Source organism: Carcharhinus amblyrhynchos, chromosome 10, assembly GCF_965287045.1.
Source record: "Carcharhinus amblyrhynchos chromosome 10, sCarAmb.v2.hapA, whole genome shotgun sequence".
NCBI classification, from domain to species: Eukaryota; Metazoa; Chordata; class Chondrichthyes; order Carcharhiniformes; family Carcharhinidae; genus Carcharhinus; species Carcharhinus amblyrhynchos.
The window spans coordinates 37,802,232-37,874,320 of record NC_137333.1 but is presented as its reverse complement, the minus strand read 5'-3'; the positions used below and the strand labels follow the sequence as shown (position 1 = coordinate 37,874,320).

At 42.4% G+C, this 72,089-nt stretch overlaps 1 protein-coding gene across 1 annotated transcript; it reads left to right on the top strand.

Annotated features, from left to right (window-relative positions):
- The first annotated feature begins 16,298 nt into the window (after window positions 1–16,298).
- Window positions 16,299–70,796, top strand: cnmd (chondromodulin). The gene is made up of 7 exons (XM_080197871.1): window positions 16,299–16,390; window positions 16,934–17,071; window positions 33,516–33,656; window positions 34,985–35,098; window positions 49,281–49,434; window positions 53,125–53,372; window positions 70,249–70,796. Exons 1-7 carry the CDS (start codon window positions 16,319–16,321, stop codon window positions 70,471–70,473), a joined length of 1,092 nt encoding a protein of 363 aa, XP_080053997.1. The 5' UTR covers window positions 16,299–16,318; the 3' UTR covers window positions 70,474–70,796.
- Window positions 70,797–72,089: the final 1,293 nt, after the last annotated feature.

The following is a 72,089-nucleotide window of genomic DNA, read 5'->3' as shown; positions in this document are numbered from 1 at the left end:
TATTTAAATTTCACCAAGTTACTACTCTTAAACATAAGAAGAAAAATATTTTAAAGGATTTTTTAATACAGTTTTAAACAATGCCCAATTGTACTGGTTCAGGGAAAAATTGTGTTTGCAAAAGAATTTTGAGTGTGAATTTGAGCATGGGAAAAGATACTTTTCAAAATTGGATCAATTTTGAACACAACTTACGGCAAAATCATCGATTAAGCACAAAGTGGCAATTCTACCCCAATATTACAGGGCTGGTTTTGAAGTGATGTTGGCCAATATTCCAAGAGTACCTCCTGTTCTTCCATCAACAATTTAACATCCTGCAAATCTACCAGAATAGGCAGAGAACCTAAGCTTCACATGTCCTCTGAATGTCTCTAACAATGGAGCATTCCCTCAGCGATAGCCTGAAACATCAGCCTGTATCTTGTGCTTGAATCCAGGAACTGTGTTTAAATTCACAACTATCTTATTCAGAGACAACATTCAGAGCCCAGTTGCTGATTGGGCCACATGTACGTATATTATAATGCTATTAGTGCTGAGGATATTAACTACCTGCGCACCTCATAAAGCAAATTCACCATATGTTGTCAGGAACATAACAATACACACCAGACTCCTCAATGTCATTTGTTAGATGTGATGTTAATCATCTTGTTTGGAAATGTGATGTATTTCACTTCAACAAATCAACACAGTTGTATAAAGGTCACATCGCTCATTATCAGAATCAGCACCTAAAGCAAACCTGAATTAAGCCTTTTTTTATTTATTTCTCTTTATTTATCTTTGACTCAAATTTAACATTAATTTCCCCTCCCCCACTTTAATTTGCACCATTTCTCATTCATTACTATTCAGTTCTTTGTCTCATCGATTGAGAAGATACATTTTACCCTGTCTTTCAACGTGATCGCAGATGTTGTGCTTTTCTTCCTACGTGGGTTGCTCACAATTCCAACAACTTTGATATGCACAAAGTAATCCACCTAATGAGCACACCATAGTCCGATCCGCTGCAGCAAAATCAGGCCCAAAATCAAATCAGATACAAGAGTCATAAGGAGGGAAAGATGAGTTGGATTACAAGAGAGGGATAAAAGAGAATAAGAGCAAAATTGAACAATCTACAGTTTATACATCTCCAAAAATTCACTACCTCAAGGAGTGAAACCAAATATTTTATTTGTTCACTTTATGGGCCAGAGAAGTTGATTGGCAGTCATTAACAATAAACATATCATTAAAGGAGTGCTTACGTTAATAAACTACATTTCAAAATAGCAGTGAGGCTGTTGACTCCCATTGTTATCTATGTGCAAGTGACACAGCAAATTCAGGAAAGAATAGAACCTGATTAAATGTGGAAATCTAGAGTTGTTGTCAGAGGTGCTTCACTGCTGTTAGCTTCAGTCAAATGGAATCTTGCCTGCTTCACCATTCAAATACATCAAGTGTCATGAAGTTTCTGCACTTCCATTGTAGATATAAGAGAAACTTGCCACAGGCATTGAAGTCAAGTTACTTCAAGCCTAAATATCTTTTTAACAGCAAAACTGTTAATTATTACCCGTCAACCTTCCAGACAAAGAAAAGTAACTATTACAAGCATGGAGTCTCATTCTTTCAGATTTAACTTGTTATTTGAGATTTCAAATACATAAAGTAGCTTTTTTTTATTATATGTCTTTTTCTTGCTCTCCCTTAATTCATTCTTTCTTTCTCTTTATTTTACTTTCCGCTCATAGTACAACAAATTCATCATTCTAACTTACATTTTCTTCTTCAGAACATGGACCATTATTTTCACAATCCTTCAATTTCATAGAATCATAGATTCATTTAGCGCAGAAGAGGCTCTCTCTCCCATCGAGTCCATGTCAACACATTAGAAACACCTGAACTCTCATCTAATCCCAGACAGCGCACCCCTGGCCGTCACCACCCTCACATCCTCCCTAAACCTCCTGCCAGTCACCCTTCAACTAAGAGGAACAGCTGCTTGTTATCCACTTTGTCCATGTTCCTTGTACACCTCAGGTCGCCCCTCAGTCTGCACTGCTGATGAAAACAAACGAAGCTTATGCAACCTCTCTTCATAACTTAAATGTTCCATTCTAGGCAGCATCCTGGCAAATCTCCTCTGCACCCCCTGCAGTGTAATTACAGCCTTCCAATAATGTGGCAACCAGAACTGCACACAGTATTCTAGCTGTGACCTCACCAAAGTTCTGTACAACTCCAACATGAATTCTCTGCTTTTATTGTTCTCAATCAATGAATAGATTACAAGTGTCCCAAATGCCATTTTCACTATCCTACTAACATGTTCTTCCGCTTTCAGAGATCTGTGGACAAACATGCCAAGGATCAGTTGTTCCACAGACCTTCCTAGTGTTCTCTAAATTCATTAAGTATGTCTGCATGGGTTTCTTCTGGGTACTCCGGTTTCAAAGAACAAAGAACAAAGAACAACACAGCACGGGAAACAGGCCCTTCGGCCCAACGAGCCCGCGCCGCCGTCCCACTGTCTCAGTGACCTATTCATGATTTCAGTCTACGCCTAATGTGCGAGGATCAGGGAGGTCCAATTTAGGGACAATTTAGTACCCAATCAATCAGCCTAAAAGCACATCTTTGGGATGTGGGAGGAAACCGGAGTACCCGGAGGAAACCCACGCAACCACGGGGAGAACGTGCAAACTCCCACAGACACAGGCCCAAATCCATGTGTCCGCACAGCAACAGAGATAGTCTCTGAGCTGTCATGTTGCCCTCGAGATGGTCCAGTTTAAGCACACTAACGACATGAAGCAATAGGCAACTCCCGAAGCAACGTCCAAGAGCAGCCCACTACAACCTGCCGCATGCATGCCCCTTGCTGGACTTAAATGCCTGTGGAGACAAAAAAAATTCATTATTAAACAGGCAAAGACTGTAACATCCCTGAGGCAAAAACGTAATCCCAAGCCTACAATGTTTAGTAAGGCCTGCTATATCCCCCTATATGTAGCCCGCTCATGTGGCTGTCTAAGTGACTCTTAAACAACCCCAGCGTGCCTGCTTCCACCACCTTACTCGGCAGTGCATTCCACACCCCCACTACCCTTTCCGTGAAAAACTGCCCTCTAATATTTGTCTTATACCTAGCCCCCCTCACCCTAAGCCCGTGACCCCTCGTTCTATCCATTTCTAATAGCGGAAAAAGCTTACCACCATTTACTCTATCTATCCCCTTCATAATCTTATAAACCTCTATTAGATCCCCCCTCAGCCGACGTCTCTCAAGGGAAAACAGCCCAAGTTCGTTCAATCTTTCCTCGTAAGACAGCCCTTCCATACCAGGCAGCATCCTGGTAAATCTCCTCTGCACTCTCTCCAGGATCTCTACATCCTTCCGGTAGTACGGCGACCAGAACTGGACGCAGTACTCCAAGTGAGGCCTAACCAACGTTCTATACAACTGCAACATCAGACTCCTACTCTTATATTCTATACCTCTTCCTATGAAGGCTAACATACCATACGCTTTCCTCATCACATTCTGCACCTGCACCGACACCTTCAGGGACTTGTGCACTTGCACCCCCAGGTCTCTCTGCGTATCTATACTCCGGATAGTTCTACCTTTTATCGTATAACTCCCCTCCACATTATTCCGGCCAAAGTGCATCACCTCGCATTTCTCCGGATTAAATTCCATTTGCCACCTATCTGCCCAATCTACCAGCCTGTCTATGTCCTGTTGCATTGCCAGGCACTGCTCCTCAGTACCCGCCAATCCAACCATCTTAGTGTCATCAGCAAATTTGCTGATCACACCACCTACCCCCTCTTCCAAGTCATTAATATATATTTCCTCCCACCTTCCAAAGATGTATTGCTTAGGTGCAGTAGGGGATTTTCACAGTAACTTCATTGCACTGTTATTGAAGTTTACTCATGACATTAATCAATAAACTTAGTTTGCCACACTTGCTGTATTCTAAGAATTGCTTCTCAACCTTTTGGCTGGCATCAGGTATGGTGTCGACATGCTGTGCTTGGTTGAAGTCATTGGGTTGCATTTTGGTGTCATTTGAAGCAATTTTTGGGGGAGGCATCTCGGCCTTTTGGCTGGGATGCAGGTGGGATCAAGCCTTGGAGGAGGAGCTGTGCCTGCTCCAATCAGCTTGGATCGTGTGGATCGGGCCCGGGACGGGGGTGGGGTCCCTATCTTGTCGGCTTGGATTGGGAATGTCCCAACTTGAGACTCTGAATCGTACTTGATTTAATTGAATTGGAATAAAAACAAAAAAAAAGGAACAATGTGTCCTGTACTGCAACAGTTGTTGATTCTGTCAACGGAAAAAGTTGACACGTGTGTGCATTAAAATTAAGACAAGTTGGTGTTTTCTAAAATAATCTTATGTTAAGTGCATTGTAATAATAGTAGGTGTTTGGAAAATGTTTGGGTTAGAACATTGGAAGTTTACTGTGAAGATTAGTCTTAATGACACTGAAGATACTTGAAACATTCACATTGTTTTCCTGATTAACATCAGCTAACTTTGCAGAAACCAAGTTGTCTTCAGCAGTAACTTGCTATTATTATGCTGATATGCTTTGCTAATTACTTATTAATATGTTGCTATTAATGTCAAACATCCCAGGATGGTTTTTGGGAGCTTTGTAAATAGAATGTGATGATGAGCCAAGTTAGAAGTTCATTATGAGAAGGATGTGGAAGCATTGGAGAGAGCGCAGAAGAGATTTACCAGAATGCTCCCTGGTTTGGAGGGTAGGTCTTATAAGGAAAGGTTGAGGGTGCTGGGGCTTTTCTCTTTAGAGTGGAGGAGGAGGAGAGGCAACTTAATATAGGTTTATAAGATGGTGAGGGGGATAGATAGAGTGGACGTGCAGAGACTATTTCCTCGGGTGGATGTAGCTGTTACTGGGGGGCATAACTATAAGGTTCATGGTGGGAGATATAGGAGGGATGTCCAAGGTAGGTCCTGAGTGGTTGGGGTGTGGAATGGACTGCCTGCTGTGATACTGGAGTCGGACACTTTAGGAACTTTTGAGCGGTTATTGGATAGGCACATGGAGCACACCAGAATGATAGGGAGTGGGATAACTTGATCTTGGTTTCGGACAAAGCTTGGCACAACATTCAGGGACGAAGGTCCTGTACTGTGCTGTACTGTTCTATGTACTTCCTTGTCAAATTACTACTTCTAAAGTGTATCAACTTACACGTTGCAGGGTTAAATTCCATCTGCCACTTATCTGCCCATTTGACCATTCGTCTATATCTTAGAAGCATTGAAACATAGAAAATAGAAAATAGGTGCAGGAGTAGGCCATTCGAGGCTGCAACAGCATTCAATATAATCATGCACTTTCAGAATCCCACTCTCGCTTTCTGTCAATACCCCTTGATCACTTTAGCTACAAGGACCAGCCCAGCTCCCTAGTCAACATATTTAATGAAGTGGCTGCAATGGACAGGAATGAACAGTTGTTGATCTGTACAACTCTGTCTGGTGTAAAAGTCAAATTGGAGAGTGGCAAATGTTGTGCCTTTGTTTAAGAAGGGCTGCAGGAAAAGGCTGGGAACTAGAAGTCGGTGAGCCGAACATCTGCAGAGGGTAAATTGTCAGAAGGTATTCTGAGACTGAGTAGATAGTCAACATCTTTTCCTGAAGGTTGTGGAGTCTAAAACTAGAGGACATAGGTTTAAAGTAAGAGGGGAGACACACAAAAGAGTCCAGAGGGGCAATTCTTTCACACAGACATTGGCGAGTGTCTGGAACGAGCTGCCAGAGGTAGTTACAAAGGTGGATACAGTTTTGTCTTTTAAAAAGAGTTTAGACAGTTACATGGGTAAGACGGGCATAGAGGGAAATAGGCCAAATGTGGGAAATTGGGACTTGCTTAATGGCAAAATCTGGACAGCATTGACAAGTTGGGCCAAAGGGCCTGTTTCCATGCTGTAAACATCTATGACTCTATTACTCTAAGTTCATCCATGTGTTCATTAAATGTCTGCCATTGCCTATCCACTTTCAACCCCCCAAGTATCCTTTGCCGGCTTATACTAGCCAATGCACATCTCATACCATCAAAGTTAGCTTTCCTCAAGTTCAGAACCCTAATCTCAGACTTAACTGTGTCACTGTCCAAATTAATGAAGAATTCCACCATACTATGGTCACTCTTCCCCAAAGGATCTTGCACCACAAGGTTGCTAGTTAATTCTCTCTCATTACACAATGCCTAGTTAGGATGGCCTGCTCTTTAGTTGGTTCCTCAACATATTGGGAAAACCATCCCTACATCCCTTCATCAAATTGCTACCAATTTGGTGAGACCAATCAATATACAAATTGATTTGTATACATAATAACTGCTGTACTCTTACTGCATGCATCTCAGGTTTCCTGCTTGCCCAGCCTCACTACTACTGTTTGGTTGTCTGTATACAATTTCCACTGGCATTTTTTGTCCTTTGTTCCACAGCTCTACCCATACAGATTCCACATTGTCCAGGCTAACGTCCGTCCTTACTATTGCATTTACCTCCTCATTAACCAGCAAAGCTGCCTCATTCTCCCTTTCCTTTCTGCTGCCTTTCCTGCATATTGAATGCCCCTGGATGTTGAGTTCTTATCCTTGATCACTCTGGAGCCAGGTCTCTGTGATCCCAATTACATCATATCCAGTAATGACTATCTGCACAGTTAATTCATCCATCTTATTACAAATGCTCCTTGCATTGAGACAGAGCCTTCAAGCTTATTTTTTTTTTTGGCATTTATTGTCCTCTTAGAGTTATGATGCAATGTGGTCCTTTTTGATTATTGTCATTGGATTTTCCGCTTCCACTTTTCCCCTTACTGCCCTTTGCTTCTGTCCCCATTCTGACTTCCCGCATCAGTTCCCATCCCCCATCACAGTAGTTTAAACGCGCCCGAACAGCGCTAGCAAACACTCCCGCAGGACATTGGTTCCAGTCCTGCCCATGTGCAAACCATCAATTTGTACAGGTCCCACCTCCCCCAGAGCCAGTTTCAGTGTCTCAGGAATTTGAATTCCTCACTTTTGCAGCATACCTCAAGCCACGTATTCATCTTAGCAATCCTGACATTCCAACTCCGACTAGCTCATGGCACTGGTAGCAATTCTGAGATTACTACCTTTGAGGTCCTACTTCTTAAATTAACTCCAAACTCCCTAAATAAATCTTGTAGGACCTCATCCCATTTTTTTTACCTATATTGTTGGTGCCTATATGCACCACAATAGATGGCTGTTCACCCTCCCCCTCCAGAATGCCCTGCAACTGCTCTGAGACATTGCACTAGGAGGCAACATACCATCCTGGAGTCTTGTTTGCATCCACAGAAACGTCTGCCTATTCCCCTTGCAATTGAATTTCCTATCACTGTAGCTCTGCTACACTTTTTCATGCCCTCCTGTGCAACAGGGCCAGCCAGAACTTGGCTGCTGCCATCTTCCCCTGCTGAGCCATCTCTCCCAACAGCATCTAAAACGGTATATTTGTTTTGGTGGTAGATGATCACAGTAGACACCTGCACTGTCTCCCTACTCTTCCTCCCTCTGGTGGTTACTCATTCCCTGTCTCCCTCAGTAATTTTTATCTGTGGTGTGACCAACCCACTGAACGTGCTATCGACAGCTTCCTCAGCACTATGGATGCTCCAAGTGAATCCATCTGCAGCTCCAGAGCTGTCAAGCAGTCTAACAGGAGCTGCAGTTGGACACATTTTTTTGCAAGTGAAGGAGCCAGGGATACCGGAAGAATCCCTGGATTCCCACATCTCACAACAAGAGCATGACACGGTCTGGGATCTCCTGCCAGAACTTGAGTTAATTTACAACAACAACAGCAATGCCAAGAGAAAAAAAAAGAAAAAAAGAAAAGAAAAACTACTTACCAGTCACCAGCCAATCACTTACCTGCTGACTGTGACATTATGGTTGGATTTCTTTCTACCTCTCACTTGTCCTTGAGTCTCCCCTGCAGGTACGCCCCTCCTCTCCTCCTGAAGTTGAGCAGTTCTTTGCTCTCAGCACCAAGTTCCCACTCAGCTCCAAGTTTCCAATACCCTCACTCTAGCTGAATCTCACTCCGGCTCACTTGTCGTGAACTTGCTAAAGCCGCTGCCTTATATACAGCAGAGGTGAGCTGAGCTAACTCACTCACCAGTTTGAAATTCCTAAGTGTTCACACCTATTGAGACCCTAATCGGACTTTGGTTGATTGACAGACAACTGCCATTTAGCTAACTGGGTCAATTGCTTATTGACCTTTAAATTAGACTACTGAAATTAAAGAGAAAAATATTCCACCCAAGACACTCAAGACCCGCCACCCAAGACATTCTGCCTCACTGTTAACCACCTATTCAATCTTTGTGTCATCTGCAAATTTACTAATCCAACCCTGCACATAGTCACGTATGTCATTTATATAAAAACAGATCCCTGCAGTATGCTACTAGACATTGGCTTCCAGTCATTAAAACAGCCTTCTGTCATCACCCTCTGTCTCCTACAACTGAGCCAATTTTGAATCCACTTTATCAAATTACCTTGAATCTCATGTGAAATTACCTTCTTTACAAGTCTCCCAAGTGGGACCTTGCCAAAGGCTTTGCTGAAATCCATGTAAATACATCGACTGATGCAATTTGCTCGGTGAAAGAGTTCCACGGTCATATGTCATATCCACACTGGTCCAAGATGCCCTGTAGAACCTTTTTGTTTCCATCTTGCATTCCCAGCAACTGGCAGGACAGAGGTTAGGCTACATTACACAAGCACGAGTAAGTCTAGCGCACGGTAGGAGCTATATGTTAGCCTGTCACAGAACAGTTTTGGGCCATTAACTACTAGAATTTACTTTTTGTGGTGGGTTTAATGGGCAATTAACATGTAAATACAGCAATCCACGAAAATCACAGGAGAGTTAAATACGTGATGCTGTTTTCACAAAGCTAATGATGGAGCAAGATTAATTGTGCAGCAATATGAGGGGGTTACAATTCAGAATGAATATTTTCTGCACTAGGTTAATAATGTGTGTCTTTACATGCTGTTGTTGTGTTAATTTTTACTTTTTTTTTGCTCCATTCTCCATAAAGCCTATGCCCAGATGGGCAGATCCAAGTTCACTCCCACCCACTCCATCGACCAACCTAAACTCCAACTGAATCCAATTCACTGCCCTCACAAGAGAGACGAAAGTCAAGCTGTCAAGCCAAGGCGCTGCACTCCATCCTGGGCTCGATCTGATGCTTGATCCCAGCCAAAAGGTCGAGAAGCAATTCCAAGTCAAAATATTTTATTTTAGCCTTTACTGTACTTTAATTGCAGACTGTCTCCTTGAATGATGTAAAGTGACTGAGCTGAAGGTTCGTATTAGTACAGATCTGCAGTAAAGATTATAAAAAATAGATTTTAAACAAAGAAGAGGTTACAACTATAAAAACATCTTTAATGGGTTCAGGTCAGATGGGAAAGTTTCCATGAAGCTCTTCTTTTCTCCTGCTGTATTTTCAGCAGAACTGCAGGTGAAATGACATCAACAGTTAGTTGCAGTCAGTCATGGAGCAACACTTTTGCACCATGGAGAGACTCTCCATTTTTTTGAAAATGGCAACAGAGACCCAAGTCCAGAAGTCCCAGCCCTGAACCTAGCCACTGCCATATTTCCATGGGAAAAAGTCTGACAACACCAGGTTTTAATCCAACCGATTTATTTGATAGTAAACGCACAAGCTTTCAGGGTTAGTCCCTTCGTCAGGTGAATGGAGAGTTCTGGCCTCAGACAGAGCATATAAAGCACAGACTGTTTAGAGATTACTGATTAGAATGCGAATCCTTACACCTAACCTGCTGTTCAAGACCTGAAGTGGTTGACAATGTGAGTGGAAGGAGCACTGATCACAGGTTAAAGAGATGTGTATTGTCTCCAAACAGTACAGTAAGTGAGGTTTTGCAAACCCAGGCAAGTCACAGGGGTTACAGATAGTGCGACATGAACGTCGAGGGCATCCTGAAACCCATTGTACAAAGAACCCCCAGCTTTTGTCGCGACACTACGGACTTCCTACTGAAACTCAGCACACACGGAGCAGTTGAACCAGGGACACTCCTCGTCACAATGGATGTCTCGGCGCTCTACAGCAACATCCCCCACAACGATGGCATTGCTGCGACTGCCTCAGTACTCAATGCTGACAACTGCCAGTTTCTAGATGCAATTTTACAACTCATCCGCTTTATCCTGGACCACAATGTCTTCACCTTCAACAACCAGTTTTTCATCCAGACACATGGAACAGCCATGGGGACCAAATTTGCACCTCAATATGCCAACATCTTCATGCACAGGTTCGAACAAGACTTCTTCACTGCACAGAATCTTCAACCAATGCTATACACTAGATACATCGATGACATTTTCTTCCTTTGGCCTCATGGTGAACAATCATTGAAATAACTATATGATGATATCAACAAATTCCACCCCACCATCAAACTCACCATGGACTATTCCCCAGAATCAGTTGCATTCTTGGACACACGCATCTCCATTAAGGACGGTCACCTCAGCACCTCACTGTACCGCAAACCCACAGACAATCTCACAATGCTCCACTTCTCCAGTTTCCACCCTAAACATGTTAAAGAAGCCATTCCCTATGGACAAGCCCTCCGTATACACAGGATTTGCTCAGATGAGGAGGATCGTGACAGACACCTCTAGACCCTGAAAGATGCCCTCATGAGAACAGGATATGGTGCTCGACTCATAGATCGGCAGTTCCGATGCGCCACAGCGAAAAACCGCACCGATCTCCTCAGAAGGCAAACACGGGACACAGTGGACAGAGTACCCTTCGTTGTCCAGTACTTCCCCGGAGCGGAGAAGCTACGGCATCTTCTCCGGAGTCTTCAACATATCATTGATGAAGACGAACATCTCGCCAGGGCTATCCCCACACCCCCACTTCTTGCCTTCAGACAACCACACAACCTCAAACAGACCATTGTTCGCAGCAAACTACCCAGCCTTCAGGAGAACAGTGACCACAATACCACACAACCCTGCCACAGCAACCTCTGCAAGACATGCCGGATCATCGACATGGATACCAACATCACACGTGAGAATTCCATCCACCAGGTACATGGTAAATACTCTTGCAACTCGGCCAACATTGTCTACCTGATACGTTGCAAGAAAGGATGTCCCGAAGCATGGTACTTTGGGGAGACCATGCAGACGCTACGACAACGGATGAACGAACATCGCTCGACAATCACCAGGCAAGACTGTTCCCTTCCTGTTGGTGAACACTTCAGTGGTCACGGGCATTCAGCCTCTGACCTTCAGGTAAGCATTCTCCAAGGCGGCCTTCACGACACACGACAGCGCAGAGTTGCTGAACAGAGACTGATAGCCAAGTTCCGCACACATGAGGACGGTCTCAACAGGGATCTTGGGTTCATGTCGCACTATCTGTAACCCCCGTGACTTGCCTGGGTTTGCAAAACCTCACTTACTGTATTGTCTGGAGACAATACACATCTCTTTAACCTGTGATCAGTGCTCCTTCCACTCACATTGTCAACCACTTCAGGTCTTGAACAGCAGGTTAGGTGTAAGGATTCGCATTCTAATCAGTAATCTCTAAACAGTCTGTGCTTTATATGCTCTGTCTGAGGCCAGAACTCTCCATTCACCTGACGAAGGGACTAACTCCGAAAGCTTGTGCGTTTACTATCAAATAAATCGGTTGGATTAAAACCTGGTGTTGTCAGACTTTTTACTGTGTTTACGCCAGTCCAACGCCGGCATACCCACATCATATTTCCATGGGGACAGGTGAAGGGCTAGGGGAGTGGGGGATGGTCCTAATGTGTATTTCTGTTGTTTACAGCAGCAATTGCACATGTTAAAGTGTGGATGTCTCAGTCAGACCTGATTTTGGCTACTGGGATGTCCAAAAGGTGACGTGAGCACTTCGGATCAAGTAAGAGAAAGTGCAAAGCTGTCAAAGGGCATTGGAAAGATAGAGTACCATTTGGAGAGGAAAGGCACCCTCCAATATGGTCCCAGGACATCTTTCAAAAAGTTTGAGTGCCTTTTTGGAGAGGTAAGGTGCGCTTTGCAATTGTTAATAGTGGTGTGCCATGTATCAGGGTGTATCAGAAGATAAATGCTGTGTAAATTGTATGCATTACAAAGAAACAAATTTATACAGCACCTTTGATGATCTCAGATCATCACAATACACATCACAGCCAATGAAATACTTCTGAAACGTCACTGTTTTAAAGTTGAAAACACAGTTTCCAGTTTGTGCTCAAAACTGCAGTGAGATAAATGGCCATATAATCAACTTTAGGTAACGGAGCTCTCTTGCTCTTTTTCAGCTAGTGTCAGGGGATTCTTTAAAACTGAGTGACAGATAAAGCCTCAGTTTAATGTCTCATCTGAAAACCAATGCCTCTAACATTCTATTATTCATTACTTCAGTATTCCAGTGAACCATCTTCTTAGATGATGAGCTCAAAGGTCTAAAGTAGATATTGGATTTGCAACCTCCTGCTTCAGAGGTGAGAACTAAATGGATTTCACTTGTAATATATGCTTATAATGTTACATCTTATCAAATACACTAGTTATGGAAGCAATAGAAATGAACTCATGCACATGGCTGAGTCTTCTGTGTCTGATAATTAGTAAACAACTGTTAACCGGATCAATGATCAATTTTCAGTGAAAGCTGTACCTTTGTTTATTAATCTCTGTCTAACTTGAAAGCATTTAGAAATAATAAATAATTTGAAAGCAGTGTTTACTGAATGTAAGAACTGGGAGCAGGAGTTAGCAATTCAGTCCCTCAAGCCAGCTCCGCCATTCAACATGATTATGGTTGATCTCAATTCAGCCTCAACTACACTTTCCTGTCCATTCTCTACATCTTTCAATCCATTGCTAATTAAAAATTTGTCTATCGCCTCCTTAAATGCGTTCAATGTCCTGGCATTCACTGCACTCTGGAGCAGTGAATCTGCTACCCCTTATCCTAAAACTTTGACCTCTTGTTCTAGATTGCCCCACAAGAGGAAGCATCTGCTCTACATCCACTTTGTCAATATCTTTATCATCCCATTAGCTCTCCTCTCATTCTTCCAAACTCTCGAACTGCCTAAACTGCTCAAACTGTCTTTATAAGACAAACCTGTCATCTCTGGAATCAATTGAGTAACCTCCTCTGAGCTGCCTCTTATGCCATTTCTCAAATTCCTCAAATAAGAGGACCAAAACAGTTCATAGGTGCAGTCTCACCAATGTCTTGTATAGTTGCAGCAACACTTCCCTACTTTATATTCTATTCTTTTATCTATCAATGCAAAAATTTCATTTACTTTCCTTATTACCTGCTGTACCTGCACACTACTTTTCTGCGACTCATGCATGAGGACATCCAGATCCCTCTTCAATAAAGCATGCTGAGGTCGCTGTCCTTTTAGATCATAATTGCCTTTCCATTTTTCCAGCTAAAATAGATAATCTCACACTTATCTGCGTTAAACTCCATCTGCCACATTTTGGCCCACTCACCTAACTTATCCATGGTTACAGCCATGGACCAGAATCCCAAATTATATTAGGAAGCCAGAATAGATCCCAACAGTTTTTCTATTTAGGCAAAAATGTGAGGATAGGATTCTTCATTCAGGAGTAGTTCTGCTAAAAAGTTAGGTATCTTTTATACTAAAACAAATTTTATTTAATATCACAATTTAACTATAACTCATTATAGCTTAACTATTAACCCATTTAATAGTACTTAAACATGAAAAGCAGTCTAATTTCTAATTTCTCACTGTTGCAGTGTCAACAAAGTAAAATTCTTCTTACAGTCTCAAAAACACTTTAAATACAGTTAGCAATCATAAACATACTTGCCATAATGAGGGTGGCCTTGAAACTTTCAGGGAGATTTTGTGGAGAAAGCAACTTGCAGACCTTTGTGTTTAAACAAACCTCAACCAGAACACAAAAGCTGCTTTCTCTCTGCTACATACTTAGCTGCTCCCGTTAACCACATTATTATATGACTCTGTCAATCTGAACTCACCTTCCATTTCTTTAATCAAAAACTCTGGGGAACCGTTTCTTTTTGTAAACAAAAACCCATCAGCTCTCTCCTGAGTAAACACTGCATGGCTAAAATGAGTAATTAACCCGTTTTCCAGCAGCCAGGCTGTATTCCTTCCAGAATACCAACCTCCTATAAAAAAACTGAATTTTAAAAGTCCCCTTAAACGTAAATACATAGCAATATCTCACTATCATTGCACTATATCCATTCGTAAATTTCTTACTTCCTCATTGAAACTTACTATCCCACCATTTTAGTGAGCTTCTTCAGTGGGTAAGTAGCAATGACTTGTATTGTAACCCTTTTTCTTGGATTGCCACATTGCCATCATGGTGAGGTTTGAACATTTCATTGATTCCAAGAGCGCTGCCACTGGGAATCTTAAACTGCTGGCAGGATCACCAATGATGGTAAGGTCAGACGAAAAAAAAACAGACAAAGTGCAATACAAAGCAACAACATACCCACATTGAAAAATGTCTTGCACCAGACATCTACCTGGAGGAAACTAACTCATCCCCCACACAGACATGTTCTGCGGTAAAAGGTAAGAGGTGACGGGGGTTGGACTGTGAGACCTAGAAGTCCCTAGCTTCAGACCACATGTCGGCAGTGGAGTTTGATTCAGATGGTTTGCTCTTGGCATAGGAACTGCAGAGAATTTTGGCAACTTTTCTCACAAAGAGCAGCCCTCTTCAGGATCAAATCTGCAGATCCCACATGGGGGACTGAGCTTGAAAAGGTGTCCTGAAAATAATCTGTTCCATCAGCAACCTGGCTGGAAAACTGCATCCAGCAGGCTCATTCACCCGGTGTGGTCAGAAAGTTACCAGCAATCTAGTGTCCAAGGACCGAACCCACTCCCTGAAAACATCTGCCAGATGTGCAGTCAAAGATTTGGCTTGAGGATTGGGCTCATCAGCCACACAAGGACCCACAGAACCCAATAACCAGGAACACAGAGATTGTTAGGTGGAGAATCCTACTGGTTAGCAAGTGATCACCGAAGAAGAATGTTATTCCTGCTTTACAATATTTCACTGTTTTCATCTGCCATGGTTTAAAAAAATATGATTGACCCAAGAGCCCTCACACTGAGGTCAGAAGTTTTCACTTAGATTCATGTTTCCGATTCATTGTCCATTGACTCCTGCTGGAGAGTACATGTGTATAAGTTTTGCTTGAGTACAGGACTAGATTTGCTGTGGTGGATCTTCTGCTTAAATAACCTGCTTCCACTCAAAGGGCAGACTGTCACAAGTGACCAATTATGTGAAGATCTGAAAGGCACTCTGTACCCATGGAACCATAATCCTTGCAGAATTGAGGAGCTGAAGAGATTTAAGAGGCAAATTAGAATCATATAACCCCTACAATGCAGAAGGAGGCCCATTGAGTCTGCACCGACAATAGTCCCACCTGGGCCCTATCTCTGTATTTACCCCATTAATCCCCCTGACACAAAGGGGCAATTTAGCATGGCCAATCCACCTAACCCATGCATCTTTGGATGAGGGAGGAAATCAGAGCATCTGGAGGAAGCCTAAATTATAAATAAAATTAAAGTGTTCTCCTAGATAAATGTAAAGTTGAACTAAATTGCCATCTCCACTAGAGCAGCAACTGGAATGTGTACTTTTAGTCAAAGTTGTTTCATTCAAATTTTCTTTTGAGCTGAATTCCCATTTTACTGGATTGTTTATTTTTCCTAAGGTTATGGGATATTTTAATTCCTGATAGTACAAAAATAGCAGTTGCGTGGAATGTATTTATCACTTACAGATTTTATAAAAGATGTTTCTCCAGGCTTTTAAAGTCAAAATATAGTATTGTGCTATTCCTCAAGTTCCTCAATAAATGAACTGTTCCTGGAGGAAATGACACAAGATGGAAAATAAGAGGTGAGTAGGGGGAGGAGAGGGGGAGGGGCGGAGAGGAGAGGGAGGGGTGTTGGGAAGGGGAGATGGAAAGGAGGGGAGGACGGGCGGTGGGGGAGGGGCGGCGGGGTCGGGAGGAGCGGTGGTGGCAGTGGTAGGGGAGGAATTTAGATATTCAGAGCACGTTGCTACCTGGTGTTGCAGAGACTGAGATTTTACACAGATCTAGAGGGTCAGTGGAGCGCTGACACCATGGCAGAAACTTCAGAAAAAGTGCCCATTGCCCTGGCAGGACCAGCTGATCTGGAGCAATGCCTGCCGCCTGTAAGTACTGTGGAGAGAAATGAAGTCCTGGGCACTTTGTAGAATAATATTTTAACCAATGCAAAATTTCAACGCTTAGTAAATGGAGTGTAGAAATTTGAAAACACACCAACTTTGTGCGTTTCTTCCAATATGATAAATGGATTGACTAGTAATTATGGACCATTTCTTTTAAGTATTGTTTTATGTTGTCAAATGTCCATTTTCGAAGTTTTCCAAAGTAATTGACTTTACAGCAGCCAAAGCGAGTAGGGCTGGGGATCCATACCAGTGATAATGAAAGGATAACAGTCAGAAAAACATACTTTTTTTTACCCAGCGGGTGAATGGGGTTCAGTCCAATATAAGTTATCTCCAGAAACTTTTGATTTCTTTCTCCTGGTCAGTTTCTAATGAAATTTGCTTCTTTGCAAAGTTCATGGTCCCATAGACAGGAGCGGTGTAAGGGTGCGGAGTTTAGTTGCGCTGCGTTGGATGTGTTATGGGATGGGATCTTTGTTTTGAGATGTCTGCTGTTTAAGAGTTGCTCTGTATGTTTTAAAGGCTTACGCCCTGGCTGTCAAACCCTCCGGCAGCAGCCGCCTGCTGAAGATCGGCGCTATAGTTCTCATCACGGGGGCTGCTCTGCTCATCCTCGGAGCCATTGGAGCTTTTTACTTCTGGAAGATCAACGACAAAAATGTAAGCAGCGCATCCCGCCCAATATTTTATTAAAATATCCCCCACCTCCCCCCCATTCAGAAGCCCAAGTTAGCTGGGTGAACGCCTGGTGTGACAGCGCTCAGTGTGTCTGGGGGAAGTTTGATGGTCTCTTGGCTTCACTAGGGCCGGCTGGTGTGACACCTTTTCATTCATTGCACAGAATCGCCTCCCTGTGCAACTGTCTGCTCCGGAAAATTGCAACGTGCTGCCAAAATCCCAACTGCCCCGCTACATTTGCAAAGTAGGAATTGGGATGGCCGCTAGTTCTTTGCCAAAACCCGGGATGTCTTCATCGTGATGCGCGGATAGGAATTGTCCCGGTGCAGGAGGTGGCCATTTGACCCATCGTGCCTGTACCGGTTCCCCAGCATGGCTCAGTGCCAGTCCCCTACTTCCATCCCCCCTGCCTTCCCCGCATCCACCCTCACCCCTCTGCACAATGACAACTGACTTTTGACCAGAGTCGTGTGAACAGAAGTGAGAAGCGTTGAAACGTGGAAAATTCACACGAAATGGCAACACATTGGAGCAAACTCATCGTCTGGGTTTTCTTTAAAGAATTGAAGAGAGACAAGAATTTTCCGCCCCTGCATCTGCCCTCATTTGTTAGAAGAGTTTTGTGAAAAAATATATATATTGGAGCATATTTTTGCCCAAGCTAACAGCCCCACCACCCTGCCTGGGTCACAGACGATAGCTATTTTGCAATAGACTAATACTGGGGTAGGAAGACTCTCCGTGATGTTTATTCTTGGTCATTCGAGGTAAACGTGGATTTTCAACAGTTTGTGAAAAGACTCTTTTGAGCCAAAGCCGCTGTTTCTCCTAGTCAGGAATCTGGAAATGTAGTTCAGGACAAGGCTGTCTTTATGGTATGGCATTCCACTGATGAGAGGAAGAGAGGCTGCTCTGTAGGCGCTGCAGAAGCAATCTATCAGTTCAAATTTTCCACTGGGTGAGAAATGAACAGTCATGAGTGCTTAAGGACAGCCAATTTCTGCTATTGGGGGAAAATACATATTAATTCATCTAAATAACTGACTATATTCCCTCTTCTTATGGGTCACACAGTCTGAAAACCAGTGAGAATGAAGGGTTATTGGTTCCTGCCTCAATCAGGAGGATGATTTTCAATTGTTGTCTATTCTGTTTGGGTTGAAAAGCAAGGCAGCTGGAAAATTGAACAAAAATATCTGCCTGTTGGCCACACAAGGCTAGCCCACCTGCCCACCCCCTGGAAATGGATAGAAACCTTATTAAAATTTTTAAATGAGAGTCCTATCCAGAACAGTTGTAGGAGAATAAGATTACAGTAGGAAATGTGATGAGCTGTGAAGGGAAATGATTTTCAGGGTTGTGGTATAGGACAGGGAATGGGATTGCGTGGATTTCTAGACAGGGAGCCAGTATGGACTTGTGGGCCATAATAACCATTGAGTCAATAGCTCTATGATCAATTCTGGTGCCATTTTCATGTCTAGTGTGTGAGCCTGAGTCATCGGTCTCTGCCAGTTGGTACCAAGGATTGAGTGGCCTCACCGATGGCTCTTGAAGGAAGCTCGGGCCAGGTTTGGGTCTCTCACTGAAAACTATCAGACAGGCAAGGCATCTATCTCATCCACTGACCACTCGATGCTTGCCCTGATTAAAAGCTGTCCATGAGACCTTTTCCTTCTCATGTGGTTTAAGCTTACTGATTTTTTTTCTAGTTTATTTGTTTCTTTAAATCATTCTTATTACATAGAAACATACAAAATAGGAGCGGGAGGAGGACCTTCGAGCCTGCTCTGTAATTCAATATGATTACAGTTGATCATCTAAATCAATAGCCTGCTCCCACCTTCTTCCACATATCCTTTGATCCTGTCCACCACAAAGAGCTATGTCTAGCTCGTTCTTGAAAACATACAATGTTTTGGCCTCAAATCATTCCTGTGGTAGTGAATTCCACAGGCTTACTACTCTCTGGGTGAAGAAATTTCATCTAAGTCCTAAATGTTTACCCCTTACCCTCAGACTATGATCCCTGGTTCTGAACTCCCCCACCATCAGATACATGCTTCCTGCGTCTATCATTTCCAGTCCTGTTAGAATGTTATAGGTTTCTCTGAGATTTCCCCCACTTCATTATTCTGAATTTCAATGAATGCTATCTCAACCTACTCAATCTCTTCTCATACATCAATGCCACCATCCCAGAAAGCAATCTGGTAAACCTTCACTGTGTCCCTTCCATAGAAGATGAGGAGACCAAGATTTCACACTATGAGTGGAATTTTACAAGATTTTTTTGGTGTCAGGTGGTGTGAAATTGGGGAAGTTCCAGATCAGTTTTTTGGGTGCGTTTTCAGGCCCAATCTTATGCAGTCTGTCTTCAAAAATCTGGGAGAGTCTGTTTCCCAGACAGGAAGTAAGTCACCAGACAGCCTCTAGAGGGAGGCATTGCACATGTGCAGACCTCTGATTCTGCACAAGTGCATTAGCAGTAGCGGGACTCTGACAGACAGAGAGAGAGCTGTCAGGCCCCTGCTACTGAATGCAGCCTCCCCCCAACAATCGCAGGGGCCTGCAGCCCCCGAGATGCAATCTCTGTCACTCCCACCCCACCACCCAGACCACATCATCACAAACCCCCTCCCTCCCACACCGATCGCATGCAGAGTGGCAGTGGGACCCCATAGGCCCCACCCCATTGGCTCCACCTACCCACAGGCCCCTGCCCCCGCACTGCCTTCCACAGTTCCCCCCACTCACAGGCCCTGCTCCAGCAGTGCTCCCACAGGAGCGCCCACCAACAGGCCCTACCTCCTGGCACTGTGGCCTCAGGCCCACCACCCCATTGTCCTCACTCCCTGGTGCTGCCCAGTGGGTATTCCCTAGCTCCCAGGCTGGCAGTGCCAAGTTGCCAGAGGGGCACAGCTGATCTGGTACCCCAAGGGGCGCTGCGCCTTGCCCTCAGTTACCTCAGGGGACCTCAATGGCCTCCAGTTCTACCACTGAGGCCAACACCTCATGGAGAACAGGCATTTTCCTCGCTGGAGAGAACTTCTCCCAGTGACCCCATAAAGGCAAGCGAGCCTGGATGATTCAGCGCCAGGCTCGCTAAACACATCGAAAACCCTCTTTTAATAAATTAACCAATCTCTTGCCCATTTTTGCCAAGAGACTGACCATGCCGGAAATTCAGGTGTCGTAAAATTGCACTGGTCTCGAAAATTGGCACCATTCGCGCTTGCTGCTTTATGCCTGATTTTAGGACATTTTCCTGCCACAAAATGAGTGTAAAGCGGCGATAAAATTCTGCCCAGTATTTGGGTGTGGACTTACCAAGGTCTTGTACGATTGCAGCATGTCATCCCTGCTCCTGTACATGAATCCTCTTGCTATGGAGATCAACACACCATTTGCACTCTTACTACCTGCTGCAGCTGCATGTGGCTAGTTTACAAGGACACCATGTCTCATTACACATTCTCTACTCTCAGTTTATGGCCATTCAGATAATAATTTGTCTTCCTGTTTTTGCTACCGAAGTGGATAACCTCACGTTTATCCACATTATACTATATCTGCACTCAGCTTATTCAAATCACACTGAAGCATCTCTGCATCCTCCTTTGTGTCATTTGCACATTTGGAGATCTCATATTTACGTCTCTCATCTAAGTCATCAATATATATAGTGAATAGCTGGGGTCCCAGCACTGATCACTGCAGTACTGCCCTGGTCGCTGCCTGTCATTCAGAAATGATATGTTTATTCCTACTCTTCATTTCCTGTCTGCCAACCAGTTTTGTATCCATCTCAGTACATGACCCAAAATCCATGTGCTTTTATTTTACACACTAATCTCTTACATGGGACTTTGTTGAAAGTATTCTGAAAGTCCAAATAAACCACATGCACTGGTCCCCTTAATCGTCTTTATTAGTTACATTCTCAAAGAATTCCTGTAGATTTGTCAAGCATGTCAAATCCATGCTGACTCTGACTCTGCAAGCGTTTTCCCATGCTCTGCTGTAAAATTCTTGATAATAGACTCTAGAATTTTCCCCACTACTGACAGGCTGATTAGTCTGTAATCCCCTGTTATTTCTCTACCTCCCCATTTAAACAATGGGGTTACATTAGCTACCATCCAATCTGTAGGCATTGTTCCAGAGTCTATAGAATCTTGGAAGTTGACCACCAATGCATCCACTATTTCTCAGGCCACTTCTTTAAGAACACTGGGGATGTAGATTAGTAGGCCCTGCGGATTTATTGGCCTTCAATTCCATCAATTTCCCCAACACCATTTCTCTACTGATACTGTTTTCCTTCACTTCCTCCCTCTCACTAAACCTGTGTTCCCCAACATTTCTGGTATGTCATTTGTGTCCGTCTTTGTGAATACACAACCAAAGTATGTATCTAGTTGGTCAGCCATTTCTTTGTTCCCGTTATAAATTCCCCTGTTTCTGACTGTAAGGGACCTACATTTGTCTTCACCAACCTTTATCTTTAATCAAATCACATCTTTATTAGGAAAATATAAAAAAAATTAACAACTTATTGTCTTACATTGTATCACAAGTAAATGCTTCTTTCTCTTCTAAGCATATAAGCATAAATTTTAGACAATTAATACTTATCTGATGAACCTGTAAGGGTGTCTCTACCCACCCATGCTGGACAGCCACGGAGAGGGATCAGACTTCATGAAGCTTAAAACTTTAGGTTTCCTTCTTCTTGCATCTGTGGTTCTTCTTCCAGTTCTTCTTCAGAAACTTCAGTCCTATCCTCTGAGCCTGACTTAAAAACGTTCATTTCCACACGTAGGTACTGACCATGTGTATATTGTTCAAATTAATTTATTGCAGGCTGCCTGACCTTAGAGAAAAGTATCTTCAGTCTGTCTCAGTTTTGTATCTGGCTCACGCCCATTTGATTGATTAGAATGAGTTTATTCTCAGCAATATGTATTGCTTTCCATCCTGTCCAACATCATGCTGACTTTATCAAATCAAAGATATTTGTTAAGGTCACTTCATGTTGTTGTAGGTCACAAACTCACAGCCTGGAGTTAAAATTCTTGGTTCTGAAATTAGCCATATTTCCTGTCAGACCATAATAGTGTCCTTTTTTTTGCTTGGTCATTTTGTATTAAACTATAGCTAGTTGGCTATAGTCCAGGCCACTTCAGGTGACCATTATAGATATTTCTCTTGCACCTGGGGGTCATAGGATTTGCCAGTACTTCTTTAAAAAGTGAATCTTGATCATATGGGCCAACTGACCCATCCTGTCTTTGCAATCCTCAAGACAGAGGATTGGGTAGAAGTGGACCTTGGTTACCACTTTGACTTTCCAGTAATCAATGCAATGCCGTTTTGAACCATTTGGCTTCAGGACAAGCACAATGGGAGAGCTCCAGTTACTCAGGCTAGGTTCACTGATGTTGCTTTCCAGCCCACGGGATCTCCTGTTGGACCTGAGCCAGCTTGTTGGGGCTCAGCCAGTAGGGGTGATGTTTAATTGATGAGGTGTCTCCCACATCCATGTCATGGACTGCTAGGGTAGTACACCTGGGCTAGTTCCTAAAGAGCTCACTAAACTGTTGTAGTGGACTGTCATATCCTCTCTTTCTGGATCAAGTGGGCTAACTGGGCACTTAGGTCCTGTATTTGCCAGCCTGGAGATGAATTCCCCCGGGCTGTCCTCAAATTCTTCCACGTCCTGGCAAATTCCTATGTGTTGGCTGGGCTTCCAGCTATAATACCTTCTTAAAAGGCTACGGTGGCATAGCCAGTGCTGCTTTCCCCTACCTGAGATGTGGATCAGATAGTTTACTTGGCTAACCTTTTTTGCTACCTGAAAAGGGCTACTGAACTTGGCTTGGAAAATGTCAGTGAGTAAGAGCAATAGCACCGGGCCTTGGTCTCCAGGTTGGAGAATTTGGGCCTGGTCTGTTTGCGTGCCTTTTCATTGCCTGCAGGCAAGCTTTCAGACACTCTTTAGCCATTGCACAGGCAGTGAAAAGTCTTTCCTGGAAGTTGGAGACACATTCCAACATGGAAGCATCCTCCCTGGATTCCAGGCACTTCTCCTTTAGCAGCCTTAGGCACGTTGCACCTCATGCCTGTTAATTAGTTAGAAGGGAGTGAAGCCAGTGGATTTATTCGAGGAGTCACGGGTGATGACAACAGGAAGACCAAGCTTTTATTCTGATCATGGGACTATTTACTGCATTGGATCCTAATCATGCTTTTCAGAGTTTGCTGATGTTAAACTCCCTAGGACTGAGGGTCATGTGCTGAGGATTTCAACTGGGTTCCACCTAAGTTGTACATAACTCCCTGGAACACTTGGGACTGGAAGATTGAAGCGATCTCGGCAGGTCATACCAGGTGAAGAACTGAATTAGTCCTGCACTCGCGGCTTTGGCTGTGATCTTCCGGAGTGGAACAGCTATCAAGCGATATTTGATAACTGGTCTTGTTTCTGGGTAAAAGGCTCACACAATCTACCAGTATTCAAAGGGTTCACTGTATGCTGGGACGGGCTGGAAGGAAGGTGGTCTCAAAGCAACTTGGGGTTTTCCTGCAGCCTTGTTGGCTGGGCGGGTTTTGCGTTATTCCACTGCATTGGACTGCAGGTGTGGCCAGTGAATGTGCCTACTGGATCAGACTGAAACTTTATGGGTGCCCACATGCCCAACCATCGGGATGGCAATGGGCAGTTCTTAGAATTCCCTGAAGGTATGCTGGGGGTGGGACAATCTGGTGTGGCATTGCCCACTCTTCTTCCACCGGCCCCCGAGGGGACTTCACTTCCGCATTACTACTACATCTCATAGGTAGCCATACTTTGGGGCCAGGGTGGCTTTGTACTTCCGAGCAGGACCTCAGAATCCACCTGCTGGGTTGCAGTCAGGGAGGTTTAGCTGAGCAATTCCTTCCCTTCAGTCAGGTTTCGAAAAAAAGTTTCTGCCAGCCTAACTTCTGGATGTAGAGTTTCTGGCTCTTTGCTGACTGCCTGCCAAAACTGGGATCGGCTCACCACATAGCTGGCAAATATCCCTGGATGCCCTCCTGTGCAGTTCCGCTTTCTTCATTCAGCTGGTGTAAACTATAGGGATGGTGACCACCTTGTTCCAAATCATCCCCGAGTAGGAAATCAATTCCAGTCACCAGCAGTTTGGTGACAATTCCCATTGTCATTGGGCTCAAAAATCAGGTCGTACTGTGTTCCAGAGCAGTACAGAGACATTTTCCTGGCAGGACAAAACTCCGAAAGGTCCCAGGAATTTTGTCCAGTCCAGCTATACATTAGGTTCTGCTCTCCAAAGGGTGAGTTTCTATTGCTAGAGTCTGCATGTTCTGCTGCACTACCCAATGGGGCACTCTTTGGCATACTACTCATATTGACCCCCATTGGGCCAACTGACCCGCCTTTCAATTTCCAGCATTCTTATCTGGAACATCCTCCTTTGTTGCAGTGAGAACACACCGGACTCCGCAACTCACCCTTCTGGGCTGCCTTGGGTTCATCTCATACCCTTTTTGTGCTTTATTTTCTGGGTGAGAGAGCTTTCCTATCATGATCTCTCTGTTTATTTTTTCAATGCTCATGGCTGCGCTGTAGAAAGGGCCTGCCTGAGTTTATAGGCCTACGGATGAGATGATAGCTGTCTGCTGCATCCCTGGCTATGAGGATTCTCTGCTCCTTTAGGTGTATTTGCAAGTTGGTGCATCGGCAATGTTTGAATTCCTCTAACAGAAATAGCCCCTCACAGATGTGAGAGGTATTTAGGAATCTTATCGAACACACTTTGTTTCAGCCATTCAATCTTGATTTGGGTTGGCTTCTTATGAGTGTTCTGGAATTACTGGTGGTATGCCTTCCAGACTGACTTGGAGACACTTAGGATGCCAACCTTGGACTGCTTATAATTCAGGCACTCATCAAGAGGCAGTATGAAGTAGCCTTTTTAGGCTTTCCCTGACAACTGCCCTCAAATTAAAAATATCCAGATATCTGAGTGGCATTTTAGCTGTCCTGCAGCTTTTTGAAAAGTGTCAGAAAATGACTCCATTTCACTCTCTTTAAATCTGGGAATGAATCTTGGCATACTTGAGATCCTCAGATAGTGGTTCCATTTTAGAGTGATATGGGGTGCTGCTGGGTAGACAGATTTTTTCTTAACCGATTCCAAATGTCTGCGCTCTCTCTCTGCCATTGAACAGCTCCATTTCCAAGAGCTGGAATTCTCTTCCCTTTCTTGATCCTTTGCTCTCTCGGTTCTTCTGAAATTCCAGCTTGAAATTGGTTAAGGAAGGGGATTTGGAGTTGTGGTTGAGCTTGAAATGTAATGTTGTATTGTTTACATGGGATCCAAATGTTCAACCAACTGCTCAATTTTCACTCTACTGGACAATTTTAACTCTATCTGTCCAGCTCCAGTTTTCAATTGTTCTGTACTCAGGGATGCTAAAGATTCATCATTTTTGAACAAACATCTGGGCAGGAAGTTGCCATTTTCTTTGTGTTAGAGGAAAAGAATTTGCTGAGGTAAGTTAGTTATGTTTTAAAATTTGTTCGAGCCACCAGCTTTTCTTAGCTTCCAATTATATCAAATTTGGCTCGTCTGTTTCCAAAGAGCATTCAGCAAGGTACTGCCCTCGAATTAAAAATATCCGGGTAAAATAAAAAGCTCATGGTGTTGAGGGCAGTATATTAGCATGGATAGAGGATTGGCTGGGATAAGAGGGGAATTTTCAGAATGGCAACGTGTAACTAGTGGAGTGTCACAAGGATCAGTGCTGGAGCCACAATTATTTGAAATATAAGAACATAAGAAATAGGAGCAGGAGTAGGCCATCCAGCCCTTCGAGCCTGCCCCGCCATTCAATAAGATCATGGCTGATCTGTCGCTGCTCAGTTCCACTTTCCCGCCCTCTCACCATAACCCTTAATCCTCTCTCCTATCAAAAACCCATCAACCCGCATCTTAAAAATATTTAGCGAGGCAGCCTCCACCACTTCAACGGGCAGAGAATTCCAGAGATTCACCACCCTTTGAGTGAAGAAGTTCCTCCTCAACTCCGTTCTAAACCGCGCCCCCTTTTATCTTGAGGCTGTGCCCCCTAGTCCTACTGTCTTTTTTGAGCGGGAAGAGTCTTTCCACCTCTATCCTATCCATCCCATTCATTATCTTATACGTCTCAATGAGATCTCCCCTCATTCTTCTAAACTCTAATGAGTACAAGCCTAGTTTATTCAGCCTCTCCTCATAGCTCAACCCCCTCAACTCCGGTATCAGCCTAGTAAACCTCCTCTGCACTCCCTCCAAGGCCAAAATATCTTTGCGCAGGTGCGGCGCCCAAAACTGCACACAGTACTCCAGCCGCGGCCTCACCAATGCCCTATATAGCCGCAGCAAGACCTCCCTACTTTTATATTCAATCCCCCTCGCTATGAAGGCCAGCATCCCATTCGCCTTCCTGACCACCTGCAAACCAGTCTAATACATAATTTTCAGGTGATAATTCCTGCTGAGATGATAATCAGCTTCCATTGTCTCCAAAGGAGATGGCTGTTCATGTTTGCATGGCTTTTCCCTTCAAATGTCTATCTGAGACAGGGTGTGACATTCTTTCTCTTGGTATCTCCCACACTAGAACAATTCAGAAAGTGACGGAACTTACATTTTCAGAATTTACATCCTCAGCAACCTTTGGCTAATAGGACCATTTTTAAACATATCTTGTTTAAAAGTTCAATGTGTCCATAAGCAATTCAAGGTTGACTGCTTCATCATCACAATTGATATGAAAAATATTTAGAACCAACATGTAAATATATATTAATGACTTAGACAAGGGAAGTGAACATATTATTACCAAGTTTACGGATGACACAAAAATAGGTTGGAAAAGCAAGTGGTGAGTATGAGACATAGACCACGATTTTACCAGCAGGAGTAAGCTGGTAAAATCGTGCAAGAGCAGTGAAATCAGGTTTGTGCCTGATGTTTTGCCCCATTTCCAGCAAGAGCTGAATAATTTATTTAAATATATTTAAAACAGAATTTCCATGGATTTAATGAGCCCAGGACGTAATTGTCTGGGCTCGGTTACCTTTGTGGCATCATGGGAGACGTTCTTACCAATGAGGAAAATACCTGGCCCCCCACGAACAGGTTACAGTTGCGTTGACCTTGCCGGTAGAAGCAGAGGTCATTGAAGCCCCCTGGGGAGGCTGATATCAATAAAAGTGAACATGATGCTTGCTATTGGATGCTAAAAACAACTGCTTCACTAATGTCTTTTAGAAATGGAAACTGATTTCTTTACTTCTTCTGATCTATATGTGACTCCAGGAACACACCAACATGATTGACTTAAGCCAATCACTTGTATTAAGATATTACACATGGACCAAACTAAAAGGCCAACAATACCTTCTTGTGGAAACAAGGGATGGGAACAATTGCAGGATTCATCAGTGACATCTATTAATTCCCAAGACTAATTTGTTTTAAATGCAAAGCCTGATTCTTCTTAATGATGATTATAGTAATCATATTTGGAGCATTAGAAGTTATAGGAACAGCCTATTTGATCTAACAGGTTAGTTCCACTTCCAGAGATTTGTCTCAACTACTCACTATTTTCTTCAGATTGTTCAGTCCTACTGACTACACCAACATATCAAATTGTCTCTCGAAACTTCTTTGTATTTGCTTCAATGTCTTTCTTTAGTAACTTATTTGAGAACTCTCTTATTTGGAATTCACTCCCCACTAACAGGATTCTCCAATGTCGTCCATGACTGCCCTGCTTCCAGCGAGAATGGATAATTTGGCACTCAGCCAAACCTCCATTCACTGCAGCGGCGCGGGAGAATCCCAGCCACGGATGAGGTTGGAAGTTTTTGGTGTGCATCTCTGCATCTTGCTTCCTTCCTTTAGGACAAGCCTTAAAACCAATCTCTTTGACCAAACCTTTGCTCATCTGTCCTAATATCTCATATGTGGCTAAATAGCAAATCTTCAGGCTCTTACAAAGCAGCCTGAGATTGTTTACTAAATTAAAAGGGGTTATATAAACGCAAGTTGTTGTTCTTAAGCTGAATTAGCTTTCTATTTCAGTAAAGACACTTTTGGTAAGAATTTGTGCTGAGTAAATTTTTGAATTATATCTAATTACTATTATTTCTATTTGACTTTTATAACTTGATCTCAGTTATGATGTGTTTGGATAATGTTTGCATTCTAATGCAGATTATCTTTTACAAATAACAATTCAATGGGCCCAATTTTACTATTTTCATTCTAAGTGCTGATTCTGGGCGCAATTCAGATCCAACTTGGAAGCCTGTTCTCAGGCGCCCCCATACGCACTTAGCCTGAAAAAAGATTGCAAGTCTGAATTGCGCTGTGGATGGGGCTTATCATGCTTGAAATGCTGCAGTTCTGATTGGAGCTTTGAACTGCGCACGTGCCCACACATCGCTCCCGGGCTGCAAAAAGCGGATAAAGCGGCCTGGAAGCGAAAAGTGGGAACGATGGCCCCCACAGACATTGCCCCACCCGCACAACATAAGTGTTCCACTTATCCACCCATGCCCCCCGCTACCCAGACCGATCGTGACCCTTTGCCCCCTTTTCCCCTCCACTGATCACCCGCAGAGCGGCAGTGGGCCCCCCATCCCCCACACCGAACTCCCGCAGAGTGGCAGCGGACCCCCCTGCCCCTGCATCCCTACCAGAGAACGATCTGGCCCTCCTCTCTTTCCTGTCCTCCCCCTTACCCTCCCACCACCAGAGATACATCTGGCCTCCTCCTCTTCCCCCTCTTGCCCCCACCAGAGAATGATCAGGCCTCCCCCCTCCTCCCCTCACCAGATACACATCTGACCGCCTCCTCCTCCTCCCCCCCCCACCAGAAAATGATCTGGCCCACCTCCCTCCCCTCCTCCCACCAGAGATCTGTCTGGCCCTTCCTCCCTGCCCCCCCCCCCCCCCCCCCCCCGCCAGTGAACCTTCTGGCCTCCCTCCCCCCCACTAGAATGATAGGGCCTCCCTCCTCCTCCACCCACCGCTCCCCCCCTCCCCCACCATCACCAGAGAACCATCTGGCTTCCCTCCCCCCCACCAGAGAACAATCTGGCTTCCTTTCTCCTCTGTCACCACCCCCCCCAACCAGAGAATGATCTGGCCCACCTTCCCCTCGCAACCCACCTCCTCCCCCCCCTCCCCCCCGACAACCTCCCTCCACCACCAATCTGAGTCAGAGAGCCACTGGAAGCTCTGAACCAACCTCTGCAGAAGCTGGAGCGCCCAAAACAGACCTTTGCCGAGCATGTCTGTTTTATGCTGAATCTGGACAGACGAACCCAATGGTAAAGGGGAAATGTAGGTAAGATTGGGTGTCCAGCTCATTAAGTCAATTAAAATGCATTTGCATGCATTTAAATTGATGTCCCGCCCATTTCAGGCACGGTTCGGATTGCAGTCATTTTCGGGCCTTGGTAAAGTCGGCACCTGCGCGGACACAAGCAAGGATCGCGCTAATCGCTTCATGCCCGGCTTTACCAAGTTTTCATGCCCGAAAGCGGACGTGATGCACTGGTAAAATTGGGGCCAATATTTGAGAACAGTTGAAAATTTTCTGATTTCTAATATTCTCACAACATTTCGAGCCTCAGATTGTTTTGAACTGTTGTGAAGCAGTTAAATAATAAGTAACGATTGTAAATGGGATTTTAAAGTAAATAACATTGAAATATGGCTGAAACAAAATGCTTCCATCTATCAACTGACTTTAACCAACAAAATTCCATATTCAGCTGTTAGTGTTTAAAACTATTATGATAAATGAACCTTTAGATTTCCATGCAATGTTAAAAATTAACCTCATCTCCCTCGAAATTAACACAAACAATCGGAGATCAATCCTATTTGTAGATCTGCCATCCTTAGACATACCAGTTACTGTTGTTTATCCCTGAGCTCCACTAGTTGATCACTAAGCCTCCTATTGTAGCCAACCCAAGAATTTGGAAAACCATGAATTCAATAAAATGAATGAATAAAGAAAGCAAATAGGTGGAAGAAATTTGTTAACTCATCAACATAGTTGACCATACCAATCAGCTAAGACTAACCACACACGACACCAACTGGATTAGCAAACAAATTAACCTTAAGAAAAGGGGGAAACAATAAATACAGTTGTCACAAGGACAAAAAAGTCTCTCTCTGTAATGGATGCATGAAATTACAGAGAAGTTGATCAGAGAGAATACAGGTTTGAGGGTGGAGAATGGTGATGGATGCCATAGCAACGGAAGTAAGCATAGCAATTTTCAAATGTATATTTCTGGACGACAACAGCTTGCGGTAAAAACTGCAAACAATGAAATGGATTTCAAACTCAGACTGAACTAAAATATTAAATATTCTGATTGGTTGCTTTCCCCAAATATTCACATAGCAATGCATGGCCTCTCTAAACAAATATACCCCAAGTAAAATCATATACTTTATTAAGAATAAGATAAAAAACCTAAAGAGGCTAATTAGGCTCAAAGCAAATAGATTTCCTGGGATCAATAGCATTTGCCAGAGAATATAGAAAGAAACTACAGAAGAGATTTGAGAACACTAATAATCATTATGAGGGAGTTATTAGATACTTTGAATGTATCAGAAGGTCAGAAATAAGTTGAGTGGCTTCCTGTGTTCAAAATGGTACTCAAATCTGACACACCCAATTTTAATTTCATATTAAGTAATGGATTATCAGTAGTACATTTGAGCATCATCTGTACACTAATAGGCCATGTAACCGCAGTATTCGGAAATGGAGGTTCTGCCTGATTAACCCCCTCAATTCCTTCAAGGAATTCTTCGAGAAAACATCTATTCAAGTGAATTATGTAAACCCTGTGGCATGATGGCTTTCAAATTGTCCTTTTAACCAGACTTAATTGTGTGAATTCAAGATATGGATATGAAACTAGCTGAAGAGTAGGTGACAATGAGCATTCATTAGTTAAGTTGAGATGAATGGGGTTAGAGTGGATGGGGGCACTCTGAGTTGGTAGTGGGACTAATGAGTGGACGAGATATTGTCAGTGGACAGATCAATTGGAGATAAAATTTGATGCATATGAGTACAAAAATATAAATCAACATGCTTAAACAGTGATAAAATAACAAAACGTGAAATTGAAAGAGATCAAAACATTTTAGTTGATTTAACACTGTATTCAAAAAAGCTAATAAGATATTGAACTTCCTAGCAAAATGGTAGAATATCATTTAGAAAAACTAATGGTCAAATGTTATAATGATCTTGTCAGGCTGCATATTGAATATTGCATTCTAAAGGGAAAATATTCTGGGGCTGGAGGCAATATTGAAATAAGGCTGATTCACAGAGTAAGAGGCTGGGTTGCAAGGAATGATTGAAGTAAGTGGAAGGTGAAGGAAGGAGTGATTGAAGGAAGGTGCCTAAGTGGTGAAATTAACAGGATAGAAGGTTTTAACTGTACCCAGAAAATGTTAATCTAAAATATTACTTTAAGGATAGAACAATGAGACGCAGGTTTACATTAGTATAGGTAGTTTTAAGAAAGACATTAGAAAGACTTTCATCATACAAAGAGATAGAGGTTGGCTTTGTATTATATCTTAAAATGGGTTATGGTGAGTTAGCAGTCTGTGTTACATTTAAATTAATGGAAATAAAAATTGGGAGAGAGGTAAGTGGAGTTGATTCACTTGCGTTTTTACACATTGAACAAAGTTAAAATCTCCTTCAAAGAACAGTTAACATGTGGAATAAAGTTCCAGAGAGAATAGTCAACCCTGGAATCCTTGAGAAATAATTGGATAATACAGTTAGCTGTCATTGGGATCGGCGGAATGGGTGAAACAAAATGAGGGTGAATGGCTTTGTTCATCTGTAATTACCTTGCGACACCCTGGAAGAACACAACGAACTGGATGAATGTCACACTAAATGTTCTAACTGTAAAAATGCTTTGAAAGGGATTACAATAGTAAGGAACATCTTTACATTAAATGAATGTTCAAAAATAAAAATAAGAATTCTGCCCTGATTATTAATCTGGATAATGGTTTTCAGAACAATAGTGAATTTGAATCCTTGTACAGCACTAACCTTTTGATGTGAGGAATGATTGAATGATTTAGTTAGCTAATACATTTTCCTTCAATTTCTGAATGTATTGCCATCTGGTCTAGTTTATGTGGCACTTTTCTTTACAAAGGCAGCATGTCAGTGCTCTTAAGTGAAATTGGTTGATTTTCCAAGGGCATTGCGCAACCTCTGGCACCCACCCACTTATTCTTCAGTGTGAATAGCCATTTTCTGACATGTTGTGTTTAGATAAATGGCAGCGGGCAGCCTTGCCAGTGTCTACTACTTCATCTGAGAAACTGTACAGTTCTGTCACCATTTGCACAAATGATGGCTACAGATGAACTGCAATGAATTAAAACAGGTGGATAATGTAGCACGCAGAGAAAGGAATTAATTACATTAATGTTTGCTCCATCAAAATTGCTGATATATTAAACCCGAGGCCATTCAGTTGGCGGCTTAACAAGTAGTAAAAAATATTTGAGCGTACCTAATCTAGAATCCGATGAATGATGAATAGTACCTTTATGTAATGCATTGCCCATAATACATGCCTTTCTCTCTGTCAATGTGACAATTAAGTGGTTAGCCTTTATCCCATGTTGCATTAAAAGATACTTTACAATGTTGGGCCTTCTTAATTTGTTTGGCACATCCAATTTTTACTTATTAACTTATCAAAGAAGTCTAACTGGTAGGATCTGGATTTTTGCTTGTCATTTGACCACCTAGATGGGCTTTGATCTAGCATCTAGTGGGAGTTGTGGAGTGCATAGAGGGCTTCCTTACACACTTAGCGAAGGAGACTAAAGGAGTCTAAGTAGCTCTTGTACACTAAATAGCAGCTGGTTCAGAGCCATTTCAGAGAGCTCTTAGAGCAAGTCTCAGTCAGTAAATTGTGAACATTTTCCTTTTTTGAAATTGTAAGTAAACTAATGCCCAGCTGAAGTCTGTATAGCAAAATCAAGAAAGCGCTCCGCTGCAGTGACCAAAGCCAATTAGCTACACAGGAAATCAAGAGATTTCCCAAATGCCCCAGTTGGTCACAGAGTGCTTCATTGTCTTCTCTATCCATAAGAGTGCCAAAGAATCCCTAAACCTTCTGGAGACAACCAGTACATAGTGCCACGCTTCATTTTCCTTTGTGCTTGCTCAACTGCTAAAAAGGAAATTAGCCTCTTTTGCTTCCTGCCTTGCTGTCCTGAATACTGCATTTATATTTAGCCATTTGCTGATAGCAATAACAATGTCCATTTGATTACAGATATACAACATGCATTACAGCATGAGTATCAATGGAAAGGTAAAAGATGGATCTCTGGAAATCGATACTGAAAACAACCTTGAAACATTCAGAACTGGAAGTGGCAGTGAAGAGGCAGTGGAAGTTCATGATTTTAAGACAGTAAGTCAAACTGTGTTTTAAATCTTGAAAAGAACAACCTGTTATTAAATACCTTCCGGTTCATGGCTTATTAACAAGGACATTGTCAATAATAGTAATATCGTAATTGTGCATTGGGAATGACACTTATTTGCTTTTGAATAAGATAATGTTGATTATCAGGCAGCATTTGAATTTGTTTGGTGGAGTATCAATGTTCATTGATTAGGAAGCTGAGCCAGAAAACAAGATTTTAAAGGAGGGCTAAGTGATCCTTGGGAGGAAAGTGTGTGGGGTAAGCCACAGAGCGATGGCAGCTGTTGACTAAGCTTTTGTGTGGCTGGCAGGAACATTCACACTTTTGCTGGTCCCACACAAATTAGTTATGCAATGGTTTCTATGGCAATTATGGAGCTCCCCGCAGCATTTTCTTTAGGAACTGCATGGTTTGGCTTTTTTTTTCATCCAGTGAGCAGACCCTGCATGGCACACATTCTGCTTACTGTTACCTGCATGGTGATCCTACAATTGGGATAAGACCACAATTGTAATACACTAATTAAGCTTCCTTCTTGCTCTGGGCAGGAATTCTAGTTTCCCATTTTGAGTCCAAATCTGGTGTGCCTTTGACATTAATGACAAGTTCACCTGTTTACTGTATGTTTTTCACTGAATAAACTGAATGAAAATCAGCGCCTTGTAATTCTGTTTAAAAAAAGTTTTGGACCTGTTTCCTGATTACTTTGCTTAGAACTCTTCCATGTGGTCAGCCCAGATGAATGTGGGTCTTTCATACATTGTAAGGTGTATTGGGAAGAGCCAAATAGATCCTAACTAAAAAAATGCACAAGAATTGCATTTTTACATGAATTCAGGATGCTCCTAGGTGCCTTTACATACAATGAGATGCTTTTGGAATGCTGTTGTAATATAGGAAGCTTGCCAGCCAAATTCTGTGCACAAGCTGTATTATAGTCATGATTAGATAATCACTTTCAGTGACTTTAACTAAAGGGAGAAGGTTGGCTATGTTGCCAGGGAGCAGTCTCCTTCTCTTCTTCCAATACCTTGGTATGTTTCTTTGCATCCAGCTGAATGGCAGATGGGGCCTGGATTTAAGATCCCATCCTCAGTACTGCGCTCATATGCATTCCAGTGTCTGGAGTGGGGTTTGAACCTCCAACCTTCTGACTTGGAGCACTACTGCTGAGCCGTGGCTACTTAGTTGGTGGCAGCAGAACAAAAGTAACTATTTGTAAATGTAGAATTTTTGTTGATTTGTCGCAACCAGAGATGAAATACAGACGTACTTATGGATTGTCTAAGATTAGCTCATTTCTATGTTACAGGGAATAACAGGAATTCACTTTGCTGGAGGAGAGAAGTGCTACATCAAAGCTCAAGCTAAAGCACACCTGCCGGATATCGAGACCCTGAAAACTGAAGAAATTTCATTTGAGCTTGTAGGTGTTACATCTTTTTAATTTCTAATGGTTTTAGAACCGTACAAACCAGGTAATGTAAACTTCAAATGGAGAAAATATATATATTAATGCTATTTGGAACTGGGGCTTGCAGTATCTTTCAGTCGAGTGGATACATAATTTGCAGGCCCTTAATTTCTCCAGACCTCTGCTATGTCAATCAACAGGAGCTGCAGTTTGCTGCAGGGCAAGATTTTCCCCTTGAGTATGACATTCAGATTCACAAGGGAATCTGGCCTAGTTGCCCAGATACTGTGAAATTCATACGATTGGACAGCTGAGAAAAAGCATCTGAAATCTGTGCACCTACTGTCCCAGTGGGAAGGCAAGAAAAAGGGAAGAGCTGCATGCACAAATAAAAGGGTTGAATTCGCATTGCAGAACTAAAACAAATAGGTAAATCCGTCTGCTAAAGTAGCAGACAAAGTAATTACTAAGAGCATAAAGGACAAATTCAATGCAGAAGTCTTTAATATTTGTCACGGCCTTATTAAAAACAGAACAATTTGCATATGTCAGCCTAGCAATTAGTCTATTTTAAGTGAGCAGCAATGATACATTACACCTTCCTTCCTATCTATTATTAGAAGCCCCAGCCCACCTGGGCTAATTAGCAGAATTACTGATATGCAAATTAGGTTCAGGTGAGACAGGGAAAGAAGCGGCCCTTTAAATAATGTCTGCAGTGGGTCAAAAAATTGAAATAATGAGAACGCCAGACATGCTTTAATCTCAAGAATGTGATGTTAAATTCGACTTTAATTTTTGACCATGCACGTTGTAATCTGACAGCTAAGGACTTTGGAAAAAAGTGGAAGTTGAGGGACTATGTTCAATTAAAATTTTAATTGAAATTTTAACGTGCTTTCTTAAAATAAATGACAAGTTTTAAAGAACTGCAGATGTGAGTACCTGGCCTGTGGGGCTTCAGAGTAGTTTGGACAGTTATCCAGGATTGCTGCTATATCTCTGACATGCAGCATCATAACTTATTATGGTAGTATATTGGATTGCTGTATCAACCTACAACTAGAATAACCAATTTTAGTATCTTTATAAGCATGAAAATGGATGCCTAAGTCCTTCAAGTAACCAGGTAGAAATTTCTTCAAACTATGTTAACATTGTCAAAAGAACAAAGCTCTCACTGTGATGGTGTCAGTGCTCAAAAGGATGTCCCTGCTCAGTATGGGGCTCCAAGCTCTGGCCCTGTATCAAAAGGACTGAAGGACATTGTTTTAAACTACCAGAAAGCACAAAGGTTACTTTCACAACAAAGGAGATAAAGGACAAAACAGTTAATTTAATCTAAGAAAAGCAACAAGCCTCATTATGCATTCTTGGCTGAGATCCCGGAAATCCATTACTCTGTTGAAACACCAAAACCCCAGGGAAAACATCTGGCTTTCTGACCTGTGTTATCTCTGCTACCAATTACACAATGTTTACTTATATAACGGTAAGAGACTTTAAGTGCTTTTAGTTTCTCTTATTGATACTGCAAAAGGTTTGGATGATTGACAGTTTCATGGCCATGAAGTAAAAGATCTTTTTAACATGGATGACGATGAGTGTATTAGGTATTTTAAAAGATTTTTTAAAAATGCTATGTCACTTTTGGGTTAAGTGTTTGCCATATAGTGTGTAGTGGGTCAGTGGGCATGGAAGTGCCATGTTTGACCTGGGGGCATGAAGGACAATGAAGGGTGTTTGGGGGTGAGGTGGGTTTGAGGGGTGAGGCCTAAGGAGCCAAAACATTTTCTTTATAACTGGAAAAAAGTCCCGCAGCTCTGATCTAGGCCATTTAAACAGTCCACCTCAAACCTTGGCAGGCCTTGTGGCTGCCTTTGACCTCTTTCCTGATTCAGGTGGCTTGATGCAATCCACATCCACCCAGAGAAAATCCCAACTTTGCAGGTACTTTGTGGGGGCACAAAACTAGGAATCTTCCTGACCCTTGCTACCCACCTTAGTGGTGAAAACCCAGACTCCTATCTCAAATCAACTTTTTTAATACAAATAATAAAAGATTGAGAGGACCAATCTTTGTGCCCAACATGCACTCTATGATATCCTACTGCACTCCATTTATAGAGGAAAAGATATGTAGTTTGGGAAACCTATCAAAGATTGTGGATACATTGGTTGTATTCTTGCAAAGTTCTCTGATCATCATGTTTGACATAGTGTCAACTCAGTGTTCCATGGTCTGGATTGGAGATATTGAAAAGAAATTCCAAACAAATGGCATGGAAAATATTAAAGAAAAAAATGTATTTCAGTAAAATTGATGGGTTTATCTGAATTATAAGATGTCAAGTTGGCCACACTTGGCCAAAACACTAGTAGCCTCGAGCAGTTGTGCAGCATTTGAAACCTGGGACTGTGAAATAAAACAGCTTAATGATTTGTTGCTGGCCTCATTTTGGCAAGTGTTTCTCAGTCCACCTCTGAAAAAGGCTGTAGAAATATTTGAGGGCACTTACAAAACAGAGATGGGGTAAATTCTTCACTCCCGCTGTTATGGTTCAAGTCAGAAACTCCAAAGTGTTTTATGGAGCCTGCCTGGATCATAAATTTTTCATCTTGAATTTGGCCAGGATAGGCATGATAGCTTTCATTTCAGGAATGATTCAAATGAGCCACTAGGGAGCTTTTATCAAAGAAAGTTTATTTAAGAATTATAGTTAGCATGTACAGTAGGAATATTAGCAATAACTTCTATCAATTACAAGCAACACCAAAGCAACCACGATAATGTATAATCCTTAACAAATGTAGGAGCTGTCCCACCGATCCCATAAACATGATCCTTCAAACAGATTTAATACAGCTCAGACTAATGCTCATGTGATACTGGAATTGTCGTTTGGATGAACTGTGCAGTTCTCTGGATAGACTCAAAACATTTTGAAGTTAGAACAGCTTCCCAGAACACCAGGGACTCTAGGCAAGCCACAACAGCAGATTCCCCCCATTCAGAAAGGCAGGACCTTGTTTTCAGATTACCAGCAGAATTTCCAATACCCAGGGAGAGAGAGACTTCTTTTCAGTTTGATACCACTTCCAAAACTAAAACTCAAAACTAAACAGCAGCTCAAACTGAAACGAAAGAACTACTGTCGCCTGACCTGCCAACCAGTTTTTTTTCTTCCAACAATGCAGAATCATAAACATCCCAGTAAAAATTACATGTAAGCAGCAATAAAGGGACATCTCCAATCAAACTGGTGCCATAATAATAAAAAAAAACTGACCCAAGAAGGCCCGCTTACAACTGCAGAAAACATGATTTAGAAAAAAAGTGTCTTAAAGGTACATTAACGTCACACCCACCTACTGCAGGAATCATCGCAGGCAGTACAGAACATTTGATGGACCATTGAAAGGTTTGTTGACTTTGGACAGGAATTTCTAGTTTTGGAGCGGGACCAAAATTCCCACCCACAATATCCAATTCAAGTCACAAGAAATTCATGTTATTACATTCTTGCTTTATGATATTGTAAGGTTAGATATTAGGCACTTTTGGCACATCCCAAACTTTATGACATGTAAACCTCTTAGTTTGGGTGGAGGGTAGCCAGCACGGCAAATTCTAAATTTGTAAAATGGATACTTAGATATAGTTGGGAATGTTAGCTAATAAAACTGAGAAACAAAAATTACTTCAATGATGGTCAAGAAAGTACATTCATCTATATGTGTCAATATGTACATTTTTGTGATTGATGAGTGACTACAGGGACAAGACAAGCATATGATTAAAGGTACATCAGTGTAGGAGACTTCCTGCATTGCAGTGGAAGGTGAGGAGACTTCCACAAATCTTCCATTGCTATCCTGCTCCATCCTTTAGTGTCATATTGTTGGAGCCCTTCCTCTGGACATTCTTCACCGTTATTGAACTTTCTACCCCTCTCTGTACTGAAGCCAAGGTAGGACCATGATTGCTGTAGTTTTCTCAAAAGCCTTGCTTACAATTTTTAATCTATTACAGAATGGCTTACATGTGATGTACACCCCCAGTAGAGCACACTGATTAGCTAGGCAGAATTTAAGCGTGACAACTCAGTTCATCCAAAGTTATCAATAATTGACTGCATTGTTTTTATCCCATTAGGGGAGATGATTTAATCCAGGAAAGAAATATGCAAGCCATCATAAATACTAAGCAAATGTATCTTGACACCTACGTGGGAGAGATTATTAGAATATTCCCCAGCTGGGAGCTGGTCCCACAAATTCAGAAAGGATTATTGGACTTGCAAAAGTGTATTTTCTTGACAGTTTCCTTACTCATATTGTCTGCTTACTGAAATTCAGGTTGCAATCTTGTTGCGACATCTGGGGTCTCATCTATCGGTTGAAGAGCTGTTGGGAGGCTTGTCATGCCTCTTTTCCAGGAAACTACATGCTAATTAGGCAGTGGCAAGGTTTACTGGGCTTTCCCCTAGAAACAAGGCCCAGGGAGCAGAAGTTCTGCCTGGTACGAGCTACTGACTAGTCAGAGGGCAGCAGTGATGGCACTTAGCAGCACCCTATGAGGAGGCTATGGCTGCTGCTGGGTAGAGACATCTGGGAGTCTCGGGATTGTGGAGAACCCAGGAAAGTAATGTGGGCCCTTTTTTTTTGCAGGGTGAGGGGTCATGGGAAAGGTAGTCATCAGCAAGGGCAGGTAATGGTTCTCAGCTTCCTGCCACCGCAGCCGTCCCCCCCCCCCACCCCCCCCCCCCCGCCCATGCCCCAAGCCATTTCCTGATGTTCGGCCCCCTCCTTAGGCATTAATTATGTTTTATTGGGAGCCCCACTCCCACCCCTTGAGGTGGCAAGCAATAAAGGGACAGATTAATGTATTCTGCACACTGCAAGGTGGCAAGCCAGCCCAAGTTAATCCCAGCAGCAGTGGACTGAGGCGTAAGTGGTCATTAATTGTGTACTGAGAGGCCTCAATTGTCTACCGTGGACCATACCCAGAACTTAATTCTTGTGGAGGCAGAATGGCAGTGAGATTCAGATTTGCCACTACACCATCTAAATAAGTACCCTTTCTAAATCCAAGCTCACCACCAGGAAGAGCAGACGATTCCGCCCATAATTTCAGTTCATTTTCCCTCAAATATCTCACCAAAGAGGTGTTGATCCATGTGTGCACCTTCACAATGAATGTCACCTGACCTGTAAAAATGGGGCATGCAACTCAACTCAAAGGAAGTGACATATTTAAGAAGAACAAGTCCTTGCCTATTATGTTAACAATGATGCCTCACCGTGCTAGGGTCCCGGGTTCAATTCTGGCCTTGGGTAACTGTGTGGAGTTTGCATGCTCTCTCTGTGTCTGCGGAATTTACTCCAAGTGCTCCGGAATCCTCCCACAGTCTAAAGATGTGCAGGTTAGCTGGATTGGCCATGGTAAATGGCCCCATGATGTTGTGGGGATTAGCAAGACAAATACTTGGGGTTTTGGGGATACGGCCTGGATGGGATTGTTGTTGTCAGTGCAGGCTCGATGGGCCAAATACCTTCTTCTGCACTGCTGGGATTCTATGATATAAAATAAAAAATTAGAAATCTTAAGGAGGTGAATATTTAAAATATACAAGCCATGCAAAACCTACTGCAGAGCCAGGATAGGATGAGTAATCAAAATATACCACAGAGACTTATGCCTGACCCCAAATTTGAAAGTGGCAATAATACAGGCAAAATGCAAATTGGACCAAAGTAACATGCACATCAATACATATGCATGAAATGTAGTTACGACTTGAGTGTAAGTAGATCCATGGTTAAAATTCCTTTACAAATTGTGATTTAGATATAAGCAGAGATGCTCTTTTCAAATGTTAAATCAGTGAATTCTAGTTATCTAATAGTTAGGTAAAAATTAGTGCAATATCCCGAGTTTACTCACTGAACAATTTGGACAGCAACAGAGAAAAGATTGTCAATCAAGATCTACCTTCCAATCCAGAGAGGCTGAGCCTGCCCTGTAGAGAATCTAGATGTGAAACAGCAGGTAAAAAAAAATTGAGAGAGGTCAGAAGCTTCATCTAATTTATATGGAGCTTCATACCATTGACATTCATAACCCTCAAATTTAACATTCTGAAGCACAGTCTTCACTCTTCCTTCAAGGGACTCAGAAGCCAAGGCAAACCAATAATATTGTTATGCGTGACAAGCACTTGCTGCAAGTAAACTTGCAGGAAGTCAGCCCTACTAAATATTTCATTTGGTCATGCTGTAAAGTACTAAGCTATAATAAGTCACCCAGATTCATGGTAGAACTAACTGAAGGAAGGTTTTATATAAATTGAGACACTTATAATATATGTTGTGCTTAGAATTGCCAAGTACTCCTGCAAAGCAATGCACCAAGTAGCAATTCTGAAAGGGCTTTCACACAAGAAATATTAATCGTAAGGTCTGAGTGTGTGCTTTACTGCTGAGTTTATGCAGGTGTTTGATGCTGTTGCAGTTGTGTGTGTCTGCAATCTCTTGCAATGTTACACCTGCCTGCAAGATAAAATGGTGTAAAATTGTCAAATCAGTATCACACATGTATTAGTGCTGTATGTCTGAAGCTCCTCATGCCTTCTGGCGAAACTACACTTGAGACGGCTGAAGGAGCATGGGGTGGCGTAGCACTGCTACCTCACAGCGTCAGGGACCTGGGTTTGATTTCCAGCTTGGTCACTGTCTGTGTGGAGTCTGCACATTCTCCTCGTGTCTGCGTGGGTTTCCTCCAGATGCTCCAGTTTCCTCCCACAGTCCAAAAGACGTGCTGTTAGGTGCATTGACCATGCTAAGTTCTCCCTCAGTGTACCCGAACAGGCGCCAGAGTGTGACAACTAGGGATTTTCACAGTAACTTCATTGCAGTGTTAATGTAAGCCTATTTGTGTCACTAATAAATAAACTTCAAAAAGTGAAGTTGAAACCTTTCTCAAAACTCATGGTAAGCACATTTCTATAATGTTCATGCCATGCAATATTGTATTGCTTAATTTTAGTAGCTACACAGAGAGCATTAGGTCAGTTGAAGAGTTGCTTGAAAATGTTCATTTGAGACCAAATTTTGATGTTTTATTCAGAATGGAAAACAGGCTCCTTTCATGCACTGTATCCTTAAGCATGCTAGCATCTCACAGTACCTTCACATCTCTGTGAAAGGAAAGAATAAACTTGCATTTATATTATGTTTATCGCATCCTCCGGACATCCCAGAGCACCTTAGAATTGATGCATTACCTTTGAAATGCAGTCAGTGTTATATAAGCAAACACATGAGCCAATTTGTGCAAAAGGTTCCACTAAAGGGAAGAGAGTGAATGACAATATAGCATGTTTTTGATAGTGCTACTTTGAAACAGAATTATCTGTATGAATCATTGATCTCCTCACAAAATACACTGCAAAGCCAGATGAGTATGGAAGTGTACGGTGGCAGATCTGCCACAGTACATAATTCCTGTAGCATCTGTGATGGAGATCTCAGTGACACAGGTTATAAATACAATGAGAGTGTCTTTTGTCAGCAACCACAAATATGCTATAAGGACCTGGGGTGCAGACCTAAAAGATGGTCTTTAACCATCACCAACATGCCAGGAGATTGGCAAGAGACATCCTTGAGGCAGTGATATGTATGTTGGTGCATGCCCATTTAAGAAGGCAGGTCAGGTGACCACCCTGGGTAGAGCTTGCCTGGTCTATCTTGTGCTGACTGTGCCAGGATAAAGATGTGTTAATAAACTGTTCCAGTTAGTTTACTACCATTGTTCTTGTGGTTTATCATTCGTCTCAATATCAAATTTCAAACATAATAGGCAGAGATTCGCAGACCTTATAGTTGTCCAAAGTTCAATTCTGATATACAACAATGCCAAAAAACACGTGCCCAGCAAAGAAATTGATGCAGTAGGAAAGGATCATGCCTGTCTGTCAAGACAACACATCCAGCCCAGCAAGCATCCCTGCTCAACTGCCATTGTGGCAGAGAGTGAGTGAGGCTAAATAGCTAATACAACAGCAGAAATCTGTGAGCAGAATCAAGCAACCAGTACACCACAAGTGATTGTGGAGAGTGCACAGAGTAAGTCACAGTATGAGGGCAGGGTGGAGCAAATATTGAAACCTTCTGAAATGGCAAGATAGTCACTGGAAGTCCACCATGATTTCTGCCTCTGTTACAGCAGCTAAGGGTTCAGCTTTCACAGCACTGACTAGTGACAGGTGTTGAGTTGGTGGGTTTTACAGAGCAGAGTTATGCAGCAGCATAATGATTTTGGGGCCCCAGGAGTCTGTACTGCAATGTGTTCTCTGATATATTGAGAAATCGGAATCAAATGCCATCCTTGCTGTCAGCCTAATGCTTTAAAATAGGGCTGGGATAGGCAATTGTCATAAACTGGGATGGGAGTTGCCGGAGAAGCAGTAATTGACCTGCATGATTCTAGAGTTAGGGTGTCAGACCAACTGTACAGAGTAAAAAACCCTTTCAGTTCATGGATATCACGCCATTGTGCACAAATTCAAATGTGTGCAATTAATGACCCTCTCCAGTCAGAAAGCCATCCTGAACTCAGTGAAGATGATGATAACTCTACTAAATCTGAATTCCACCCACTTCAATCCCTATGCAGAGAGTACTGGCTCACATCAGTATAAGTTTGGAAAGAGTTGGTTGCTTACAGTTTGAGGCTATGCCAATTCTAACAGCCACTGGTAATGTTGATCTGCTAGTGGTGTACAAGAATTGCTTCTCTGCTAAACCTTTTTCCCCTGAAACACAGACCTTCAATCAACACCACATGATGGTGCCAAAATAGTATATTCGATGGGCAGAATAGCAGGAGGATAGTATAAATGTATACCTGTATAAATGATGTAAGCTGACCTCTTTAGAAGCCCTTTCTCTCCCACTCTTGCTGGCCTTCCTCAATGTAAGTTCCATGCCAAAAGAGCATAGAGTATAATACCCATTTTAAGCTGAGTTCAGTAATGTGAAACTCTGCGATATATTTGGCCTGTCATTACTAATCCAACTCAGTGTCTTACATCTTAAAAATATTTCTGTTCAATTAGTCAGAAGTCTCAATAATAATAATAACCTGTCTTCAGCATTGTGGCATTAGAATCCCTAACCACACCTCCAGCTCTAACCTTTCAGTTCAGAGTTATGTCTTTTTGAGGAAATGTTATGTATTACCATAGCTACTTCATAGAAAGGCTCAGAGAAAATGGGAAAGAAGAGATTGGAGCTGGAGGGATGGCGCAGGGACTTCTATGCCACAATGCTAAAGACTGGTTTCTTATTATTATTGATACTTCTGACTACTCGAACAGAAATAATTTGCAGAACAGCAAGATAAGAATGTTCACTTCTCCTGAAGATGCTCCTTCTGAAAATCCATTCAGAAATCCGTTGAATAATGGAGTATCATAACAACTTGTAATAGAAAGTAAAGACTCAACAATGAATGGTGGCTGGAATTTTTCAAAAGAATCATTTTACCATTTTGATTCTATGTTCTGGGCAGACTTGAAACTGGGAGTGTTTCAGATCTGACTTTTAGACCCATTTTCAGGCTCCCCCCACGCACTCAGCTTGCAAAAATATCAGCGATTCCGAATCGCGCCACACAAGTCTGTGGGCAGGGCTTAATGTGCCTGAAACCTTGTAGCTCTGATCGGCGCCTCCAACTGTGCCTGCACAGAAAAAAAATGATAGAATGTGGCTCCCCTGCCACATCCCTCCCAGGCTGGATAATGCATCCCACTGGCCCTCACGGACATTGCCCCACCCCCACAACAATACTGACCCTCTTATCCCCCCATCACCCTGCCACCCAAACCGATCGCAGCCCCCTCCCCCTTCGCTCCTACTGATCTCAGGTAGAGTGGCAGAGGATCTCCCCTTCCCCTTCACTGATCACAGGCAGAGTGGCAGTGGACATCCCTTGCTCGGCATGGAAAAGTCGGGCTGAAGTGCCTGTTTCCATGCTGTAAACCTCCTCATTAACTGAATCGCCTGAATGGATCCGGGAGGATGTCCCACCTCTGGGACTGGCTGCCCTGACCCAGGAGGTCACCAGGAGGAGGTGACTGACTGCTGAGACCTGTAGTCTGTCCCCAGTGAGTAGCAGGATGAGGGGTTGGTTTCACCAGGGCCAGTTTAAGAGGCACCAACGAAAGGAGTGAGGAGCAATCAGGTACCTAGAATTGGAGCAAAAAAGGGGATTTGGGATGGTGATCACTGTTGTTGCTGTGTAGGGGGAGGAGTGGCAGGTGGTCACCATTGGACACAGGATGCTTCAACAGGAAGGACCTCTTCCCCAACCTTTGACTCCACAACCAGGCTACCAGATTTCACCTGACAACCTCACCACTTGGCATAGGCATTCCTCATCGCTAATAAATTGTTGGCAAGGGAGGAGGCCCTAAGCAGCCATTAATTGTTGACTTAAGGTTTTCAGTTGGCCCAAGGATGGACAGGTCACCCAAGATCTATCCTGCTGTTGGTAAAATTAAATGAAAGACAGGTAGGCCACAGGGGCAGTTTCCCTGCAATGCCACCTGATTTTACTCCCAAGCTGCCTGCCATCTCTGCGCTCACAGGGCTGAGGTGTCAAATTCTGAGCTTACAGTTCAATGTCATTTAAAATCAAATTAAGTTTGAATTTGATTAATAACTTGGAGTTGTAAAGTTAGCCTCAATAATGGTGATCATGAAACCATTGTTGATTGTTGTTAAAAAAAACTATCTCGTTCACAGATATCCTTTAGGGAAGGAAATCTGCCACCCTTATCCAGTCTGGCCTCCATGTCACTGCAAAGCCACAGCAATGTGGCCGACTCTTACTTGTCCTCTGAAATGGTGTGGAAAACCACTCAGACAAGGGCGATTGGGGATGGGCAACAACTGCTGGTCTTGCCAGCAATGCCCACATCTATGAAAGAACAAATTAAATGAAGACGCAAATTTAAAACATCAAAAATAACAATGACAATTTTTTGATAAAAGGCAGTGAATTTTCAAAGAGGACAACACCTGTGAAACCTATTCCTATATTTTGGTTCTTGGTCATTATGTTAAAATTTGTAAAGAATGCTGACCACTGAAGTCAACCAGCAAGTGCTGTCCGTTTTCACATCTGTTTTGTAGGTGTGAGCATTACTTGCAGATCCCTAGAGCAGGATGAGAACAGTAGGAATTTCACTTTCTGACAGCAGAATTGTTTTTTAGGAAAGGCCACTAAAACTGAGGTACATATCAGGAGAAGGATGCTGAAAAAATGTCCAGCTTAATATGAACTACAAGTGAGTCACATAATAAAGCAGTTAAAAACATGGACTAATTTTAATAACATTCCTCTCAGCATTAAGTATCCCAATGTTTGAAGGGAAGTGAATATGGCAAGGATCCCAAAATAACTGAAGGAGGCCAATGAATAATCCCAGAGACTCAATAAATTAAGGAGGAATAGAGGGTGGCATTGTCCAGTCCCGCCTTCCATCAGGATTTTCCATTCCAACCGAAAGTCAATAGACCACTTAACATTCCTCGCAGTGGCAGGGCTGGAAAATTTCAGAGCATCTAGTAAAAGAACAAAAGCATAGAAGTGGCCCTTTGATTTCTGAAGCATGAATGAACCTGTCCAAAAGTAGTAAAAGTAGAAGATGCTGGAGATACTCAACAGGTCAGGCAATATCTCAGGAGAGAAACAGTTTCCAATCGATGAAAGATTATTGACCAGAAATGTTAACTCTCTCCCCGCAGAGGCTGCCTCAGCTGTTGAGCATTTGCAACATTTTCTGTTTTCAATACAGATTTGCAGCATCTGCAGTGTTTTGCTTTTGTTCAGTTGTAGATTTGGTGAAAGGAGGTAGAATTCTCCATTCTGGAAAATTGCAACATAAGGAATGAGCTGAATCTCCTGAGAATCAGCACGATGAGGCGCAGTGATTGACTATGCAAGTGGTCATTTCATAATCAAATGTTTATTAAATAAATCTGATAGATTAAACCTGACATTCTGCCGAGTATTACCACCAAGCACCAGTTTTAATTAATTGTAGGTTCAAAATAAATGCAAGCATCTATCTAGAAGGAGAGAGAGGACAGTGAGGAATAATAACCAAAGACAATACTGCTGTTACCATAGATATCTAAGGTTTGACTGATGGCATGACCATACTCCAAGGTGTACAATTTTAAACCATATTGATATGAAATTATGGTAATTTATGAATTGTTCCTTTATCCTTCAAATGCTTGCTGTAGATTTTCAGTGTAGGCTGTACAAGGTTTTTACAATATACTTAATGGCCCTTCATTAATAAGCTAAGAGAACAACAAAAAGCTGATGCTTCGTGGCAGCTCTAACCTTTTCACCTATTCCAAGAAACATTAATTTCAATAAGTTGTTAATTCTCTAGATTCTTCTGTCATTTTAATTGGATAGTCTTAGTCCTTAACCATAGGAGTATATAAATAAATCTTCAAGCCTACTGCTGAACGTTAATATTTGATGCAGTTACATTTGTACATAAATATATAGAAGAGGTTCCATCTTAATATATCTTAACATTTATTGTATGTGAAATGTATTTGAAAAAATTTGGGAAAAACAAGTTCTGATATTGCTATCTTTACTTAAATTTTGTTTACACAAGATTACCAAATAATTTACCAGCAGCTAACAATTGTACTTCTGGATATTCGAGTACAAGACCTTTAAGCAATAGCAAGGCATGTCTGTATGCCTGTCTGAGCAATACAAGGTGCCCTTTTCACAAGATGTTCTACCAATTCCCTTTTCAAGAATGCCGTAAGGGAAATACTCAGAAACCTCTCATCAATCAATTAGATCAGAGAATTTGCCTTGAAGAGGTAGATTAACAAGAGGTGGAAGTTTGCTCTTTCTGCACAATGGATATACACTTGTGTAACCATGAAGGAATGATATCTGCAATAACTTCAGTATGAGCCTGTCTCTGAAGTACTGCAGGAGGTTTGTAGGAGTTTGATGATTATTCCACTCTATTCACATCCACAAATGAACCCATGCATAAAGCACTATTGTGTCAACAGTGCCATCATGTGGTAACATGGGTGTAAATTCAGACACTTCTAGAAGAACCATTTTAAGAGGGATAAAGATGCACTGAAGGAGTATACTACAGTCTGAGAGTGGGGCAGAGTTGCTTTGAGAAATATTACCAGTCTTCCTTCGATAATTATAGACAACTGGACCTGCAGCTCACCCCAAACTGAAGAGATGACCCCAGTTGATCGCTGTAATTGTCCAGTTATGTGATGCTTATACCTGACATCTCAGAGCGCAGCATTTTGTCTTTCTCTTTCATGGGAGAGAGGTCATAATCTGGGCCAGAATTTGTTGCCCATCCCTCGTAGTGCCTTGAACTGAGTGGCTTTCTAGGTCATTTCAAAGGCAATTTCAGTTACGGGTCAACCACATTGCTGTGAGTCTGGAATCATATGTAGGCCAGATCAGGCAAGGATGGCAGATTTCCTTCCCTAAAGAACATTAGTGAACCAGATGGGTTTTTTTTATGACAATTGACAATTTTCATGGTCAGGATTCAAGATTTCAGGATTTTTAATTCCCAACTTTTTTTATTGAATTCAAATTTCACCATTTGCCATGGTGGCATTCAAATCTGGATCCTCCAGAGCATTACACTGGGTGTCTGGATTATTAGTCCAGTGCCAATATCACAGTGCTACTCCATCCCCAGCTGATTTTGTAAAAGCTCAAGAAATATTCCTGTTAATGATCTTGGGTTACATTTAAAGGAACAGGATTGGAAAATCATCAGGACAGGTTTTGGAAATGATCATACTCGATAAAACCCATATAGAAGGCTCCACATTTTTAAATGGTTCTTTAAATATATGCAGTGAATAAAACTGAATTAGTTCAACAGGTTACCTTTCAGGGACGACAGAACCTTCTATCCATTAAATAGAAAAATAAACCTCTGCTTTCAACACAATGCTTGGAACAGTGACAGTGGGAGTCCCTTTAAAAATTCCGTGTGTCAATAATATGACTGATGGTTCATGACTACGTTATTTTTTTAATAGTTAATAAATAATCTGCAATTCCTTACCCACTGTTCTCTTACTTAAGGAAGATGAAATCATGCCTGCAAAGTTTGAAGAAGAATCTCTGATCTGGGTCGCTGCAGAACAACCAATTAAAGACCATGCCTTCTTGAGCCCCAAGATTTTGGAACTGTGCAGTGACCTCCCTATATACTGGCTTCGCCCAACATATACAAAAGGTAACCCTGTGCTGATGATGAAACAACAACTATTTACTACTGAAGTTTCAGTTGTAAACCCTACATAGCAATGGCTTCAGATGAGACAAAATGCTTTTGTGGAATCTGTATGAAGGTCTTGTCGGAACAAACAAAAAATTAATTTGGGTTTCAAATAATCGGCAGGCTTGAAATTTAACTTTGAGCTTCTTTTGTTCACCCTTGCACTGACTGCTGTGACAAAGTGCTCAAAAAAAAAGTCTAGCTCAACCAGAACATTGATTAGAAACACAGATCAGCATTGTGGACATACCCGCCATTAAAATTTATACTTTTAATAAGTCAACTGATCAATGAAATCAATGGTAGAACCATGGAATCATTAAAGGAGGCCATCGGGGGGTGATTTTGGGCCCGCACTGTCTGCTGGAATGGCAAAACATGCACAAAATCTGGAGAATGTGATTCATCCAAGTTCCGACTTTACTGATTCCACGTTGGTGGAGTGGCATGAAACATGCTGTGGAACCACAGAGAGCTCATTTTAATACATTAGTATGTCAGTAACAAACACTCTCTCCAGGACTTCTCCCTCACCGGATATTCAGCAGGTGCTAGCATGGCATCATGTGACAGGTGTGGATTATGTACCTACTAGCAAAGAGCCTTGTTTGTTTTTCTTCCCCTTCATGCTCGAATGCATCTCCAGTGTTTTGTAAACATTACAGTTAGATAAGAGGAAATTAAACTTTGTAAAAGCCTCGTAAAACCTCTTGGGTTCATGTCACACTATTTGTAACCCCCACGACTTGCCTGGGCTTGCAAAATCTCACTAACTATCCTGCTGGAAACAATACACATCTCTTTAACCTGTGCTTAATCCTCTCTCCATTCACATTGTTTGTACCTTTAAGATTTGATTACCTGTAAAGACTCGCATTCCAACCATTATTTTATAAATTGAGTTTGTGTCTTTATACGCCCTATTTGTGAACTGCAATCCCACTCACCTAACGAAGGAGCAACGCTCCAAAAGCTACTGGCTTTTGCTACCAAATAAACCTGTTGGACTTCAACCTGGTGTTGTGAGACTTCTTACTCTATTTATAAAGCCCAGGATCTAGTTTACTTTATTAACCACATTCTCAATTTGCCCTGCACCTCCAATAACTTGCACACATATATACCCAGATCCCTCTGCTCCTGCCCCCACTTAAGAAATGTGCCCATTATTTTATATTGCTTCTCTTCACTTTTCCTACTGAAATGAATCACTTCAAACTTCAAACTAAATTTAATTCGCAATGTGCCTGCTTGGCCTTTCTGAAGTCTCGGCTCCTCACATTTCACAATAAATCAAAGTTTTGCGTCATCCACACATTTTGCAATTGTACCTAATACACCCAAGTCTGGGTCATTAACATATATCAGGAGGAGCAGCAGTCCCAACACCGATCCTGGGGAACTCCACTACAAACCTCCAGGCTGAAAAATATCCATTAACTACAAGTTTCTTCTTCCAATCACTCAGCCAATTTTGTATCCATGCAGTTACAGCCCCTTTAATTCCATGAGCTACAACTCTATTCACAAAACTGTTTTGTGATACATATCAAATGCTTTTTGGAAGCCCTTGTACAGCACATCAACCATATTACCCTAATTTAGCCAATCTGTTATCTTAAAAAACTCAAGCAATTCAGTTAAACACATTTGCCTTTAATTCTGGGGTTCCTTAATTATACCGCATTTCCCAAAGTGAATTTACATTTTGTCCCCAATTATCATTTCTGGAAGCTGGGAAATCATGCATTGGCATTTTAATTAACTGCATATCTAAGTTAGTTTCAGATGAAGTTCAATTTCTGCTACTTTATTATTCCTGCCACTTTGCAGATGGGCAGCATAAGTAGAACATGTTATTTGGAGATTTTGTAACAACACTTAATGAGTGATTATTCATGTGCCCCTTTCATTTTGTTGATTGTGAATAACAATGAAGTTAAGCAAATGATGTTGGATACATATATAAAGTGCATTAAACTCTAATCTCCAGTGGGTTCCTTTTGTCGTAACGCATAAGAACATAAGAACTAGGAGCAGACGTGGGCCATCTGGCCTCTCGAGCCTGCTCCACCATTCAATAAGATCGTGACTGATCTTCTTGTGGACTCAGCTCCACTTACCCGCCCACTCACCATAGCCCTTAATTCCTTTACTGTTCAAGAATGTATCTATCCTTGCCTCAAGATAGCCTCAACTGCTTCGCTGGGCAGGGAATTCCACAGATTGACAACCCTTTGTGTGAAGAAATTCCTCCTCAACTCATCCTAAATCTGCTTCCCCTTATTTTGAGGCTATGCCCTCTAGTTCTAGTTTCACCCGCCAGCGGAAACAGCTTCCCTGCTCGTATCTTATCTATTCCCTTCATTATCTTATGTGTTTCTGTAAGATCTCCCCTCATTTTTCTAAATTCCAATGAGTGTAGCCCCAGTCTACTTAGTCCCTCCTCATAAGCCAACCCTCTCAACTCCAGAATCAACCTAGGGAATTTCGTCTGCACCCCCTCCAGTTTCTGAAAATAAGGAGACCGAAACTCCAGTTTGCCCACAGTACTCCAGTTATGGCCTCACCAGCACCTTATACAGCTGCAATAATTCACTGATTCTTTTTCTATCGTTACAGGATTTGGCTGTCGCTGGCTAGACATTTATTGTTCATCTCTTGGGCAATCAGAGATAGGCAACAAATGCTGGCCTAGCCAGCAATGCCCACATTATGTAATTGAATTTTTTAAAAATGCATGCTTCCATTAAGCAGGGTCTTGCACCATTGAGTGAGCCCTCACAAAAATTGACTCTTAACTATCTATATACAATACGACGATTTGTGTCTATTGATGCATATTATATCTTTCTGGATGGTTGTGTTTTTCTCCCATTTCTTGTAGAATCATAGGACTACACTGCACAAAAGGAGCCCATTCATTTATTATACCTGTGCTAGCTATCTGCTGTCCAATTAGTCCCACTCCCACACATCTACCTTATAACCCTACAAATGTTTCCTTTTCAAGCATATATCCAGTTCCCTTTTGAAAATTACTATTGAATCTGCTGCCACCATCCTTTCAGGCAGTGCATTCCAGATCTAAATGACTCTCTGTTTAAAAAGTCTCCTCATTTCCCCTGATCCCCCCAAAATTATGAAGGACTTTGATGTGAGTGGATAAGGAGAAACTCTTTCCACAGGGAGAAGTATCGGCAGCCAGGGGATACAGATTGAAGATAATTGATGAAAGAACCAAATGGAAAGATAGAATGCGTTTCTTTAATTTATGAGTTGCTTTGATCTGGAACGCACTGCCTGGAAGGGTGACAGAAACAAACTTAACTGCAAGTTCCAAAAGGGAATTAGATAAATACCTGGGAGGAAAAATGTGCAGGGTTACAGGGAAAGTGCAAGAGGGTTGTGACTAAATGGGGTTTTTTTTCCTCAGATCTGGCATAGTTTCCTTCAGCCCTGTAAAATTCGTTCTCAGTTTGGTGGTATTTCTAATGCTGTTTTCAGCCAATGGAAACCAAATACAGTTTGCCCCATTAACTGTGGGCTGGATTCAAGTCCCACAATTGGATAACATTGATGTTAATGTTTAAAAAAAACTTCCTTTTGGCTAGTCAATTTGCCCTGTTACTATCACTGTTTTCACAGAAGGTCAAAGGAAGAAACGATCAGTGGCCGATGAGAGACCTGGGATACTTGATCCTTACTATAATGAGTTTGAGTACGACACCGGTGTGGTAGATGAATATGGTCAGATTGTGGGAGTGCCTGCTGAGGTTGACATTGACACAGCTGATGTCCAAGCTCAGGATGCAAGACCAGAACAAAGAGTAAATGACACAGTTCCAGAAGAAGAAGGGGGCCCGTCTACTTTCAATGCAGAAAACCCCTATCACGTAAGTATTGAACTGCCTTGAAAGTGTTCCAAACAAGCTTACAAAGAATTTGCATATCAGTTAATCCAGTAATAGAACCTAGCATGAATATGGTAGAAGTCAGGGGTTCTATTCGTAGACACGCAGGGTAGAATAGGTGTAGGGTGATGCGGCGGTGCGGGCTTGTTGGGCCGAAGGGCCTGTTTCCCGTGCTGGGTTGTTCTTTGTTCTTTGTTCTTTGTTCTTTTATATCTGTGCCAGAAACAAGGTTAACATGTCAAAGAATACATTAAGAAACATGTTTATATGAATGTAATTCTACTTTAATCACCAGTTATGATAGTCTGTAGACCAAATTATTTCTAACAGTGTAGCAAACACATTGACTACAATCATATAGGCCATTCCCCAGCTTGGCCCCATGCAGGTTTCATCTTTCAGGACACAATTTCCAAATCATGTAGTTCTCTGAAGTAAAATTGATTATGCAGTTCCATGTGGTTGAAATTGCTTATCACCCTCAGTCTTATTTTCCTGCTACAACCTTCAGGTTTTTAACATCAGAGCATGGTGTCACCTAATCACTGTTAAGTGATTTTGTCTTGTACTGTCTCCAGCTCTTTTTAAACTTTATGTCCTGTTCTGTGCCAAGTGGCCTTCGATTGCTTGAAGAGCTGGCAGCATATGAAATAATCACAAAACATGAATATTGCAAGGTATTTCAGACTATGCAACCCTAAAGTGGCATCCTGTATTTCCAGGTGACTAAAAAAAATTAATAAATGACCTTGCACAGAAACCTTGGCCAAGGATTCCCATTCCCATTCTCATAGGGCTCAAATGGTGATGGGAACAGAAAATCCTGTGAGAGGGACAAATTGCATTTCAGGCCGACATAATAGCCTAATGCAATTGTCCCCACTCCCCGCCAGTGACATAACAAAACTCACGACATTCAATATTGGGAACTGCATTATCCTGATAATCCCCCTTCCAACTTCTTCGTTACATTACCATTCGCATTGGCATGAGGGCATGCCAACATGAATTAGAACTGATTTCCCATGGCATGCACCTAACAGACAGACCAGCCAGAGGAGCTCAGGTGAGTCATTAATGGAAAGAGCTTCCACTCAGTGACTGTCAGCAGACACAGATTCTTCAAGTTTGTGCCCTTATCCCTGGGAACTCACGTGGTGTTTACAACTTGCGGCACTCACAGGTACCAAAACAGTTTGTGGTTCCTGGGTGACAAGGATTGTCCCTTGAAGAGGTGGCTGATAACCCCAATCCATCACCCAAGAACTGAGGGTGAGGAGAGATACAGCAGCAGTCATACCTCCACAAGAGCAGTGGTGTAGAGAACCATCACACTGCTTCAGATGCCTAGACTGATCCAGAGGAGCACTGCAGTATCCTCCAGAGCGGGTTTCTCCCATGGTTGTAGCACGCTGCACACTGCACAATCTGGCTCTGGCAAGGGGGTTCCTAGTGGAAGCTGAGAAAAGTGAGGCAGCTCCACAAGCTGATGCACAACCTGTGAGCACAGGTGAGGGTATTAAGGCAGACAACAGAAACGTTCGAGTGGCAGGGACACCAGGGATGCTTTGATCCTATGAATCTTCAGTTAGTCACCCATGGCTTTGATGCATCCTCAAGCGAATGGCACTGCTCTTTTGCAAGAAATCATTAAAGAGCCCAAGACCAAATGGCAGCCCCACACAATGCCATAGAGATACAAACCTGCGTTGCATCTGGCAACTGTTCAAAGCATCCAACCAACTCAGCCCATTAAAGACAAATAAATGTTTATGTTACTGTCCATGAAAAGACTAAAACATTTAAAGTTGCAATCCCCAACACAAACTCTGAAAAATGAACACAAATAACATCACCCACAACATGCCTTGTATACTTAAGGTTCCTTAAATTTTTGCCTCTGGGCGCTGCGTCTTGGTGCCACCCACCCCTGCCCATGGGGGCTATCCTCTGGCTGGCATAGTCTGAGCATACCCCACTTGGGAGGGTGCATCTAAACTAGTGGCTAGGCACTCCTCAGTCATTGCAGCACCATCAGATGTAGCGACCACTGGGTAAAGGAGCTGCTACCCTCATGCTGAGCACCCTGAGAGGAGCTCACAGAGATGACAGACAATGTGAGGTATGTTTGCACTTCCCTGTTCACCATTGATAGATGGGCATCTAACAGAGATCCTCGAAGCCTCATCCATCTCTCACACTGGCATTGACCTCCTGAGGTCACAGTCAGTATGTTGGATTGCAGATCCAAGGGGAAGCTGATTCTATTTCTCTCATGCCTCTCCATGAGAGTCGCCACTGTCTCCATGGAGGAGGCTGTGCTCTCAGTGTTAAGGGTTAATGCAGTACCCACACGCTGCATGAACTCCTCTATGTTGGAAAGCATGGCACACAGACCCTTATAAATATCTGCCAGATGTTTCTGCGCACCCCACTGGACATCCAGCATCTGCCATCTGAATGACATCCCCAGAGGCTCATCATCTGCCTTGGACTCAGCCTGGTCTTCATTTCCAGCAGTGTTTCCAATGTTCCCACCCTGTAAACTCCCAGACTCTGCCCGCTCCTCACACACTGTGCATTACCCACAGAGCCAACAACCCTATGTCCACCGACGTTTGAGTATTAGTGCTAATGCCTGGTTCTGAGAAACAATGTGACGCTAGTGAAGGTGCAGTGCCTTCCTCAGAGATTAATGGGAGGTCCTCAATTTTGACGGTGACTCCGACTGATGGCGCATCTGTGGGAGAAAGTCAAAATATCGGCACATTCAATCAGCATGGTCGCTATGCATGCTGTGCAGGCTGAGGAGACAATGGAGAGCTACTGAATGATGCCATCTGCCTGAAAGCTTCAAGGGGCACTTTGACTGTAATAGTTCACTTTCTGATTAGAAGACCCTATCATGTTTCCAGTACCAGCTGCAGTCGCAGCTGCAGTCTTCATCCACGATGCCTGGTGACTGGAGAAACGAGCTGGCTAGAGGTACTCCAGCTCCAGTGCATTGCTTTTCTGCTTGGTGTGGATATAAAGATTGGGAACATCACCGCCCATTCCTCGGCGCTTCACAGTATCATGGCTTGTCTTCAGGGGAAAATAGAAAGCCTCGTTAGTGCTTTTTCTCACTGAAGGCCAGAACTGAAAAAGAATTACACAAAGATTGATTATTTAGAATGCACTGTAGGCAAAGGCGGTGGAAGCAGGGCTACGGGGAAAAAGTGGGACTAATTCAAAGGTATGATGGGCTAGATATCCTCTGTCTGTGCAGCATCATTCTCTGATATTAAACTTCTTATGCTTGTTAAGTTTATATCCCACGAGCCAGCTTCTGCATGTTCTCTGCCAACCTTACCGTCACTATAAATATTCACAAGGCACTATGTTGCTGTAAATAAGTGCTAAGCTGTATTCTCGTACGTACAGCATAGTATCAGATATTAGATCCGGATTCTGATATACAGTGTGCACGTTTGACAATGAGCTACTGGAATGTGATCCACAAAACATAATTAGAGCAAATGTTCCAAGCCTTTTCTGAAAGATTGACTACAAAGTTGATGATGGAGCTGCAATCAAGTCAACCAGTTGTCAAGACAAATAAGCATCAAATGTTTACAAATGAGGGAATGGACATGTTTCTTTCAGAAACAAACACTCAGGAAAATAAAGTATGTTGCATCTCAATTGAAAGGTTTAATGACCAACATCCTATAGGAAGAAACAAAGTATCAGTTGCCCCGATGAGCTAAAGCAAATCATTAGAATATTCCCTGGAGACATAAAAAGTGGGAAGAATGTGAACTGATAATAAATGGACCGATCTTTTATGCTGTTAAAACAGTATCCTGCTTCCCATGGAGCCACCGAGTTCCTCAAATGAATAGAACTTAGAAACAGCAAAGACAGAGACTATTGAAGCAGAATTGAAAGATCAGAAGAAACAAAAGAAGCTGACTGACAAATATTTCAAAAATTGCAATGGAACATGACTGATGAGGATCAATTTGTAATCTGCCGTTGTGTGTTTGCAACTCCCTAATGAGGAATTTTTCAGAGGTTGCACGCAGATGTGATCTAAAGTTGGAAACTGTCAAATTGAAAATACAAATTGAAGCTAATACACTCTCCCTCACAACCTCGCTTCTCCAACTCCCGGAAAGCAAAGCTTTTGAAGAGGAGGTAGTTTTGTGATATGCAAGGTTTTGTGATGTACCTGCTGATATCATGTTGCACGTAGATGAAAATCCAAGACTTCTTTCCTCTTGGGGATTAACCTCAGTAGCCTAAAGCTGATCTGTAGCATTCAAGTGAATTTATATGAGATAGGAAACAATTGAAATAACAGTGGAAAACCCAGCCTGCAAAGTTTATTAGAGGCCTAATCAATCTACTAGGAAGAATTCTGCCAAAAAAAGGATTGATGTTAACATTATTCCTCAATCAAATGATACATATCACACTGACAAATCACTGGGCATGATTAAGCAGCTCCATTAGTTGCGGGAGCAAATTACGTAATAGCTGGTAAATTGTGCAAGCGGGTAAAAATGGGATTTGTGTCAATGAGATCTGACTTTTGGATCTTCCCTGCCCTCCACTGATGATGTAATCAGTTCATGCCCCAGCGAGGGCAATCTGAAATTGCACAGAGTGCTGTTAAATCAGGCAAGCAAGGCATCTGTGAAGCCGATGCGGTTCCCACTGATTTTCTCACCTGATTCAGCACTGCAATTTTAGGAAAATTGTGCCCGCTGTACCAAGATCAACAACTAAAGACATCTGTAATGTTCAGAATTATACTTAGAGAAACATATGAAAAATCTGTCCAGAATCTAAACGCACACGATGTTAGTAAGCCTACAGTGCAAATCATTCTTAGTCACATTTCCAGAGGCAATATCAACACTCATAAACATCAAAATCCCACTTTGTCTACCAGCCTTTGAATCAATATATAAGAGAAAGCATTTGCAATGACTTCAATAACACTGAAAGTGTTATTCTCATCTTGTGCGAAGTAATACAAATAATTGTACTTTCTTTTATCAAAACTCTTATTTTTTTCGTGTCAATGATGTTGCATTAGCAAGTGTATATATCATAGAATATCATAGAATCTACAATGCAGAAGGAGGCCTTTCGGCCCATCAAGTCTGCACCAAATATATTCCCACCCAGGCCCTATCCCCATAACCCCATGCATTTTACCCTAGTTAGTCCCCCTGCCACTAAGCAGCAATTTACCAAGGTCAATCCTAACCTGCACATTTTTGGGTGGGAGGAAACTGGAGCACCTGGAGGAAACCCTCGCAGACATGGGCAGAATGTGCAAACTCCACATAGACTGTAATCCAGTGAACCTGGATCCCGGCACTGTGAGGCAGCAGTGCTAACCACTGTGCCATCGTGCCGTCACTGGGTGGAACAGGTAAACACAATGCTCTTTTACATTTGAGACCTGGCTGTGGATCCTCTAACCATTGATCAAGGCCATAAATTGAAAATCTCCTCTATAATTTTTACAAGGCCCAAAATGAAGTAAGCTAATGGTCACTCAATTCATCCTGAATAGACATTGGTTTATAATGCCAAATGGGCCAGGATTCAGCACACTATTGGAGAAAAGCCATAGGAAAGTGTGGAACCTGGAGAACAACCTACAAGGCCAACTTAGTATAATCAAGCTTCTGCTCGCCAGTACTGAAACTGACACACTTCTAAAAAACTTTTTAAATTCATATGCAAAAAGGTTTTTGCTAGGATTTTTTAAAAGGGACAATATTGGATGCCCTGCTCCCCCATTAATAAACGGGCTCAGGATCACAATGCATGATTAGCTTGCACTTATTCTTCCGATGCAGTTCGAACAAAAATTTAGCACTTCCTCCTGGTTACCATGATTGTAACTTACAGCCAACACTAATCATTGTTGAGTGGCTGCACTCCTCACAGTTCAGGCAGGGTTAGCACCACTTAAAGCTAGGCTTGCATCTTCTCAAAAGAGAATGCAGTCTGGCTGCAACACTTGCTATAAGTGGCAGTGTCCAAACATGAAGAACACAGAATAATGACATAACAGGGCTGAAAGCAACCTCCAACGTTCTCCAACACAACACTGGAAACCCTGGTGCAGGAAGCGAACAGAAGGTGAGAGGTTCTTTATTCATGGCGGACTAAGAGTCCCTCGAGATAGGCATTGCAAAGCCAGTAGGAGCAAATAACCATTGGAATCAATGCCAGCAGTGTAGCCTCAAGGACATGGATACAGAGTTTCAAGACAATCTGTGGCCTTAAAGAAGTGGTTACGGTGAAAGTATCATCAAATGGCACACCAACCAATCTCTATCAACCACAACTTATACCTCACATTCTGAACTTCACTTCACCCTCACGCACTTAGCACTGCTGCAAATCTCATATCCATATCTCAGACTTGCACACGCTGACAGCTATTCAACAGTGACAAACACAAACAGAAACAGATTACACTCACTGAAGTACTTTCTAATAGATAGTTGCAGGCCGGAGAATTTAACTGGTGGGATTATATCCTTATCCTGACAGAGGAGATGCTTCAGTCCATTGCTGGCTAAAAAATGCAGCTGGATTGAAACCATTGGATGTGACACTATGCTTGCACCAAAACATCCCACTTTCCACTCATCTCAGTCTTTTCTGATTCACAAACTGCATATGGTATAAGCATGCACCTCTTGCTTGCTCCACCATCTCACTTCTCAACTGTACCTTTATGCTGCTCACCTTTCAGATATCCAAGGAGTGCAATCTGACTGGATAAGTGGCAGAGCAGGAAGACAGTGAGGCTGAAGAAACAGTATCATTCACTCTCATACTGCAGCCACCAACTCATATACTAACACTGTCATTTAGAGGACAGTTCAGAGGTGGCATCAGCACATGGTGCGACACCAGGCATGAGTGGCCTGCAGCCACAGGAAGTGGGAAAGTAATAGGTGCCAACCCAACTGGAGGGCAAAGTCACACACCACTTCAGCTACAGAGATGAAGACTGCTTGAGAGTTCATGGCTCAGGCACCTTCACAGTCACATACAGTCATCCTTTCCTTGCTGTAAAGTCGAAGGGGAACTTGCCTGTGCATAACTAATAAGGTTCTAAATGCAGAATCTGGTGTGGGATCCCACATGCTGGCCGACGGTAAAGATGCTACATCACAGAGCCGCCTCCCACTGAACTTAATCTCAAAATGGGAGAACTAACTCGGCCCAAAGCATTTCATGGTAATGAGGAGCAATAAGTGTGAATATTTGGTATAAATGCTGTTACATTACATTATAACTCAGCACCATGCTTAAATATCCGGGATTAATCCATTGTTCTTTGTAGAAACTGGATATTACTTTGTATGGCATGACTAAAATCCCAAATCAGATTGCTTATCGAGCGTGACATAAACTTCTGTCTGCCTGCTTGTCTAAGGAATAAAAGGAAAATTGGGCCTTCTTTGGTTTGCATGCACCTAGTGGAGAAAGTTTTTCTCTCAATAGTATATCTAATGAAATTGTAAATCTATTTATAAAGATTCATGATATAATTACTCATAATACACAAAATTTCCAGTCAAATCAACCAAGTAATGGCAATGGTGGCATGATGCTTTGGTCACCACTGACCCCATTCTTTGTTCCTAATTGAGAAAAGGTGGACCTGAAGGAAGATGACAGAAAATGGGACAAAAATATCAACATTTTAAAAAATGGTATATTATGCCACACACAATGTTTATCTTACAGATGTTAAATGTGCCATGCACTATAATTGATTCACTTGTAAATAATTTAATCTGACAATTCTAGGGTTAGACATTAAGGCCAGAATTCACTGACCACCCCCAAGATAGGATTTTTCAGTCCCGCTAAGCACCAAATCCTCCATTCTCGCTGGCAGCAGTAGCAAGTGTGTAAGTCCAGAGAATTTGGCCAAAATATTAAAAGCTAATACTGATGACAGTAAAATTATCTTTTTGTAGAATAATGCACATTTAGTATAATGTTAACTTGTAATAAAAATATAGATACAAAAATGCTGAACATTTATATAGAGTTTGCATGCATTCTTATCTCATTAACACCTCTATCTATGTCTTATCTGCTAATCAATTTAGCTGAAGATGTTTTTAATACTTTGGACTGTTAATAAATTCATAACGCTAAGTCTTTCAGTATATAATAATGATGTCTGGGTTAGTAGAAATGCTTGAATTATCTCTAAACCATAATACAATTTCATTCATTGCTAATACTCAAGATTGTATAATAGGTAAGCTAAGATAGATGCATGTGTTTTGACTTTAATCACATTATAGGTGGGTTTGGAAATGAGAACCTGGTTGCAGTATTTGTGCAGAATGAAATTTCAATTGAATTTAGTTGACGAAAAGTATCAACAATGAAGATGAACCACAGACCCATTTGCAGGACACAATTTAGGGAGAACCTAATATTTTGCACCCAAAACAAATTAAGTGTTCATGCACAGAACATTCACAGAAAGGGCTACTGATGCCAAGGATTTTTGTTTTAAATATTTATTCTCAGGTTATGGAAATTGCTGACAGGCTGTAATGTGTTACTCATTCCCAGTTGCTGTGAGAAGGTGGAGGTGAATCTATGCGATTAAGGGGGTTAGGGCGGAATTCTCTGAGGCAGCAAGGCCCAGAGAATTGAAGACTGGAGGAAAGTAGATTTTGTGCCAGTCGCCAAACCCACTGCAATCTTCCCAGCGACCGGCAGCAATCTGGTCCAGCCAGAGCGGGTGGGAAGCTTATTAATATTCAAATACACACATTTAACTACAATTACCAGAGTTGTAGCTGGAGTCAAAGAGCTGCTGCTATTCACAGCGGAATCTGCACCAGGCAGTCTTTGGTACAGGTCTTGTCAAGCATCGACCTGGCATGTCCAAGGGTTGAGGAAGCATCATCAATCCCTCAGCAATGAGAGGTATCCACCCCCCGCAGCACACAGACGTGACATTTATCCGACCAAATGCTTCCATTCAGCCTCCCTCAGACCTCCTAGTCAGGCTGCCTTATTCCATAGATACCCCCAACCAGGCTCCCATCCCATTTCAGAATCCCTACTTAGCCTCCCTTCAGGCCAAGCAGCTTGGCAGTGCCAAAAGTGCACTGCCCCCTCGTTTCCTGGCACAGGTATCCTGGCCTGGTGCCTTGGCCCCCAAGAGGGTTCAAGAAGGTAGGTCCAGTTGTTTGCTGCTCTACTGCTGCCAGGCTGCAGAGAAAGTGTCCCTGAAGGATCATGGGGGATGGGTGGGTCCGGCCAGAGGCCACGGGTTGACCTCACCACTTTCTGCCAGGATGGAGGTGTTGTGGCTGGACTGCCCCTTTTAGTCCTGGCAGACCTGAAGATCACCTCAGCATGGTGATTTCAGGCAGCCCTGTGATCAATATTTGCATTTCTGACTGCCAGCTGTGCAAATTCTGAAGTGGTCACTTTAACCTCAATGCCCCCAGTCACATGGCAAGATTTTAAATCATTACAGCAATCCATTCTGCAGCAGAGAATTCCTTCCTCTCTGTCAGAAGCTACAGATGAGCTCACACCACTTCAAAGTCCTCTGACAGAGAGGAGGTGTTAATTTTACCTGGGGAGGGGGAACGGGGTTCCATTCTGCCCAGTGATGCACCCAGCCCCAATGTTTGCACACAGCTTTGAGTTGAAGTTGCTGTGGCTTCCCAGGAAACTGCAGTTGTTGAAGTTCTCTCCATTGCAATTGAAACCTTTGACCTGTAACGACTTCAATACACAGTGTCTCGTAAAACATACAGCTATCAGAATAAGGGATTGCTATCATCCTGCAGCCTGTCAATCAGGATTATGATAGTCTGGTATAGTGCCATAGGCCTTTATGTGTGTTAATAGTGATAAACTCCTTGGGTGCATCATCCAGCTCCAACTGTTGGTGCACATGATTCATGTTGAATTTAGTGTAAGTTAGACCTCCAGCTAGCTTGGTGCATGGGTTCTCTATTTTAGTATTATTTAATGTCCAATTTTGTCTGATTCACTATTAATACATAGTTCCCACATAGTCGTACAGTTTGTCTGGCTTAAATATTGGCACAATGGGAGCTGCCTCCTCCGCAAACTGCACAAGCTTGATAAGACCCAAATCTTCTAACCATCTAAGTTCAGTTTCCGCTTTCTCTTGTAGTGAATAGAGCACGTGTTTTGCCCTGTAAAATTTTGGTATAGCCTCTTGATGCATACAAATTTTGGCTTTCAAACCCTGTATTTTGCCTAGCTCTTCTTGAAATACCTCCTGAGGAATTCATGTAGCTCCCCTTTAATCATTTTGGAAATTTCGAGCCAATTCAATTTTATTTTCTGAAGCCAATCTCGTTCCATCAAGCTTGGCCCTTGGCCCTCAATTGCAACTAAAGGCAGTTGGACAGCTTACTGTCTGTAACTTACAGGTGCAGCTGTTGTTCCCATGATCCCCATATACAAAGTCAGCCTGCTTGCAGTATTTCCGAATCTCAGAGGTCAGAACCCTCCCTGTAGGTATTGATAAGTTTGCTCTCGCACTACTGAGGCAAGACTCCTGTGTCTACCTCCATCTTGAGCAGATGACAATCAATACAATTGTGATGGGAGCCACTTTGCCCACTTTAATATTACTCAACCTGTATGCAGCTGATCTTTCTTAAGGATTGCTCTCTATGGTGTGCATCAGAGCTGGAATGTTTTTTTCTAGCACTGGGCAGGTCCTGTTTAGCCTTATTCTTGCTTCTTGTATGCTCCTTCCTGCTGTAGGCATAACACATAGCTTCCCTAAGCCTATACTTCTCCAGGGGTTGGGATCCTCCACACCAATAAGATTCTTCACAGTTCCTGGTTTGTAAATCGAATTTCCTCCATCTCTTCAGTTTTGTTCTGTACTTCTTTATTAAACTCTGCCCCCACATCCCTGGCGCTACTGCCATGAGCAGTTTCTGTTCAAACTTGGTAGACTTTGCCAGCTTGTAGGCTTTTAAGTTCCTCTGTGCCTTTTTCTGCACTTTCCATAGCAAGGGAAATTTCTAACACCTTCTTTAACGGTCATTTCTACTTCTGCTAACAGCTTCTTCCATATGGCTGCATTATTCACTCCAATCTAGCCGGTCTCTCCACATGTTAAGGATAGACCCAAATTCACAACGTTTAGCCATTTGGCCTCAAACTTACCATGAAAGCTACTACCAGCTCCCCAGGGGCTCTTGCCTTTGAGTTGAACTTAAATCTCTGCATTGTTTCTGAGAGCTTAGGGTGATAATTCCCTTTTACCATTTCTATGCACTCTAGGCCGCGATGCTCCACCGCAACCCACAATTTTTCTGACGGGTCGCAGTGTAAGATGCGCGTCGCCGACCTTATTCTGGGATTTACGCATGCGCCAGGAACGCATGCACCTCTCCCAGAGCCAGCGAACAGGCGCTGGTCAGACCACGCTGGAAACTGGCGGGAAGGCAGATAAACAATTTGAAGCCGTTCTAAATGTATTTTAAATATGTTTTCAGTGTAATTATCGGGAACTTACTGGTCCCGATTGAATCTCCCACTCCGTCAGGAGTACTTTATTTTGGAGGGGTTTAGACAAGCTCCCCACATTTGGGGAACTAGTGGGAGATCCCACCAGGATGAAGGGGCAATCGAGGCCCCCTGGGGACAGGCAGTGGGGGGTGGTGACCCCTGGGCATGGGCACCCTGGCAGTGCCAGCATGTGCCCTCTGGCACTGCCTAAAGGGCAAAGTGCCCAGGCCTAAGATCCCCATCGGGCATCAGGCAGTGCCAAGTGGATAGGGCCTATTGTGAGCGGGGTCTAGGGGCAATCGGTGGGGGTGGGGGATCCCACTGCCAGTCTGCAGACAGGATCGGTCTGGGATGGAGCAGGCTGGGTGGGGGTGGGGTGTGGTTCTGACCCCAGTGGGTCGGGGGGGGTCTGACCAACGGGGGCTTGCCATTGCTGCGGTGGGAGGAGTTGGACTGAAGGGTGCTCTGGGATGGGGGGGGTCAGGGCTGGTCCGGGAATTGTTGTGGGGACTGAGATTGGGCCATGGGGGGCATCAGAGGGGCAACACTGCATTGGTCCTGTGCTGGCCAGTGATCATGCTGGCCAGCAAACAGGGAGACTGACAGATCGGGGCCACTTGTATGCGCAGAGCTCCAGAACTGTCAGACTCTGGCACAAATAGGCCCTGCCCCTCGGTTTTTAATGATATTCACAGCCGGGACCTCTGCAGTGAACAAAGTGCAGAGATTCGGATGAAAAGCTGAACTGACAAAACAGTGAGGATCAGAACAGTTTTCCTGCTAATTCAGTGCTTTTGGGAGAATCGCAGTCCTAGTTTCTGTGAGATTTTAGTGTTAGGGTTGTCTGGGAAGTCAAGCTCCTTAGCAATTTATAATTCTGGACACCACAGGCTATTAACAGAATTATCCTCTGCTTCACCATCCCTGCATTTCATTTGCTTTGAAGAAGTATCACAGATTTTCAATGTATGGACCCAATCCTTCAAATTAGGGTAGAATGGCTTAAGCTTTCCAAATAGAGGCATTGTGATGACACTGACTTGCTTCAAATGACTTTTACACAAGGTCTGCTCTGCTGTTCTCTGTACCAAATGGAAATTTCTCCAGTGATCCTCAGTGCCAAACTCTTGGAAAGAGTTGTGGAATAACAAAAGAACAGTTTATTAATGGATATAACTATTTACAGAAAGTGAGAAAGATGCTATCAATTACTTCAACTTCAGTCTCTAGACTGACTGGGAGAGCCTGCGCTCAGCCCCAGGATTCGCTGCTTCTGATTGGCTAAACAGGTCACATGACCCTGCAAACTATCACCTTTTAAAGGGGCTCGCTCCTACAGGAGCCAACATCAGTCAGTCAGCACAGAAGTAATAAGAGAACGGGACATGCTGTGAATTGAGACACAATCTTCAAAAGTTTGGATCAGCTCAAGTTTACCAATAAATGGTATTATTATCTGATCATTTTGAAAGATTTTGAGTGGGATTTTATGGCCCTCTTGTGGCATGCTTTCTGGCGGTGGAGGCAGCTTGCCATTGGCTGCCAGCCTGATGTCTATGGTGTTTTGCATTGCTTGCCCATCCTGCTACCATGGAACTGGCTGTGAGATGAGGTCAACTTCGGTGAGACCAGAAGGTCATGTAGAGCCAGAAAATCCCCCCCTGCCCCCCCACACTGCTCCACCCTCTCCCCCCACCCCACCACCCCCCCCATCCCCATCCCTTAGTATTTGACAGCTCCCTTCATTATCAAATATTAATTTTACAAGCTATTTCAAAATGAAACTTCAGCAATTAGAAAATTGGACATTCCATTGCTTGGAAAATGCTGCATTAGTAAACCTTTTTAGATTGCCTTTGTCTGTATAATAGCTTAACCAGTTGCTTTAAAATAGGGCATGCTGCATCATATACTGCTCTGCTGTCCGCTGAGGCCAACTACAGATTTGGTCAGAGACTCTGCATAGTGCCCTCCAAATACCAAGGACATTTTTAATGTTGCTAAAAGGTCACCTGTCAGATTGACTATGTCAGAAGAACTAAACTGCTAGGAGATGTTTCTGTACCTATAATTTTCTGCTTTAAAAATTGGAGACTGTAATATTATTATGTTACACTGGTATGAAATCAAAATAGTAAGAGCTTTCTTCAGGGTAGTCGTGTTCCTTCCCAGAAATGTTATAATCACTGTGCATTGGCCACAGATTCAAGATCTTAGAATATGACAGCACAGAAGGGGGTTTATTCAGCCCATTGTATCCAGGCCAGATCTTTGAAAGAACTATCCGTTTAGTCCCATTTCTCCACTCTTTCCTCATAGCCCTGCAATTTTCTTTTTTTTCAATTACATATCGAAATTCCTTTTGAAAGTCACTATTGAATCTGCTTCCACCATTCTTTTAAAAGACAGTGCATTTCTCTGCATCTCCTCTCTGCATCTTTTGTCCACTATCTGAAATCTGTGCCTCCTGGTTACTGACTCTCCTGTCGGCTGAAGCATTTTCTCCTATCAACTCTTGTCAAAGCCCTTCATAATCTTAAAAGATACCATTTTATCCCCATTTAGCACCGGCAGACATTTAAGATCTCAATGAAAGTGTATATATCTGAATATTATAACATAACTGAACATGCCCTTCAACTTTGTTGATCTTGACATTTGTGTGTCTTTTATGAAGAGTTAATGGGGTGCATGTTAGCATGCTGGTGCAGTGATTGATTCAAGTTTTCAGCTGAATGAACTGTAATCTCGATCTCAGGAGACACGCTATAAAGAGTTGCCAAAGATTACGTTTCTCATAACCCTTTCAGTCGAATCTTTTGGGACCATCACAATGAAAGCAGCTTCTGCAGGCAGAACTGTAAATTCTTACCTTCTGACGCTAACAGTATTGGAATTGCAAGTGTCATGAGATGGTGAGGAAGCCACAAAGAGCATACTATCTACAGCAGGACAGCAGGCGAGCCACAGAAGAGAATGCAGCAGACAGTCTTTCCAGTAAAATCTTTTCTCCTTGAAATTTAAGTAATGTTATAAAAAGCAATTGAGTAAATGATAATCACCAGCTTCCAAGTGTTTTTCCTCTTTTTAAATGATATTTCAACATGAGAGTCAGATTTATGTGTAGGAATATTGATGTTAGGATGTTAAATTGCTTAATATGTCCATTTAAATAGCCAAATAAAGAATTTAATACAAATGCGTAACGAATTGATAGAATACTGCCAGTAGAAATTGCTACACAGTGGGGGTGGATTTTCACAGACTATCTCTGATTCATCCATCAGAACTGATGGAAGCAGGAGTTACTAGGAAAACTATCCCAAAGTTCTGAAGGCTGATTGGAAGAGCATCCTGCTAGCAGGCTCATATTTATCCATATTTTTAACGTTAATTTTGATCAACCGGGTTTCCTTAGCTTTGGGAACCCACTGGTTCCAGGAGGTCATGGACTACTAGGTCAAGGAGATAAATACTGTTCTATGTACCTGCTGAATCCAGCTCCATGCAACCAACACCCCTCTGACCATTTTGCTCTCCCCACCCCCTCATTCTTAAGGCCTTCAACTTTCCACATCTGACTCTTTGACTCCTGTTAACAACTCCACTGTTGTTAAATACGAAGATACCCCAAAACCTAAAAGGGTAAGTTGGATCACTCATTCTTAACGGTGTGTATTTTCAATTTGGTATAACTTGAGGAAAGATATGCAAACCAGTAAGGAACAGTTTCCCCCCAACCATGCACATACATTTCCCCTAGCCTTGACCTCTGACCTTGATCCAGAGACCACTGGTGCCTCAAACCTCCTACCCCAATCAGATCTCCAGTCCAGCTTCCAATCCTTCAAGCCTCAGAACCCAATCTTTCTTCTTCATCCCCCATTCGATGCCACCCCACACCCCCCCCACCCCTCCCCCCCACTCCCCCAAGCACGATAGGATCGATCCCAATATCAGATTCTCCAGTTTAAGGCTCAAACCTACCCAGCCCTGAAGTCTGTCCTGCAGCATTCCCCAGCAGACTGCAAGTCAAACTTATCAATCAGGCAGCTTTAGTTCAAGAGAGCAGGCCAATGTCGTCACATGCACAGAGGTTTTCCACCCGCTATGAAGCCCCTCCTAATCCAGGCAGGTTCTCATGATGGGGATGGATCAAGGTGGGTTAATGGTGGCTAGAATAAGAAGAAACTGAAGTAAGCTCTGGGCTACTCTCATTAATCAGGTCAGCTTTGCATTGTCGAAGACTTGGAGGTCAATCAGTTGGATCCCTTCAATTTTAGATTGAGGATGAGGAGGGTGGAATCAGGATTTAAAAAGCTGCAGAATAAATAGCTGTAGCTGACTGAATATCTGAAACATAAACATTAGAAGAAGATCATATCATAATAAAATTCTTATGATATATTGGTGATGTACTGCACCTGTGGAATTTTACACACTGCCCCTTGAGCTTCTCCACAATTTGATAGGTTCAAAGTAGATCTGATTGTTGCTTGAATTTTACTTTTCTCGTCTACCTCTATACTATTTGATCACCTTGTTAATCAGGAATCAATCTAATGCAGCCTTAAAAATGCTCACTGGCCCATCTTCTTCTGATCTCTGGGGAAGAGAACTTAGCAGACTAACAACCCTCTGAAAGAACAGAATTCTCATCTCCATCTGAAATAGGAGACCATTTATTTTTAAACCATGACCACTAGTTCTAGTCTCTCTCAAAAGGGGAAATTTCCTCTCCGCATCCACCCTGTCAAGACCCTCAGAATTTTGATTTGGTAAGACCACCTCTAATTAGATAGAGACAGACCTAACCTGTCCAACCTTCCCTTATAGAACAGAAGTCCTTCAGCCGAGGGCCAGGGATTAGTCAAGTGAATCCTTTTCTGAAGTGCTTGTGATGCTATTATATCCTTTTCCAAGTAAGGAGACCAAAATTGTACATTATATTTCAGATGTGGTCAATTTTCTGGCAATAGTCATTTAATAAGTACAGTCAACTCGGTTAATTGTGACACATGGACTGCCAAGCCAGTAAATTGTAGCAAATTTGCATACGCTGATTTGTCTCTGCCAGGGTAAGATTTATATTTGTTACAGGAAATCAGTGCTTTTTAACCTTGGAGCAATAACTTTCCTCACCTTAGCAATTCAGAAATCAAAGTAGTTGGTCATTACTATAATATGTTGCTTTTATATAAATGTAATTGAAAAGGAATGAGTTTCAAAGCAAAAGAAAATATGTCTGAAAGCACACAATACTAAAATCTCTCTCTTACTTTTCCAGCGAATCTTGGAAGGTGAGAGTGGCGCCATGACCTTTGACCCTTTGCTGGATCACAATGGAATCTGTTGTGCTGAGTGCAGACGCAGTTATTCACATTGCCAGCGTATATGTGAACCTCTGCGTGGCTACATCCCTTGGCCTTACAATTACCGAGGCTGCCGTGTTGCTTGTAGGTTGATTATGCCATGCACTTGGTGGGTAGGACGCATACTTGGTTTGGTGTAAGTTACTAAAGAAGTCCTTTTTTTAAATGAAGTCCCACCCAATGACAAATAACTGTTGGCGACGAATTTAGTAAATGGTTATTGTTGGAAAGAATTTTCAGAAAGAAATAAAGTGCCTTTGTAACACTATCCGTTGAAGCACCTCAGTCCATAACAACATATTTTCTGCAGATGTACTGTTACTGGAGTTTGGTTTAAAAATTGAAATGTTCCAAGCCCCTTCAAATTGTGTAAAAGCTAAATAATATTAGCCAAATGTAGAATTACACAAGATGATCCTGTTTATTTAGAAAATTGTACAGACATTTGTAATTGTGCAATAAAGCATGCAGCAACATGTATGTGTGCTTAGATCCTTATTTGTACAGATAATTGGTGGTGTATATGTAACTCTAAGATTAAAGAGGCCAATTAATACAAAAGAACTAGATGACTAGGACTGTTAAATGCTTTTTGTTATTAAGCTTAATTTTCCAGTTATTAAAGAATGTCATGCATTGTCATTTGTTATTTTCCCTTTAAATTCAACTTTCTCTGCTATGTGCAGCACAGGCATCCAAAGACATCAACACCATTTTGTGGTTGTTTTTAGTAAATAAAGCAAATCAACCTGTAATAATTTGTCTCCTTGAGTGTCGATAAGGAAATAAGTTTCTGTTCTAATCTGCAGTGATGGCAAGATGCTGGTTTCATTTTCTCTGGCATGCTGGGTTTTTGATGTCAGCAATATTGCTGTAGATCGACAAAAAACAATGGTCATAAAAGAAGGAGGGCAATGTGGAGGTGTACTGGACTGCCTTCAAACTTCTCTCAGCACCCAGCAGGGAATGGCGGAAGCTTGGCCAACAGGCTATCCAGCTGTTGCCTACTCAGCTGCATGGATCCATGACTTCGGTTATGGAGTAAAATATTTTAAGTTTATACTCCAAATACTCCAAAAGCTAAAACAGAAGTGTATTTTGTTCAGAACCCCACTGATGTTACCTGCAAAAGTGTCTCAAAACTCTGAAGGATATTTGAAACACTGGTGTATATTTGTTTGGAATAATGTGAGGAACCGTGTACAGTCCTATGAAGAACCAATGTAGTCACTGTGTAAACAATTAATAAAGTATAAAAACACAAGGAAGACAAATATACAACTTGACACTGAAGTATATTACTAACTAAACATGCGATTTTATCTGAAATTACCTCTTCTTTCCAAAATATACCCACATTCCCTGAACTCACTGAGACACCCTTTTCAGAAACAACATCTAATTTAGTAACTTTTAAGTCAAATCCAGCTGCTAGTCACCACACAACACAATTTAGATGACCAAGCCTTTTCCTGGTTCAGCAAAGACAAAATACTGCATCCTTTGGAGAAGAGTATCTGCAATCTGCCATGATTCTAAATGTTAAATCGAACTGGTCTCTGCCTGACTGTTAGAAAACTAGCCTCTTTCCCCAGTAAGGGTGCTAACAGTTGCATTATTCAGTTTTTTGATATTCCAGTCTATGGATTTGGCTATTGACATCTCTCAAATTCCTTGCCTTTAAAAGTTATTATTGGTATAACCCCACTGCTCTCCAGTGAACAGTTTTTCTGATATGGCAATTCGCACCACAAAT

Excerpts from the sequence above, each read along its gene's own strand:
- cnmd (XM_080197871.1), top strand. The coding sequence starts at position 16,319 with ATGGCAGAAACTTCAGAAAAAGTGCCCATTGCCCTGGCAGGACCAGCT. Across the intron at positions 35,099-49,280 it reads AAGAAATTTCATTTGAGCTT|GAAGATGAAATCATGCCTGC; the intron begins GTAGGTGTTACA and ends CTCTTACTTAAG. Across the intron at positions 49,435-53,124 it reads TCGCCCAACATATACAAAAG|AAGGTCAAAGGAAGAAACGA; the intron begins GTAACCCTGTGC and ends CTGTTTTCACAG.